This window comes from Malus sylvestris, chromosome 13 (genome assembly GCF_916048215.2).
Source record: "Malus sylvestris chromosome 13, drMalSylv7.2, whole genome shotgun sequence".
NCBI lineage: Eukaryota > Viridiplantae > Streptophyta > Magnoliopsida > Rosales > Rosaceae > Malus > Malus sylvestris.
In genome coordinates, this window is record NC_062272.1 from 22,139,335 (window position 1) to 22,211,423 (window position 72,089).

General features: G+C 39.5%; 3 protein-coding genes across 4 annotated transcripts; all 3 read left to right on the plus strand.

The window, feature by feature from the left end:
* Positions 1-25,737: 25,737 nt before the first annotated feature.
* On the plus strand, positions 25,738-47,952 carry LOC126595551 (uncharacterized). Of its 2 annotated transcripts, none has more exons than XM_050261831.1 (2): positions 25,738-25,886; positions 47,214-47,952. In XM_050261831.1, the coding sequence occupies exons 1-2, from the start codon at positions 25,778-25,780 to the stop codon at positions 47,699-47,701; spliced, it is 597 nt and encodes a 198-aa protein (XP_050117788.1). In that variant the 5' UTR covers positions 25,738-25,777; the 3' UTR covers positions 47,702-47,952. The 2 variants fall into 2 exon arrangements, with proteins under 2 accessions (XP_050117788.1, XP_050117789.1); XM_050261832.1 differs by lacking the exon at positions 47,214-47,952 and adding an exon at positions 26,088-26,782.
* Positions 47,953-53,631: 5,679 nt separating this feature from the next.
* LOC126595550 (uncharacterized) lies at positions 53,632-54,708 on the plus strand. Its single transcript, XM_050261830.1, has 2 exons — positions 53,632-53,785; positions 53,987-54,708. The coding sequence occupies exons 1-2, from the start codon at positions 53,665-53,667 to the stop codon at positions 54,475-54,477; spliced, it is 612 nt and encodes a 203-aa protein (XP_050117787.1). The 5' UTR covers positions 53,632-53,664; the 3' UTR covers positions 54,478-54,708.
* A 10,505-nt stretch (positions 54,709-65,213) lies between these two features.
* On the plus strand, positions 65,214-66,455 carry LOC126595549 (uncharacterized). Its single transcript, XM_050261829.1, has 2 exons — positions 65,214-65,386; positions 65,719-66,455. Exons 1-2 carry the CDS (start codon positions 65,266-65,268, stop codon positions 66,207-66,209), a joined length of 612 nt encoding a protein of 203 aa, XP_050117786.1. The 5' UTR covers positions 65,214-65,265; the 3' UTR covers positions 66,210-66,455.
* Positions 66,456-72,089: the final 5,634 nt, after the last annotated feature.

Genomic DNA, 72,089 nt, shown 5'->3' on the forward strand with positions numbered 1-72,089 from the left:
CGTGTATCTCAATCTTTTCGAACTTCGTGTTCCCTCGACAGGATGAAGACAACCCCGTGCCCCTTGAGCTTCTCACAACCTCTGAACTACCCTCTGGTTTTCTATAAATTCTGGCTCGGAAACTCTTCTATCAAGCCATCAAATCCTCTTCATTCTTTTCTTTCCATCTTCCTCAAGCATTTCAGAATTTGATAAATGGGTTCCTTAAGCTTTGAGTGGGGTTTCCTAAAACTTCCTTTCCGTGAGAAAAAAGGCTTTCATCAAAGAACTGCTATCTCCAACACCCTTGGTCGAACGCCCCGCTATCTCCAACATCCTTGGTTAGGGGTTCCCTCTTGACGGTTTGTCTCCCTGCTCGCTGCGGTGATAAATCAGGCTTGACCATTACATATGTTGATGGTTCTGTCTGAGGATCCTCTACCAGGCCCATGTTGGCCGCACAACCCGATCACCTGATCGGGCTCCATCCATGAAGACATCAGAAAATCAGCTGAAGATACCATTGCATCCAGGAAGAGAATTGATTGTAATACGTTGGCCTTGAATCTTTTGTAAATTTCATCAATTTGTCGAAATGAAATATACATTATCTCAGCAACTCTTGTCTTTCCATCTTGAATGTTTGATAAATACGCATTGCATAATGATATCCCGAAGCTCGCTTTACTTCGCATCCTCTTCGATATAACAATCTCTGACATCCCACAACGTAGGACAATATTTCTTTAAGAATTTAATGTTAATGGGATGTTTATGTTTGTTTCCTTCAAGGTCCGCCAAGTAGTATCCCCCTCTATCTAGAACACGACTAATAATGAAAGGACCTTCCCATGTCGGGCTCCATTTTCCAAAACCCCTGAGCTGAGCTCCTAGAGGGAGGATTGTCTTCCATACTAAATCCCCTTCCTTGAAAGATTTCATCTTCACCTTCTTGTTGTAAGCTCGGGCAACGGCTCGTTTCCCTTCTTGAATCTGGTTTAAAGCTTCAATTCGAGCGGCATCCAAGTCTTCAACTCCTTGACACATGGCTTCGACATACTCTTCGCTATGCAATCCAAATTGATTTTGAATTCTTAAAGAACTCACATTGATTTCCACAGGGAGCACTGCATCTTGCCCGAAAGTTAAAGCATAAGGAGTTGTCCCTGTTCCTGCTCTCTTAGAAATTCTGTATGCCCACAAAGTGTTCCCCAGATTTTTATGCCATCTTTCTGGACTATCAATCACCATTCTCTTGATAATGTTGACCAGGATCTTGTTGCTGGCTTCTGCCTGGCCATTTGATTGCGGGTAGTATGGACTGGACTGGATCATCTTTATTTGGTACTTACTTGTAAACTCCTCAACTTATTTTGAAATAAAAGATGGTCCACGATCTGTCACAATAGTTTCGGGCACCCCATATCTGTGCAGGATCTTGGTCTCGATAAAATTCTTGACTGTGGCTGAATTTATGGATTTTACTGCTGATGCTTTCACCCACTTGGTAAAGTAATCCGTTGCCACAATTATGAAGGTATGCCCTCTGCTAGAAGCTGGATAGATTTGCCCGATGAAGTCCATTGCCCATCCTCTGAAGGGCCAAGGCTTGACCACTGGATTTAAAGGTACTGAGGGCACATGCTGGAAAGGTCCGTGCCTCTGACATTCTTCACATCCTCGGGCATAAGACTTACAATCTTTTTCCATGTCGGGCCAGAAATAACCATACCTCCTAAGCAACCATCTCATCTTCGTTCCAGCCTGATGTGCTCCACAAACTCCTTCATGTACTTCGGCCATTACCCTCATGGATTCTTCTTGGCCCAAGCATTTCAACAGTAACCCATCTGGAGTTTTCCTTAGCAAGTTCTTCGCCCATAAGACATACTTGGTTGCTTGCTGTCTATCCTTCTTGCTTGTAGGCGAGGAAGGATCCTTCAAATGGTGAATAATAGGTGACCTCCAATCTTCTATCTCGGCTTCTAGCACCATTATCTCTAGACTGAATCCCCTTTCTAAGATGGAAGGGAGGTTTCTTCTTTGGATCTCAACATCTACCCCATATTTCCTCTCCTGTATTGGCACTCCTGCGGCTAGTTGTGCCATCTCGTTGGCCGCTAAATTGGATTCCCTGGGAACATGATTGACCGATATCTCAGAATCCCAGAAATTCAATAATTGCGTAGCTGCCAAGTAATACCCCGCCATGGTAATATGTCTGCACTTGAACTCCTCATTTAACTGGTTTATTACCAACTCTGAATCTACAAAGACCTCTACCTCTTCTGCCCCCAGATCCATCAAGATTTCCAGACCAATAATTAAGGCCTCATACTCTGCCCGATTATTAGTATTCCCCTGGTAATCCAAGAGAAATGAATAATAATGATAAACTCCCTGAGGGTTTACAATTACAATTCCTGCTCCTGAAGCCTTCTGAGTGTGGGATCCATCGAAATACAACTTCCAAGGAGTGATCCAGAGACCAGCCACTCTTCTTATCTCTTGCTGGACCCAGTCTTTTTTGCCCGAAATATCTTTTCTCGGCGGGATCCAAATGTTAGTAACTTCTAAGCTTCCAGGGATATTGATCACCTCACTTGAAGATTCTTGATGCTCGGTCAGGAAGTCGGCAATTGCTTGACCTTTGACTGCCCTTTGGGGTACGTACTGAAAACTGAATTCTGATAAAGCTAGAATCCATTTCCCAATCCTTCCTGTGAGCATTGGCTTTGACAACATGTACTTTATCACATCCGTCTTGGCGATGATGTGCACGTGACAAGGTAACATATAATGCTTTAATTTACTGGCAGTGAAATATAAAGCCAAGCATAATCTCTCAACCGGGGAATACCTTGTTTCTACCTCGGTCAGAATTCTACTGAGGTAGTACACTGCCTGCTCCTTCCCGCCTTCATTATTTTGGGCTAGCAAGCTCCCGATTGACTTTTCAGAGGCAGAGATATACAGCTTCAAGGGTTTTCCCCTTTGAGGTGGCACCAACACTGGTGGAGAAGTTAAATAGGCCTTGATGCTGTCAAAAGCCTGTTGGTGCGATGGCCCCCATTCAAATTTCTCTTTATCTTTCAACCTTAGTAAAGGAGTCAGCGGCTGGATCTTGCCTGCTAAATTAGCAATGAATCTCCTCAAAAAGTTAATTTTGCCCAGTAACCTCTGGAATTGCACCTTGTTGGTAGGTGAAGGTGACTCCATTATTGCCCGAGATTTTTATCCACTTCTACACCTCTTTGATGCACCAGGAATCCCAAGAAGTTGCTTGCTCTTACTCCAAACACACACTTCTTTGGATTCATTTTCAATTTGTGGATCCTCATCCTTGTTAATGTCTGTCTGAGATCTTCCAGATGCTGTTCTTTTGTTTTGGACTTTACCACTATGTCATCAATGTATACCTCCATGCTCTGGCCAATTAGATTATGAAAGATGGCATTCATTGCCCTCTGGTAAGTTGCACCAGCGTTCTTGAGCCCAAATGGCATGACCAGATATTCATATGCCCCCACATGACCGGGACACCTAAAAGTTGTTTTATGTATATCTTCTGGAGCCATCTTTATCTGATTGTAACCGGCATTCCCGTCCATAAAAGATAGGACTTTATGTTTCGCCACTGCATCTATGGATAAGTCGACCATGGGCATGGGATACTCATCCTTTGGTGTAGCGCCATTAATGTTTCTGTAATCCACACAACATCGTACCGCTTTTGTTACAGCTTTTAAAACGGGCATGATGTTGGCCAACCACTCCATATATTTAGCTGGTCTGATAAAGCCAGCTTTCACTAGCCTCTCAATCTCTTCTTTGACCTTTTCTTCTATCTCCTTTGACATCCTCCGTGGTGCTTGCTTGACAGGTTTATATCCTTCCTTGATGGGCATTCTATGTTCCACCAAGGTTGGATCTAACCCTGGCATCTCGGTATAATGCCAAGCAAAGCATTCTTTGAATTCTTGTAAAAGATAAACAATCATTGCCCGATCATCAACCCCCAATAAACCACTGATCTGTATTGGTCTCGGGTCCTCCTCTGTTCCTAAATTAATAACTTCCAGAGGATCCTGGACTTCTGGTGGTGGCTTATCCGGTTCTGTACACAAAAATTCGACCAGCTCCGGGCTCTCGGGCAAGTCGTCTGGCCCATCTAGATCATATATGCACTCGGCCATTTGAATGGCCCCATCCATTTCTTTACTGCAAGATTCCTCCTTGCTTTCATGCTGGCTGGTTGAAGTTTCCTCCTGCCATTCACGCTCTTCTCTGTCCAAGAGCTCCCTTTCTTGTCTTATTCCCTTCCCGTATACCAACAGTCTTTTAATCAGGGATCTAACTGCCATTACCTAATCTCTCTTCTTTTGTCCACTCATTGATGGTGTAGGGGATTTGGGAGGATACAAGGTCTATCCCACTCCTCTTTAGTAAGGAGCATTCCTTGTTCTAAAAGCTTTTGGGCCGTCACCTTGGTAGGGCGGCCGTTCTCGTCAGCTCCTGAACACTTCAAGATTCCTACATTGGGGTTGTAGAAACTTGCTTCTGCAACATTGGTTGTGGGGAGAAATGGCCGTGATTCGGCCTCTACCATCTCCCAAAAGCCTGGTCCTTCTACGCCCGCTTCATGATAGACAACCACTTGTTGATGAAGAGTGAAGGGTATAGCCAAACCTTGGTGGATCTAATCTCTTCCGAGTAAGGCCCCATAAGTGGAGGTGCAGTCCACCATAAAGAATGCCAGCATTATCCTTTTAGATCCTATATCCACTTTTAGAGGTAATATTCCATGAGTCTTAGTGATAGCGCCTGAGAAGCTAGAGATTGTGAGGTCTGTGGGAATAAGATCCTCCGTACCTCTTCCCATTTTCTTCATCTGCTTGGCTGGTAACACATTAACAGCTGCTCCTCCATCAATTAGAATTCTTTTGAAGGGCACACCTTCTAGGTGAGCTGTAACGTATATGGGTTTCAGATGATTGGCCAACGAGCTGTTCGGGTGGCTAAACACCATCTCGTCCGTGTAAATCCTTAGAGGACCGCCTTTGGATGCTTCTGCATATTCAGCCTTGCCCGAGCTTTCTTCTTCAACTACCTCTGTATTGACATGTGCCATCATTGGCTAAGTTGTCAAGTAATCACCCTCCATAGTAGCGGGTTGATCAGGTCTGGCACCAAACGTGGCGGACAACACATATGTCATGTTGATATGGAAATTATTAGGCTCGGGCGGATCTTCTTTATTGTCAATCTGGTCCATAAATTCATCCAACCAGGCCATCGCATCAGCTGGAAGTAATGGTTCTAGTGCCCCCTCCTGTTGCTGTTGAATCATGCCCGCATACAGTGTTTGTTTTGGAACTTCACCAAAATGATCCACCAATGGCAGAGAAGGTGGTCTCCTTTCAGATGAAATAGTTTCAGCATGGTTAGGACCTGGCTTCCACCCATGAGTTGGCATCATGATTAGATCTTCTTGAGCTATTCTCAAGATCCTGTACTTCCCGGGATGTTGGCTCTGCGGTACGTGATTTCCCTCGCCTTCCGTCTTGCTGTTGGCTTTTTCTACCTCTTTCTTACTTCTCCATCGGAGCTGACTACTTCCTCCTGATGCTGTTTTCTCCAACTTTTGATTTTTGGAGGCTTCAGATGTTGTGGGGGTCTTTAAGGAATTCATGTAGGCTTTGTGCTGCCTTTGAACCCTCCTGACCATAGAAGCTCCCATTGGTTTAGCAGGCTGTCCGTTCTTCCCAACTACATACCATTTTCACCCGAGGTGGGCAGGATTTCCTTTTCTACCATGATTGGTCACGCTATCAATCTTCTTGATTTCCTTCCCCATCTAGCCACATTGAGGATGATCTGCACCCCTTCGTATTTTGGCTTCCATGTCTTCCGCTTCATCAGAAACTTCATGGTTTCGAAATACCTCTGACAAAGCTTTGGGTTGGGAATCACCTTCTAGTCGTTGAAAGACGCTTCGGGAAGTGTCTTTTTTCGTTGCCTGCTTAATCTTTTCGCGGGCTTCTCTTCTGATGTCTTCTTCTTTTCTCCTGATTAGTTCACGGTCAATGAGTACTCCAGCCGGGGGAATTTCAAGCTTACACTCGCACTGGCATTTACCGCACATGACCATCCCCTTGATTATGGCTGCTTTTGGATATTCGGGTGTTTTAATCACCCCTCCTGTAGGTTTCTCAGCCAATCTCTTCTCTTCTGGTTCCTTTGTAATTCTTTCTTTTCCTTTCTCAGCCCATGTCATATTGATCATATTTACAGGGACTTCTGAAAAGGGAACTGCAGGTTTGTCTACCATCATCTCTTCAGGCGGGCTGGTTTTAAGTCTCTTTCCCTCGGGAGGAACCAGGTCTGTTTCTTCTCTGAAGCTTGTGGAAGCTTTCTCCAACCTTTGCAACATTTGTAGTAACGTAGTTTGTAAACCTTCTGGCATCTTGACATATATCTTCTGATCAAAGGATCCCACTGGGCGTGCCAAAACTATGTTCGTGTCAGGAACTTCCGTCGGGGATGTTTCCTGGCCGACGAGCACATAGCTCCCCTGAAGGATGGTGCCGGTTGAGGGCTGCTGTCGGGCTTCTGCTTCACTGTTGGGCGTTGTCGGGCAAGTCTCGTCGGGCAAGACTCTTCGGGCAAGGCTTATCGGGTAAGGTTGCTCGTCTTGCAGGTTCCTATCTTTGTAGTTTTGTCAAAGGTCTGAAAGCTTAGAGGGGTAGAGAGAGAGAGATTACAAAAGATGAATCGATACTACAGCAAGGTTTAACAAGGTAGCAGAGCTATTACAAAGGTTTGAAGAGAGGGTTATCCCGAGAGGGATGAAGGCTTGTCCCGAAAGGGATGGAGGCTAATTACAGCTTTGTTTTGAAGGTAAATCTGGCTTTGAGCAGAATTTGTGCTTGCATTTGTTTGTTTGATTGAGTGTCTTTAATCCTGGATTTTCTTTCTTCTTATATAGACAACTCGGCTTGGGCTTCTGTAGCAGCAGCTTTGCCCGAATGCGGTTTGAGGGTGATGACTCATTAGCTTTTTTACATGTAATGCCACCATAAATGTGCTTTATGGGCTGTGTAGCTGATCAGTCTACACCACTTGGCCTTTGGGTAGGTAAGCAAGTGGTCTTCATGAACTGCACCAAGTCAGAAAAGGCATTTCCCTGCCTTCTGGGCTTCGACTGGGCTTCGGCTATCTCCCATTTCGGGCCTCCTTTTGGGCCAACTCCTTTCTTGAGCCCAAAGTTTCAAGTTTTGATCCAAACAATTCTAGAACTACATCAACTCCTGTAGAAGCATACAGACAGTGACCTAGGAATTGAACGAAACGCTTACATTTTGAATCGAATGGAAGCAAGAACCCTAGGCCCAGAATTCCGTACCCACCCTCCCATACCTCCCACCCCATTTCTCTGCACACGGGTTCCTCTTAACCCTACCCCAACATTTGCAACGATTCCCCAAATCAAGGGTGAATCGTGCACCCTCGAATCACTCCCAAATCCCTCCCTCGAATCACTCTCTCTACACCCAAACCCCTCTCTGGAAGACCCACTCTCTATCACCCCTCTGCAAACCCAGCCACCCAGCCAACCAAACTGTTTGAGATGGACGAAACCCCCATCCCCAACTCTCACCTTTTTTGTCTTTTTGAAACCAAGCAAGCTTCCATAAGAACTTCTATAGGGGCTTATTTGATCAGGTTTTTTGCTGTACTCCCGCTGGGAGAGCTGGAGGTGTCTGCTTCCTTTGGAATTCTAATACTACTGCAGTTACAATTTTAAGTTATTCTCATCGGTTTATCCTTTGTCTTGTCCGTGAGTTACATAATAACAAAGATCAGTTTAGTACTTTCGTGTATGCTTAACCGCAAAAACAGCTCCAAGCTAGTCTGTGGGCTGAATTGCTCACTCATAATCCTGGGTGCCTAATTGGAGACTTTAATAGCATTATTGATAGTTCTGAGAAGCTTGGGGGCAATTTAAGCACGACTTCTCATATGAATGCTTTCATTGATTTTCTCAATAACGGTAATCTAATCTCCTTATCTGCTTCCGGGGTTCCCTTTACTCGGACTAATGGGCATGGTGATAACACTAGGATTTATGAAAGACTTGATCGTTGTGTTGCAAACTCTCCATGGTTATGAGACTTCCATGAGTATTCCCTTCTTAACTATCTGATCTTTGGCTCGGATCATAGCCCCATATTCCTATCTAATAATATTATCTTGGATAAAAGAACCGTTTCAGCTTTTAAGTTTGAAGCAATGTGGATTCGTCACCCGGAGTTTAAATCTTTTGTTAAGAAATCTTGGACTTGTGATAGTGGACATAGACCTCAAGATAGATTTGTTGCCTGTGTTGGTACCTTTAAATTTTTGGTCCGTAATTGGAACAAAGAGATTTTTGGAAATATTAAGGAGAGAAAGGATAAACTTTTATCTGCCCTTAATGACATTCAAACTAGAATTATGTCTAGTGATGCTACTATTGATTCTAATGAGCACTTGCAGGAGGAAAACAACATTAAATCAAATCTCTCTTCTCTTCTGCTGGATGAAGAAGTCATGTGGACCTAGAAAGCTAAAGTTCGATGGCTTAATTTGGGAGACAAAAATACAAAGTTCTTCCAAACTGTGGCATCTATTCGAAAGAAAAGAAATGAGATTAAAACTATTAAAGACCATGATGGGTTCTGGTGGAATGTGGGGGAGGGTTTAGAACAAGTTTTTGTGCAGGAATTCAAACTGGGATTCGCTTGTGCTATTCATCCTTCCCAGGACACTCTTGCTAGTCTGGCTGATATCATTAGTCCTTCTATTACTGAATTACTCAATAGGCAATTATTATTACCTATTTCGGATGAGGAAATTTGGGATGCTGTGAATAGCATTGGAGCCTTAAAAACTCCAGGTCTAGATGGACTATCTGCGGCTTTTTTCCAAAATTGCTGGAATGAGCTTAAGGACACTGTCTCTCCTACGACTAAGGACTTCTTTCTTAATTGTTCTAGTCTTCGCCACCTAAATCATACAAACATTGCTTTGATCCCTAAAGTCGATAACCCATAAATTGTTTCTAATTATAGACCTATTGGCGTATGCAATGTTAGCTATAAGATTATTACGAAGGAAACGATCAAAAGACTCAAACCACTTTTGGATTTTTGCATTTCACCAAATTTCTGGAGCTTTTGCTCCGGGTCGTTCAATTCATGATAATATTTTAATTGCCCATGAGCTTTTTTCTTCTTTCAAATCTAAGAAATTTTTTCTTCTTTCAAATCTAAGAAAGGATTTGGGTACGATGGGTGTTAAGCTTGACCTTGAGAAAGCTTATGATTTGTTAAATTGGGGTTTATATTCGGTGTGTTTTAAGTCGTTTTGGATTCAATAGCCAGTAGATTAATTTAATTGTGGAATGTGTCACTTCCACCTCTTTTTCGATTCTAATTAATGGATCTGCTCATGGTTATTTTTTCCCTAAGCGTGGTATTCGACAGGGAGATCCTCTTTCTCCTTATATCTTCATTTTGTGTATGGAGTCTCTAATTAGACATTTCAATATGCTGGCAACTAACCCTAAATCTCATGTGAGAATTTTGTCATCTCCAAGGGGTCATAGAATCTCTAATTTGGTTTTTGTTGATGGCTATCTTCTATTTGCCAAAGCCAAGTCAAGGGAGCTTAACACATTCTTCATCTTTTGAACCTTTTCTCCTCGGCAGCTGGCCAGCAGGTAAATTTCCATAAATCCTCCATTTATTTCTCAAATAATACCAATAATCAGGTAAGATGCTCAATAGTTAACATCCTTAACATATAACACAAAACTACAATTTGTTGACCTTGGTATACATAATATTGTTTTCTGGAAAGATCCAGTTAATGAAACTGAACTTTTGAAGCGTGTGAAACAAAAGCTAGCCGGTTGGAAAGAGCATACTGTTTAGGTTAATATTTAACTTAAGACTTCTAGGGAAGAAAAGCCTAAAAGAGCTCAATAAAGGAGATTTTGCCAGAAGCCCAGCACCAAACCCAAATACTCATCTTTAGACAATATGACGGCTCCCCATTAAATGCAAAGGTTAGGTGCTTACAAGGGAAGTGACAACCGATGGAAATCAACCAACTCTCGGCCCAAAAGCACTTTTTCGAATGGCAGAACATGTAAAAATGCTAATGACTCACTACTCTTCAGTTACTTTCGGACAAGAGAAAAAATGGTGTAGTCGGGCTAATTCGCCTATAAATAGGGGAAAAGGGCCCAAAGACAAGGACACTCAACCAATCAAACAAACAAACATACAACTTGCTCTCAGTCAAGAAAATATCCAGAAAGTTGTGCTTTGTCTAGATTCTGCACCCTTTTAGCCTTAGACTTCCTTTAGAAATACATCTTTTTGTCTATGTAAAAGCTCTGCTACCTTCTCCAACTGTTGTAGTATCAATTCTCTTGTGTAAACTCATTTACCACTCATCCCTCTTTTAGTAACTAGCCTTTTAGAACTACAACAAAGAAGAGATTGCAAGACATTTAACCTTGCCTGACAAGGTGAAATCTTGCCTGACAAGGTGAAATCTTGCCCGACTCTCTTTGTTTTGTCTTTCAATTAATAGATCTGGTGTTATAATGTATCCCCTAGTATATATTCAAGTTATTTCCAGTCTTTTGATGATCCAAAGTTCCATCAATTCTCAGATCTGGTTCACTTAGTAGTTTTATTGTCACAAGAAGATTAAAAGTGAATTAAAACGGATGACTTGATCAAATCTGGATCTCCACCCTTTAAACATATACAAGATAAAGAACTAAAAGTCCTTAATCTCAAGGCATAGAAAAGAACTTAATGTAGACTTAACCCATCTACGACAATCCTTTGATAACAAGAAGTCAGAGTAACTTGGGGCGCAAGTAATCGGCTTAAATACACTTGTTCTACATCTGCCATACAGAGATGGCAATGGCACACCTTAGCACTTAGTTTTGATTGCGAGCCTCAAGGCCTACACCTAAGGCCCCACAAAGGCACATTTCAGAACTAACTTTGTCCTCCTCTTGCAACATCTCGGCAAGCCGGAGCTCGACAATCAACCAAAATGCCAACTTCTCGAGGAACTGTGTGCTCAAGCCAGGGACCTTGTTCAACCAGATTTCTAGCCTGAACATAGTTTTGGCACGCCTGGTGGGATCACAAATCTTGTATGCCAAGAAGACAAAGGAAAGAACAAACTTTTAGAAGGGGAGCAAAACAGAAACCACCCCCACTATATACCGAGATCTAGCATGACAAATCTCCCCGAAGATTTGCAAGGACCTGTCTTGACGGAAAGCCCGACTTTTTCCGAGAAATCAGGAGAGAATGTCATAAATGAAGACCTGCAGGCTACCATGATAACTGTCTTGAAAAGCATGGAGAAAAACTCTAAAGCATGGAGAGAAACTCTCTAAAGACAAGAGAGGAAATCAGCAGACTTTATTCCTTAATAGGAAATTTGAAAAGAAGGTTAGATCTGGAATACTCTACCCTAGGAAATGATAATGTTATAGAAATAATAAGAGAAGCCAGCCCTGTGGAGGAGCCAGTTATTCCTCTGTTTTCTTTACTTGAGGAAAAGAGGGATAAAGGAAAGAACAAGGAAGAATCTAGAGCTAGTCAGCCAGTGTTGAAAGAAATTCTGGAACCAAAGTTGCCCGACCCCTTGTTATTTTTGTTGGATAACAGGGGATAGTGCGGGTCAGAAGAAAAACTGTTATTGAAATAACCATAGGCTAATATAGACCTTTTTCTACATGCCCCAGTAAACATGATCAACCTAACATGGGCAGAGAAGGGAAAAGGAAAGGCCACGTGGGAAGTAAAGGCAGAAATGAGGCTAATTGATAGACCAACAGAGTGAGCTATTAAGCTGCCCGAGAAGCCTAAGGTCGCCATAATCGAAGGAGTAGTGCTATGCAGCAAATGTCAATGTGAATGCGAGCTAGAGGTACCAGCAGCATGAGCCGTCATTGATCAGGAATTAATTAAGAGAAGAAAAGAGGAAGAACATGAAAACCGCATGAACATCATGCGGGCAGCTGAGAAGGAAACCTCTAGGAATATTTTCCAGAGGTTGGGAGGAGATTCTCAGCCTAAAAACTTATTAGAAGTATTCAGAAACTATGAAGCTTCAGAGGAAGTGGAAGACAATGAGGCCAAGATGCCAAGGTGGGTGGATGCGAGGCCATCCCAGCCAGGTTATGTCGGTGAAGATTTTAGAATGAAAGGAATGACGGTGAACCCGATCACAAAGAAGAACCTTGCCCGACTAGGGCGGAAATGGTACATAATCGGAAGAGATGAGAGACCTGTTAAAGAGATGAGAGCCTCTATGATCAGGAGGGTCCAAAGGCAGCATAAAGCCCATATAAACTCATTGAAAGTTCCCACTACTTCAGAGACCTCGAAGAATGTAAAGTTTAAAAATGTACCTTATGAGGGAGAAAATCAACCTTATTAGAGGGGTAAGAAGGAGGTGAAGAGGGCAAATAGCAAAAACGAAGGGCAGAGAGACCATGTGCCACCGAGTCCCCATCCTGGGAAATACAGAATCTTGAGGAGAGCTCAAGAAGATATGGTGATGATACCTACCTTAAGATGGAGCCCAGAACCAATATGCTTTGGAACCATCTCACCCGAGAGAGGGTTGCCCGCACCATTGTTGGTAGATACCATTTGCGAGGTTCCAGAACAAATGCCAAACTTTGGCATAACCCTGGAAGAAGGGTTGCCTGAGCTAATGTTGCCCAAAGAAGCACAAGCTTGGTTGGATGAGTTTATGAACCATATTGGGGGCAAAGGGAAAGAGATACTTGGACCCAGCAGCTTCCACGTAACCATGATTTATGTATTATCAGCCATGTTTCACGCCAGGCATGATCAACCTCCCACGATGGAAGGTGATTACTTGACGACAGAACCTATGATGACGCATGTTAGTGTCGAACAAGTAGGACAAGGAGAGCCCAACAAGACAGGCTTGCCCGAACAAACAGGGAAGAAGCCTGAGATAATATACTCAGACAAAATGGTATTTGTTCGCCTGAGTTTGACCCTGGCCAACCATCTCAAACCCATATATGTAATTGCTCACCTGAAAGGTGCACCTTTGAAGAGGGTATTGGCTGATGGAGGGGCCGCGGTCAATGTGTTACCATATAAACAGATGAAGAGAATGTGCAGGAGTGAAGATGACCTTATCCCCACAGATTTTACATTTTCTAGTTTCTCGGGAGCTATCACCAGGACTCGTGGGATACTACCATTAGAGGTCGATTTAGGTTCAAAAAAAATCATGCTGGCTTTTTTTGTTGTAAACAGTACTTCCACTTATAGAGCTTTACTGGGCAGAGATTGGATTCATCAGAGTCTCTCTGTCCCATCTACCTTACACCAACAAGTGGCTGTTTACTATGAAGAAGGGGAAAAAAGACCTGGGTTCTAGGAAATAGTGGAGGCCAAATCACGACCATTCATTCTTACAGCTAACATCACAGAAGACAACTTCTACGATCCCAGTGTTGGGATTCTTCAATGTTCATGAGCTGATAAGAATAGCCGCCCGACTAAGGTGACATCCCAAAAGCTTCTAGAGCAAGGGTTATCTCTCACAAGAGAAGAATGGGACAAACCCTATATCATCCTAACTCCCCGACACCATTAATGTCGAAATAGAGAAGGAATGACCAAGTGGTTGCAGTCAGGTCCTTAATAAAAATACTGTTGGTGTATGAGAGAGATAACAAACAAGAAAATAAGAACTCAACCAAGGAAGAATAAGAGTGGAGCGGAAAGGCTTTAAGTAGCCAGGTGAATAAAGAAGAATCTTTTGGAGAAGAGTTAGAAATAGCCATCCAAATGGCTGAGTGTATATATGACTTAGATGGACCAGAGGATTTGCCCGAGAATCTTGAGCTGGTTGAGTTTTTGTGTGTAGAACCTGACAAACCAGCCCTAGAAGTACAAGACCCCTTGGAGACCATTGATTTGGGAACTGAGGATGAACCAAGACCTATACAAATCAATGGTTTGTTGGAAATCGAGGATCGGGCAAGGACTGTCGACATTCTGCATAAATTTAAAGATTGTTTTGCTTGGCATTACACCGAGATGCCAAGTTTAGATCCAACTTGGTAGAACACAGGATGCCTATTAAGGAGGGGTTTAAACCCATCAAGCAAGCACCACGGAGGATGTCAAAAGAAATTGAAGAAAATGTTAAAGAAGAGATCGAAAGGCTGTTGAAGGCCGGATTTATTAGGCCTACCAAATATGTTGAGTGGTTGGCCAACATTGTACCTGTTTTAAAAGTTATAACTAAAGCAGCTAGATGTTGTGTTGACTATAGAAACATTAATGGAGCCACGCCTAAAGACGAATACTTCATGCCCATGGCTGTCCTATCCATAGATGCAGTGGCCAAACACAAAGTTCTATATTTTATGGACGGGAATGCTGGATATAATCAGATAAAAATGGCTAAAAAAGATATACATAAAACAGCTTTTAGGTGCCTGGGCCATGTCAGAGCATATGAGTATTTGGTAGTGCCATTTGGGTTCACAAATGTCGTGCAACTTATCAAACAGCAATCAACGCCATTTTTCATGACTTAATCGGCCATAGCATGGAAGTGTGTGTATATTGAAGATATTGTGGTAAAATCCAAAACTGAATAGCAGCATTTGATGGACCTCAGACAAGCCTTAACAAGAATGATGATCCATAAGCTAAAAATGAATCCAAAGAAGTGTGTTTTTGGAGTAAGATTGAGTGACTTTTTGGGATTCCTCAATCATCAAAGAGGAGTGGAGGTTAACAAAAACAAAGCTCGGGCAATAATGGAATCACCTCCCCCCCACTAATAAGGTACAACCACAAAGGCTGTTGGGAAAAGTCAACTTTTTAAGAAGATTCATTGCTAATTTGGCGGGCAAGATTCAGTCGCTAACTCCTCTGCTGAGACTAAAAGACAAAGAAGAGTTTGAATGGGGCCAACCACACTAAGAGGCTTTCGACAGCATAAAGGCTTACTTAGCCTCTCCACCAGTGCTCATGCCACCTTAGATAGGGAAGCCACTGAAACTTTATATATCTGCCTCAGAGGGTCAATTGGAAGCTTGCTAGCCCAAAACAATGAAGGAAGGAAGGAACAAGCTATATATTACCTCAGTAGAATCCTTACTGAGGTAGAAACAAGATACACTCCGATGGAAAAATTATGTTTGGCTTTATACATTATTGCTTGCAAGTTAAGGCATTACATGTTACCTTGCCATATTCACATCATTGCCAAAACCGATGTGATCAAATATATGTTGTCAAAACCAATGTTGACAGGAAGAGTTGGAAAATGGATACTTGCATTATCAGAATTCAGTTTTCAGTATGTACCACAAAATGCGGTAAAAGGGCAGGCAATAACGGATTTCTTGGCCGAACATCAAGAAATAGGATATAAGCCTATCAACATCCCCAGAACTTTGAAGGTAGCTAACCTTTGGATCCCACCAAGCAAAGCCATCTCGGGTAGAGAAGAATGAATTCAACAGGAGGTAAGGAGAATATCCATCATTTGGATTACTCCATGGAAGCTGTATTTTGATGGATCTTGTACCCAAAATGTTGTTGGAGCTGGGATTGCCATCATCGATCCTAGAGGTACTCACCATTGTTATTCCTTCATCCTAGATTATCAAGAAACTACCAACAATCAGGCAGAATATGAGGCCTTGATAATTGGCCTAGATATCTTGATAGAGTTGAGGGCAACCGAAGTTAAGGTATTCAGTGATTCAGAGTTGGTGATCAATCAGTTGAATACAGAGTACAAGTGCAAACATATTACCATGGCCGGTTATTACTTAGCAGTCACTCAATTGTTAAGCTATTGGGGCACTGAAATATCAGCCAGCTACATCCCTAGATAGGCAAATGCAATTGCCAACGAGATGGCGTAATTAGCCTCTGAAGTACAGATTCAGGAGAGGAAGTTTGAAGAAGACATAGAGGTCCAGAGAAGAAATCTCACTTCCATCTTGGAAATGGGATTCAGCCTAGATGTAATGGCTGAAGAGATGGAGACTGAAGATTGGAGGACACCTGTTCTTCGATATTTAAAAGATTCATCCTTCCCCATAAGTAAGAAGAATAAATAGCAAGCAACTAAGTACGTTTTATAGGGAGAGAATCTACTAAGGAAGACTCTAGATGGATTGATGTTAAAATGCTTGGGCCAAGAAGAATCAATGAGGATAATGGCTAAAGTACATACAAGGATCTATGGAGCACATCAGGCGGGAACCAAGATGAGGTGGCTACTTAGGAGATACGGTTACTTCTAGCCCAAGATGGAGAATGATTGCAAAGCTTATGCCTGAGGGTGTGAAGAATGCCAAAGACACGGACCACTCCAACATGTGCCTTCAGTACCTTTAAACCCCGTGGTCAAGCCTTGGCCCTTCAGAGGATGGGCAATGGACTTCATAATTATGGCAACGGAATACTTCACCAAGTGGGTAGAAGCTTCACTAGTAAAGACTATCACTTCAACTGCAGTCAAGAAATTCATTGAAACCAAGATCTTACATAGATTTAGGGTGCCCTAGACTATTGTCACAGATCGCGGGCCATCTTTTATTTCAAAAGAGGTAGAAGAGTTTGCCAGTAAGTTCAAGATAAAGATGGTTTAATCTAGCCCTTACTACCCCCAGTCAAATGGTCAAGCAGAAGCCAGCAACATGATCTTGGTAAACATTATTAAAAGAATGGTGGCCAGGAATCCAGAGAAATGGCATGAGAAGTTGGGAGATACTTTGTGGGCATATAGGACTTCTAAAAGGGCAGCAACTGGAACTCCTCCTTATGCTCTGACTTTTGCGCAAGATGATGTGATCCCCATGGAAATTAATATGAGTTCGGTCATAATTCAAAATCAATTTGGGCTACACAATGAAGAATACCTTCAGGCTATGTGTCAAGGAATTGAAGACCTTGATATAGCCCGAGTTGGATATTGCCCGACTCTACCTAAACATTGTTACTATTGGCTAAATAGATTTTAGCATATCCAACTTCCATTTGCTGTCTCAATTCCTTTGAATCTTCTGCGCCTTCGCCCGAGGGCCCAACCAAGAAAGTCGTGGTAACTGATCCTAAAGCATACACCTATGATGATGAAGTGATCAAGAAAGCAGCATCTGTGGGGAAGTCTGGGCTTCTGAATATCAACACAAGTGGAATCTACCGATGCGATTAAGGCTGCTCGGTTACTCCTCAATGCCATAGAAGTTCTGAAACGGAAGTAGGGAATACTGCACCTTTCTGAAGATATTATAAGAACTTATTTATCCTTAGGCATGCTATCTCCAACATCAATTGAGATCTAAGAAGTCCATGTAGGTTCCAAGGGATGCACTCCTCCCTCTTTAAAGGAGGGCCCAATATAAAAACTTACCTGAAGATGATGCATGGTGGAAACCATTTCACCAGTCTCAAATGAAAATTGGATTCATGCAACTTTGGGTACCTTTGAGAAGAAGATAGGAAGAAAGTTGGAATTAGAAGGATCTGGAAACCGACTGAAGACTCTAAGGGATTCTTGGAGAGTTATGAGAGTTCCAATCGATTAAAGTATTTAGCCAAAGAGTGGAATTGAAAGGAGTTTTATAGCGAAGGATCAAGTGACGGTTGGAATTCATGGATTAGTTCAAAGGTCTCCGAAAAGCAACGGCTGCATCAATGGTACAAGTCCCAAGAAAAAGCGTGCAACGGTGGTTACTAGGAGACTCCTGCTCAATCATTATTCGCCTCAGTTTGCAGGCTTAACAACGATTAAAGGGGGCACTGTTTGGGTTAATATTTAACTTGAGACTTCGAGGGAAGAAAAGCCCAAAATAACTCAAATAAAGGAGATTTTGCCTGAAGCCCAAAGCCAAGCCCAGATACTCATCTCTAGACAATATGACGGCTCCCCATTAAATGCAAAGGGTAGGTGCTTACAAGGAAAGTGGCAACCGACGGAAATCAACCAACTCTCAGCCCAAAAACATTTTTCTAAATGGCAGAACATGTAAAAATGCTGATGACTCACTACCCTTCAATTGCTTTCGGACAAGAGTGGAAATGGTGTAGTCGGGCTAATTCGCCAATAAATAGGGGAAGAGGACCTAGAGACAAGGACACTCAACCAATCAAACAAACAAACATACAACTTGCCTCTCAGTCAAGCAAATATCCAGAAAGGTGTGCTTTGTCCAGATTCTGCACCCTTTTAGCCTTAGACTTCCTTTAGAAATGCATCTTTTGTCTATGTAAAAGCTCTGCTACCTTTTCCAAATGTTGTAGTATCGATTCTCTTGTGTAAACTCATTTACCACTCATCCCTCTTTCAGTACCTAACCCTTTAGAACTACAACAAATAAGTGATTGCAAGACGTTTAACCTTGCCCAACAAGGTGAAATATTGCTCGCCTCTCTTTGTTTTGTCTTTCAATTAATAGATCTGGTGTTATAATGTATTCCTTAGTATATATTCAAGTTATTTCCAGTCTTTTGATAATCCAAAGTTCCATCAGTTCTTAGATCTGGTTCACTTAGTAGTTTTATTGTCATAAGAAGATTAAAAGTGTTTTATCAACAAAAAAAAAAGATTAAAAGTGAATTAAAACTGATGACTTGATCAGATCTGGATCTCCACCCTTTAAACATACAAGATAAAGAACTAAAAGTCCTTGATCTCAAGGCATAGAAAAGAACTTAATGTATACTTAACCCATCTATGACAATCCTTTGATAACAAGAAGTCAGAATAACTTGGGGCGCAAGTAATCGGCTTAAATACAGTTGTTCTACATTTGCCATACAAAGATGGCAGTGGCACGCCTTAGCACTTAGTTAGTTTTGATTGCGAGCCTCAAGGCCTACACCTAAGGCCCCACAAAGGTACCTTTCATAACTAACTTTGTCTTCCTCTTGCAGCATCTCGACAAGCTGGAGCCCAACAATCAACCAAAGTGGCAACTTCTCGGGGAGCTATGTGCTCAAGCCAGGGACCTTGTTCAGCCAGATTTCTTGCCCAAACACATACCATTTCTAAGGCTGGTCGTTGGATGCTTATTAATTATAATCTTACTGGTATGCCAAACCACATAATGTCCTGTTTATAGAGTAACATCCAAAATTAATAAGAAATGTAGGGATTTTTTCTGGGGAAGACAAACCAAACTTAAACCTATAGCCTGGGAAAAAGTGTGTACCCCAAAAGATCAGGGTGGTTTGGGGATTAAACGTATTAACGACTTTAACAAAGCTTGCCTAGCGAAATTAGGTTGGAAAATTATCACTAATGAAAGCAATTGGTGGGCGAATATAGCTAATAGCAAATACCTACGGAATGATGAGTTTTTAACTGCTAAAATGAGGCAACATCACTCTATGGCTTGGAAAAGTATTCTGGCCATTAGGCATATCCTAATTGAACGTATGAGATGGATTGTGGAAAACGGGGAAGATATTTTCTCCTGGACGCATAATTGGGTTTTTCCTTTCCTGCTTTTCCAGCTCATTGGGGAGAACAACTGCATTAATATTGACTGGAACCTCAAGGTGTGTGGTGTTATTGATAATTTGCGCTGGGATCGCACTAAATTAAATTCTTTACTAAATATTGATATTTGCAAGAAAATTTGCTTAATCTCGCTTCCTATGAACCCAACCAAGGATAAATTAATCTGGGGGCCCTCCAAGAATGGTAAGTTTACAGTGAAATCAGCAAGAATAATCAATCTGGTGCTCGTTTTAGTCTATTAAGGAAAATGTGGAAACTCTCAATTCCTACGAAAGTTAAAATTTTTGCCTGGCTTTTTATTCAAGGTCGTTTACATATCTGGAGCAGAATAGGTAAGTTTGTTAAAAATATTGATAAAATATGTGCTTTGTGTCAAGGTGCAACTGAGGATCAATTACATCTTTTTCATAATTTTCCACGCCTTTGCATTATTAAGGGCGTTGTTCATTTTTGGATTTTGTTTTGAAGATTATCATTGACGGTAGTGAATCGAGATACTATATTAAGGGTATTTGTGTCTATTTAAGTGAGATTTTGAATATATTTGAAAGTTTTTATAAAAACTGATGTTTTTGAAATTATGCGCTAATATTTTGTTATATTTAATAAATACTCTAATTCATAGTTAATCATTGATTCACAGTTGTTAAATTCTACTAGTTGGCAGTGGGGTTGTGAGTATTATAAATAGTCCAATGTGTAATGGCTTTGTCCAGTGGTTAATTTGATAAAAAAAATATTAATACAAAACATTGCAGGAGCTCTGCTTCTACTTCATCTTCTTCCATAACCATTTATATTGCTCCTTGCAGGTTGAAATAGGGTGTTGTTGATAATTGCAAGTGTACAATATCGTCCAAGTAATATAATGATAAGTAAAGTGTCGTTCTAACAAAGATCGGATTAACCTAAATTTACTATTGCGATTGACTTCAAACTAAAATTAAATAAAAGAAGGATTATGATCACAAATTCAAATATGCAAAGAAATGAAACAAAAGTAAAAATAACAATTGATCGAACACGAAGTAAACGTGAATGAATTATAAAAGATTTATGTATAGAAGCACTAGGACATCAGGTTGCTCATTCTCAATCCCATCTAATCTCGTTATTCATATTAACATCAAATTATTCCCATGTTGCTAGCAATTATCCCTTGATTCGTCAATATTTCCTTTCAGAATGTACTAACCATGTTTCTAACTATCGACCCATGTTATGTCTAGCCACAAATATAGATAACCGAAACCCTTTACGCTCAATGGGTAATTGTACGATACTACACAAATTATAACCAGTATGTCTACTTGATTATGTAATTCATGGTAATTGTTATGAGAAGCAATCTACTAAACTCAACCTGTCAGTCACAATTTAGTTATTCACACAAATAATGGTCAGTTATTTGATAAAAACGAAGCACAAAAACAATTACTCAACATGAAAATAACTAAGATTAATATAAAAATAACGAGAATTATATGTTCATGATAGGAGTACACCCTAGTCCTAGCAAAATGACTCAGTTCATGATTAAACTGCTGACAAACATGGATGAATTCGATGACATGGAATAAATCTTGAGCTCCAACTTTGTATTTGAGTGTGTGTATGCGCTGGGAAGTCTTGGAGCCTCTGTGGAGTTGTAAAAATGGTAGCCTGTATGTGTGCGCGAGACGATGAATAGGCCCCTTTCAATTTATGTTGTGCCTTTTATATTCTCCCCTTCTCTTCCCTTTTTGTCCCGAAGCTCCAGCCGTCAGGAATTCACCCTAATCCCATTTAGAAAAGGAGAGCAATACCAATTTGGATTGGGAAATTAAAGAACTCTGGGCGCTTTCCAATTTACACAAGTTAGGCAATTTTGTACTTGCACAAATCTCACACAGCAGCACCTCACTTCGTTCTTCTTTCGTGCTTTCCTTGTAATTCTTCTCAAAAATCCATTTTTCTCCAAAATATAATTTCTACAAAATTCACACAAAACACATCAAATCCAACTATCTTATATCAAAACACGAGTAAATTAATAGGTAAAAGAGATGCAAAATATACGTATTATGTCAACCTAACATAGGGCACTGAGATTTAGGCTCTATCAAGGCCTAAAAATGGAGGCCATGGTTGAGAGAAATTGGATGAGGGACGGCTATGGTTGAGGGAAATTGAGCGGCTAGGGTTTTTTTTGTTTTTTTGTTTTTTTTTTTTAGAGAAGACGAAATAAATGAGAGATGATGGAGGAGAGTGGGGTGAGCGGCACTGGGGTAGAGAGAGCCAACAGCAGGGGCATAGAAAGCCAATGGCAAAATGGTAAATAAGTTGAAATTCACCCCAAAACACTGTTCATTAGAACAATGCAATTAGATTCCATACTTTAGACTAAAGTAATAGCCCATAGACTTGCAAGGTTGAGTTTGAACTTTGACAATTCTGTAATTTGGTTTAATGAACCTCCTAATGTAATTTTTTATTTTCTTGATGAGGATAGTACTACTGAGTAATTGTTAGGTGGGAGATGTTGTTTTTCTTTTCGCTGGATTGAAATCTCAGCAAGGTTTTTATCAAAGCACATGTTAATGTATTACTTTCATTATCAATGAATATCATAACTTTTTCTAAAAAAAAAAAATTAATCATAATTTTTATTCAATTAAAAACAATTTAAAATACCAATAATTATAAAAAAAAAATAAAAAAAAAACAATGATTAGAAAAACCGTATACCTAGCAACGTGAAACTCCTCTGGGTTTTACGACTCGTCTGGTTTCAAGTCTCCTCCTCCCTTTCCTTTCTCTTTCATGGTCATTGTCTTCACCTCGAGCATCTAAATCAATTCTACTACTACACAATTCATTGACGCTGCACTCAAAAGGCAAAAATAGTTGAATGGGGTTTTACTCATATCTCTTAAGTAGACGTCAATTTCTTTATTAGATTTGTTTAAATTGAAGGGCACACGTTTATATTTTTATCATGACATCATCTATGAGCGCTAAATCTCAAAAGAATCCTTTCTAGCGAAGCGAATTTAAAGTTTTATTTGACTAAAACCGATTTGATTGCAAATTCAAAGCTCCATAGATTATGTATTAGTGAAAATTCGAACATCTTGTTCAATATATTTTAGAAACACGCTTAAACTGAAGCGAATTTAAAGTTTTATTGGACTAAAATCGATCTGATTGCAAAATCAAAGCTTCATAGATTATGTATATGTGAAAATGTGAACATCATGTTCAATATATTTAGAAACACCCTTAAACTGAACCAAAATTGTTGTTTGGTTCGGTCCAATTTGATATTTTTTTAATTTTAAGTTCAAATCAATTTAATTTTGGTTTAATTTTTTCAGTTCAACTTGATTCGGTTTGGTTTTTTTCATTTGGTTTTTCATTTTACTTGAATATTGTTTTTCAATAAATCAAGAATTAAACCCAAAACAACAGTGAATCGTATCGAACATGAAGGCCCAGTTCATCCCGAAAACCAAGAACTAAACCTTTACATTCATCATTGCAACTAAACAGAATGTCATCTGAATTCATATAGCTCATCGAAAGTGAAATGTACACATACAAAATGGCATCTAAATTCATAATTTCAATAATAATCATAAAATTCAACTCAAAACACAAAGATTCAAGCTGAGATTAAAAAACAGCATCAATCTGCAGCAGCTAGAAAAGGGTCGCATGCGAGGGTGACTAGGTGAGACATGAGTGAGTGAGTGAAATTCTTCCCCAAATCAATCTTCTGCCTCATATTTCTGACAAATTAATGACGAACTCACAGAATTAAACAAAACTCACTTGGCCAAATCCAATGAACTTGCAAAGGAGAACAAATCTTAACGTTGAACAGTTAAGGATAACGAGAGAACTTACCTCGACGAATAGAACCGTTCTAGTGGCAAAGTCTCCACCATGGTCAATGAGACAGTGAAGCACCGTAAAGCTGTGATTTTTCAAAGAAATTGGCAAGTGAGTTCCCCAGACAGAGAGAGAGGAGAGAGAGAGGAGAAGGATGGGAATGAAGAGGAGAATGAAGACCTTTCTCTCTCTCTCTCTCTCTCCTTCAACAAAACCTTAGCCAGCTACCTTTATCGCAGCCAACCTCTGGCTATGGCTGGAGGTCGATGGCAGCTTCCCTCCTAGCCTTTTCTCTCTTCCTCTTCCCCCATCTTCCCCATCCCAGCCTTCTCCCCCCTCGTCATACATAACCTTTTTTCCCCCCGAAATCACGTCGTCTTTCACCTACCTCTTCTCCATTCTCGTGCTTCTCTCCCACCATTTTGTATGCAGCATTCCTCAGATTATGCCTTGTACCCTGATCCGGGCCATGCCCTTTCAAGATTTTTTTGATTCGGCGCTGGCTTTTCTTGGTGTGGCGTGGATTCGGGTTGTAGGTAGGTTGGATCCACCTTCGTCAACTCTTTTACAGGTTGGTGTCACCTTCCTCGCCTGGTTTCTATGGCTGCATTGACGTGTGCACTCAGATATGGCGACTCGGCTTAATCTGGTGGCTAGGCTTGTGCAACTCGGACCTGGTTGCCCCACTGCCTATTGCAGCTACCTTTTGGTGCTTGATGTGTGCATGCTTGTACCTCACTCTGGCGAATTTGTAGGCGGTCTTGGCCCGAGTGCCTTGTCCCCCTTTTATGATGAGCGGACCAACGGATCATTTCTCGGAGTGGTGTAGTTTTTTTCACTCACCTTATGTGCACTGTGGTGGCGCTATTTTTTTGGCTTTATTAGTCTTCACCTTTGTCCGATGTGTTTTGTAGTCTCGTCTGTCAATGATGGACTTGATGTGGTCTCGCTCTACAGCAATGACTTTACGTGGCCTTGTTATTCAACGATGACCATTGTGGCTACCTATATTGCTTTGTTGCGACTATCGTTTATTGTGATAGTTTTGTACTAGTGGCACTTGTGGTAGTTACTAGGGGTTTACTCTTATTTGTCTATTTGCGCAAATTCACTCTAGATCAATTTATTGGTCACTGGAGCTATGTACCTAATGACACCCTTGTATTTGTTTGTGTTGATTAATAAAATACCATACTATCATTTGTTCGAGTTAAGTTTGATGTCCCATTCGAATTTTTTGGGTTTTCATTTTTTTTAAGGGGCTTTTAGATCTAGCTCTAAAAATATAGATGATTTTAAGGAGTGAGTCTAGTTATCTAATTATATGTTTTTATTTCTTTTATACTCATTTTATATTTTTTTTTAAATATTAAAAATCAATTAAAATCTTCTAATATCAAGCATTTTTCAACTCCAAAAAATCTAACTAATATCTTATAACAAAAAAAACTAATATACTAACATAAAGTATCTACAAAACATTCTTATTTAACTCAAACAGCAAATATATGAATGTATATTATACATGTAAGCGAGTTATGAAACCTAACTAAAAAGTAGGAAAAAAAATAATATACCTACAAGCAAAACACATTAATTTGTGACACGCTGATTATAAAAAAGAATCTGTCATATAAATACATAAAAATAATTAACCTGTGATATAGGTTGATTATAAAAATTAAAAATAAAATCTATAAATGAGGTTTAAAGCGGGAGGAAGAGCAAGAAATAACAAGAAAAATTAAATAAAGAGAAATAATCAAAGAGATAATTAGGAAGAAATTTGATTTTTATAATAAATCTTATTATTGAATAGATAATTATTGATAATAAAATAATTAAATTCAAAGAATTGGACTTATTTTAATAAATTTGACTATTCCTACTATTGGCTAAAAAATTGGACTTATATATTAAATTTCCTTTTTTTAAACCCACATTTAAGTAGATGGAGAAACGATTGATATTTTATTTTTAGATAATGATAGGGAGATTAATTTTTTTAAACAAAATGATGTGGTTGTTAATGATTATGTTATTACTTAAGCGTTGATTAACGTGTTTATTTTTTTGGTAACACATCATTTAATTTTTCAAATATGATTTTGATTTAAAATTTCCATGTCCCTAACATTATCCTTGATTTTTATGAAGAGCAAGACGGTCAAATGACGTGGAATAAGTTGGTGTATATAAGGGTAATTTCATTGTTTTGTCAAAAGCGTAACCCTAAAAGGTAAATCTCCAAACTCATGCAATCTCTCTGAGTCTCTCTCGCACAGACGAAGCCATGATCCGGGTACCCAGAGACGAAGCCAAGCGCGGAGGCAGGGCCAATTGGCTCGCGCGATCAGAATCCGGGCGGGGGAAGAATCCAGCCCAACCGGCGGAGCTCCGAGGTGATATCTGGATTTGTCTTGGTGTATATATATGCCTTTGGTTTCTGTTTTAGGGTTTGTAAATTCTGCATATTAACCAAAAATGTTGCAGCTTAATTGCTGTTAAACCCAAAATACAAGGGTGCCCTGCTCCCTTAATTTCACCTGTTAATTAGCTGAGTAAATATATCTAGTATTAATTAATTTATGTGCAACAAACAGATGAGAAGAAAGAAACAAAAGCTGTCGAAAGCTCTATGAGTAAACTCCAACTTGATGATGGTACTCCTACTTCAAAGAAGAAACGTTACCGTGAGTCTAAGAAATGCCATTCTCAGAATAAGCATTGTGCAATTTGCCTTATGGACGGCCACCACCAATATCTGTGTCCCTACCTGAAAAGTGTCCCGTTGGGCGTAACTGAAGTTGGAAGGGGCTATATACTAATGTGTAGGACTTGTGGTTTTGTGGGTAACGTCTGCCGTCATGGCCGCTCTTATGCTTGTTTCTATAGGCGTTCTGAGGCTCTGAAAGATGACTACCCAAGCCACGAGGAAGTCGAGCAAATCAGGGCAAGACAGAGACAAACGGCTGAAATGTCCAGGGCACGACTGGAGAGAGGTGAACCATCCTTATTGGATGATACCTCTTCCGATTCCTCTTCTGAGATATAATCGTAATGAAGCTTAGGATTGGAGCATGCGATGGCTGCAGCTGTTGGATTGCCTTTTCTGTTCATTCACTACAAGAAAACATGGCTTAAGTGTCGACATACATTCGTCACGTAAACATGAAAATTCGTCACATTTGATTATATGTGATGAAAATCCAACGTCACTATGTTCGTCACCTATACAGCGTCACCTATAGTTCATGTGACGAATTTTACATTCGCCACATATTTTTAGTATTTGTTATGCCAAATTCGTCACTTAATAATTTTAACTGTGACGAAATAAGCGTCACAAAACATAAAAGTTAGTGACCTATAAGTTCGTCACATAACAAATGTATAAGTGAGGAATTTATTGTCACCCAATTTGATCCTAGAATGCTATGGCTAAGAATAAGTGAGACTGAAAGTGTCACATATTCCTTTGACATGTGGCGCAATTTGTGTCACATGTGTCAAAATCATAAACCTGTTAAAAACAATTCGTGACGAACCAATTACCACACATTCCCTGCTTCGTCATCTAGAATTAGAATTCATAACAAATATGAGGCAATACTTTAGTTAATCACATTTTATTGATCAATAAGTTAGATTACATCCAATACATACACCAACTGTGTATCTCAAAAGCTAACATAAGCATCCTAACACCTCTAAACATATTGAGATGCTAACAAGATTCTAAGGCATTAAGTCGGTAACAAAACAGGTATACCGTGTGCATATTTGAAACCAACAACAAAATACATAATATAAGTTACCCGCCATGTCATGGTCTTTAGTTCATCACATGTATCATTGTCATTTGAAAGATCACCATCACTACCTCAAGTGCTTCTTGAATACTTTCTCCTTTAACTCCATCCTTATTTTTCTTCATCTTATCCTTACATAATAAAAGAGAAGAAAATAAACATTGGTGTCTAGAGAATAGCAGGTGCATTGAGAATTTGAATAACAAAAGAGATGAAAATAAGAATTGAAGAAATAGAAGAACAAAACATAACAGACGAGCCTATCTAAATTACACAATGAGTTTTATATGTACTTTAATTTCATTACCTTACGAGCCTTCCTTGCATGTTGGATGAAATGGTTTTGCCCCTCCCTTGTGGTAATACTTTTGTTTCTTACAATTATATGAATTTTGCTTGAAAACATCCTACATTAAAAGGCCATTAATTAACAAGAAAAACATATCTAGTTTCATACCATAGACTACTTATTCACTGTAATTTTAAAACATTCAGCTTTTATAACAATCAAATTGATATCACTACTAATGAAGGCTAAATTGATGTCACTACCTCTGGAGATGTTGTTGGTCCGCCCTTGGCTTGCAATCCTTTAGTTGTGCTATCATATCTTCATTTTTCTTTTGCGTATCTGATTTCACTAATTTATCATAACCTAGTTAGTGAGTTATCAAGACTCCAAATGTCAGGACTAGATAATCTACTAACAAAAGATAAAATTCACAAAAAGCTACTTAAATTATAATTAAACTTCTAAACCAATCTGCGATTGCAAGAATATGAAGATCTGCCAAAATTTAATAAAAACCCAACTCCAACACCATTCCTAAAAAACAATAAGACCAAAATCTAACTTAGTATAGAAAAAAAAAGGTGAATAACATATTAGTTTTCCCAATTCAATTTCCTTCAAAAGGTGAGCTCTGGAAGTTGTGGCTATCACTTAAATTACCAAGTATGTTGATAAAGTGAGATTAAGATTAAAATACTGAAAGCAGAACAACCCCAAAACTTGCAGAGTATAAAACCTATACCGACAACATCTTGGTTAAAAAACACAAGCAAGAGAACTACCCTTGTCAAAAACCATGACCAACCTGTAAACAACACAATCACAACAAGTCATCTAGCAATCAATCTTCCTTAAATTACGAGATTAGACTTATTAGAGAATCCCATGGAAAGAGGAAACATAAAATCTGGCAACATCAGTCACCCCATATCGTCTAATATCCATATGCAGCATCAGTATGTAGCATCAATCACTCCATATCGTCTAATATCCATATGATGCATCAGTATGCAGCATCAGTCATATGCAACATCAGTCACCCCATATCGTCTAATAAGAACTAAGCAGCTGAAAATATATATAGGAGAAATATATGTGTTTCTTAAATCCTTCTTTATATAGTTTTTCATGGTTTTCTAGGACTACAAATAATAACACCAATAAACAGAAAAGACATTGCCACTAATAATCAGAAGAAAGAAAATCATCTATGATGGGGGAAATCATTTTGCTTGCCCAAGAGACCATTTTCAATCTTTTTCAAATGCAGAACACTTAAAAGAATTATGGTTCAAATTTCAGAGCAATTCAAAGCCAAATCAAACAACTTTCCTTTTCAATAAATGGTATCATCAACTCAAAATTTGTTACCTTCAATCACCATGTAAAACCAATAAGCCCAGAAAAAAATACCAACTTGTAAGTTCATAACAAACAAAAAATTGAAATAGAAGGACCAAATAAAACAACTTATTAAAGCCTCCATATGTGCAAATAAATCATTTGAATAATCCCCAACGATTATCCAGAATAAAAGAAGAAATTCTTACAAGTTTCTTTGCTAAAGTTATTGATTAATGTTCCTTCCTTTAGTTTTTTTTGTTTGTAAATTTGTGAATGTAAACCTGCAAGTTCCAAAAACAAATAGAAAAAGCCAGGGATATATATATATATAAATCTAAAAATTAAAATCCAAATTTTACCCAATTAGAGTCCTTGAAAGATGGATGAAGAGGTCGAGGGCTGTTAGCGTGCTCAATTTGGAGGCAATTACCTGCAGATCCAAAACCCTAAGTTAAAAACAATGATAAAAATTAAATTCGTTAACCATTTGGCCACATAGTAGTCTCGTAGGCATTGAGAAATTTGGCATAGATTTATGTAGTTGGTGGAAAGGGTTTCTATGGTTCTTGGGTTTTCGGTGGTGGCGTAAGAAACTGGAAGAAGGTTGAGACGTAACAGGGTGTGGATTTGGCTTGTTGGTTGAATTGGTCTCTAGGGTTTTTGGTTGTGGAGTGTGATAGACAATGAATAGATGAGAGATGGTTTGAGCATTTGGCTTAGAAGATCCTGGTAATGTCACGATAGAGAGAAAAGAAGATTAAGAGACGCGTCGGTTAGCTTGGGTCACAGTGATGAGAAATGGGAGAAGTCTGAAAGACAGAGAAAGTGAAAGTGAAAGATAGATGGGCTTTCTCAAATTTGTTTAATACTTTACTATGTTTCTTTTTTCTTTTTTTTTTAATTTATTTATTGTTGGAAAAGTGATGAATCACTTTTGTCACCGAGAATACACATATGTGACCCTTTTGCAATTCCTCACATATCATACTTCGTTAGGGCGCCATTGTTCCTCGCCATAGATTTTAGTAAGGACTTCAAAAAATTTGTCACCACTTTTTCATCTTAAAAGATATAAAATAATTTTAAGTGACGCTTATGATTTTCGTCACTCCATTCTAGAATATGTGATGTCTTTATCGTCACCTAAGTGTTCTCAAATTTCATACCTAAAAAACTAGTCATGCGTGACGCTCCAAACAATTCGTCACATATAGAAAAAATATGTGATGAATTTTTGGGCGCCACATAAAATTTGGTCACCTATTCCATGTTTTCTTGTAGTGATTTGTGGCGGATAGATACTACGTTGTTGGTTGTTTTCTCATGTGTTTAATTTACTTTCTTGGAATAGCTAGCTACGCCTGTTGGTCGGATTTCCTTTGCTTGTAGCCTTGTACTGCTTGTCTTGGAATAACTATGAAACGAATCAACTGCTATCAAAGACTAATCCAATACTACAACCACAAAGATATTGGAATTAATATTCCTAACATCAATGAAGAAATGGGACTAAGTTGCCTATATGCTTGCCTAAATTCTTCCGAAAGTTATCTGCTTTCTATCAATTGTATGCACGCATATGCATATTGTTGATGCACAAAATCAGTGAGGACTTTGGTCCAACAGAAAGTGTTAAGTTTGTGACCTTCGTTAGATTGCTTCGGTCACTAGTGTGGATAAGTATATAAATGGATAAAGACAAGGAAGCAAACACAAGATGTACGTGGTTCACCCAGATTGGCTACGTCCACTGAGTAGAGGAGTTCTCATTAATTGTGAAGGGTTTACACAAGTACATAGGTTCAAGCTCTCCTTTTGTGAGTACTAGTGAATGATTTAATACAAATGATATTAGGAAATATTGTGGGAGAATGATCACCTTTTATAGAAGAGAGTTTCTAGCTTTGTTCTGACATTGACATGTGTCGTGTTGTGATTGGCTTCTGATGTTGACACATGTCGTACTATGATTGGCTTCTGATGTCGACATGTGTCGCGCTGTGATTGGCCTCTTGGTTTGAGTGAAACTCTTCTGGGTCCTTGACGGTATAACGTTGACCGGTGCTCTGAAGTTTCAGGATTGGTTAAGTATGGTACAAACAATGCTCCCCTAAGTTCCCGAGTGAGAGAATCTCCTCGATTGGGGACTTACAAGATCCAAGCCGCTGAGTAATCACAAAACTTCTAAGTACCGAAGTGTGGTATCGTTTTCACTTGCCTTATCTGTCTCATAGATAGATGTGGCATCTTCTCTGGAAGTACTTTTCCTCCATCCAGGGGTGGTATCTTTAACTGGTGGAGATGCACAAGGTAATGTATCATTTTCACTTGAAGGTTACTTGTAGTTTCAGGCTTGGTCAAGTGCGATACAAACCATGTAGTAAGAGTCCCCCAAGTCGCCAAGCTAGGAGATTTGCTGAAAGAGGTGACAGACAAGGTAAGCAATCAGAGTTCCAAGCAATCAGACCCAGATCAGAAGTTTGATTTCGAGTTCCGGCTCATTGTTCTCATTCTCCCTATCTTGCAGGCAACAAGAAGGATAAAGAGAAGAAAAATGAGAAGAGATGATATGAGATACTTTTGCTTTTGAAGAAGTAACTTTCCACAGGCTTATTCTTGAACTGGGCTGAAGGGTTTTCTGGTTTCCTCCAGAGTATAAGGCCGACTCAAGAATTTGAGGGTCAAAACAAGTCCATCAAATCAAGAGTGCGTTCGACCTTGATGATATGTGATACTTTTGTTGTTGACAAAATAATAGATGAATCGCCACGTGTTCTGTTGCGCTTGTCTCCACATGCTTCCTTGTATCCTTCTCACTTGCCCTATTTGTTCCTCAGGTAGATGTGGTATCTTTTCTGGAAGCATAAGATGTTGAAGATGAGTACTCGAGAGCAATGCCAGGTAAGTAATCTGGCAAGGAGTTCCAGGTAGTCAGTTCATAACTGGAAGCTTGATTCCAAGTGCTGACTGATTGCTCTCTTTCTCCTTGTCTTGCAGGTAAGAACAAGGCCAAAGGAAAAGACAGGGAAAAAGCATGATATGGGATACTCTTGTTTTTAACCCTGATGATATGAGATACTCTTGCTCTAGTGTGGCTTGTTTGCAGAGGTATTATTGGGGGGAAAAGAAGCTGAGTATTTCGAGAGACTCTGCTGAGAGTGCCCTCTCGGATGTGAAGAAAAGTTAAGCATTTTTTTTATTTGCAAGTCTACCTGGCTGTGGAGGATGAAGGTCGACATATATAGGAATTTTCCCAACAGCGAGTGGTAACATTGTTCCTTTACCCTTCTCGGTCATAGCAATGTAGTGGGAGCTGCAAGATTCACGTGTTTTAACTTTGTCGAGCACTTTGAAAAAGTGGTCTGTGGTATCTGGAAAGCTGATGTTGCGCGTGAAGATTGCAGACAAGCTTTATCCAAGGAAATCTGGCTCTCGAAGTTCAGAGAGCGGTGCCTCTTCTGTTTTCGAACAAGCAATCCTGTCGGTGATCTGGCTCTCGAGATTCGAAGAACGGTGCCTCTTCGATTTTTGAGAAATCAATCCTGTTGGGAGTCTGGCTCTTGAGATTTGGAAAATAGTGCCTCTTCAATTTTTGAGAAAGTAATCATGTTGGGAGTCTGGCTCTCGAGATTCGGAGGGTGGTGCCTCTTCGATTTTTGAGCAAGTAATCCTGTTGGAAGTCTGGCTCTAAAAATTCAGAAAGCGATGCCTCTTCGATTTTTGAGCAAGCAATCTTGTTGGGAGTGTTTTCTCGAACGTGAGTAAAGGTTGGGCATTTTTGCCAGTTTGCCTTGCCACGGAGCACGGAGGTTGACACACATAGGGACTTTTCAGTTATCAAGCAGTGGTGATGTTCCTTTACCCTTGTGGGTAATAGTAGGGTAGCTGGACCTTCAAAATTTATGTGTCTAAACTTTGTCAGAGATCTTTGGCAAAGTTATATGTGGTACCCAATGAGCTGATTGCGTGTGGAGATTGTCGACATATTTTACTCAGGAAAATCCGTTTCTCGAAATCTGGAGAGTGGTGCCTCTTCGATTTTTAAACCAACGGTCCTGTTGCCCTTTATTTTTGTACTTCAGATATTTATTGGACCTCATTCTTCCTTCATCATTTCTGAAAATGTCTGGCCTATTCGACCGTCGTTTTGACATAAACTTTGGTGAAAAGGCAGCTATGTCTCCTCAAGACAACATATGACGCCCATCCTTCTTATCCCCTACTGGTCCTCTTACCGTTGAGGACTCTGTGATGAAGAATGATATGACCGCTGCGGTGGTGGCCAGGAACCTTCTCACTCCCAAAGATAACAGACTACTTTCCAAACAGTTTGATGAGTTGGCTGTTAAGGATTCTCTAACTTTCAGTGTTCAGTGTGCAGGTTCTGTGTCTAATATGGCCCAACGCCTATTTGCTCGAACCCGCCAAGTTGAATCATTGGCGGCTGAAGTGATAAGTCTCAGACAGGAGATTAGATGGCTCAAGCATGAGAATAAATAGTTGCACAGGCTCGCACATAACTATGCTACAAACATGAAGATGAAGCTTAACCAGCTGCAGGAATCTGATGGTCAGATTTTACTTGATCATCAGAGGTTTATGAGTTTGTTCCAAAGGCATTTATTGTCTTCGTCTTCTAGGGCTGTACCGCGTTATGAAGCTCCAAATGATCAACCTTCAGTGCCTCCTCCTTCTGGGTTCTACCCAATACTGAGGCTCCGAATGATCACCCTCCGGTGCCTACTCTTACTAGGGCTCTGCCGACTGCTGAGACTTCTCCTGAGTAACCTTTGTGAAGGCTCCCTCTTGTTTGTTTATTTTGATTCATGTATATGTACATATTTATAACTTATCAGAGATATCAATAAATAAATTTTGCTTCATTTCAACGTATTGTGTTAAATACACCAAAGCTTTCTTCACTAAGTTCTTTGAATTTTTTCTTTTGTTGAAGCATGTATGTTGAAGCTTTGTGAGTGAAGCATGTATGTTGAGGTAGTGATCCCTTAATTTCCCGAGTAAGGAAGACTTCTCGGTTGGAGACTTGAAAAATCCAAGTAACTGAGTGGTCGTGAGACTTCCGAGTATCAAGGTGCAGTAGCATATGGTAGGAGTCCCCCAAGTCTCTGGTCGAGAGAGTTGACGAAAGAGGTGTCTTGCTAGTAGCCAAGTTTCCAAAGTAACAAAACTTCACCATTTTCCCTTCTAAATGGTAGCCCAAAACTCCTCCTTCATATATATTTGTTATGAAAGTTGTTAGGCCCAAAGAAGAGAAGGCCTAGGCAATTTTTTTTTTTTCGAATTTTCAAATTTTTTAATTTCGGAAAAAATATATATATATATATATATATATATATATATTTAAGCTTTGTAGATGAAGCTTTGAGGTTGAAGCTTTGTTGGGTACCATGAATTGATTTTGCTTCACACTATCTTGATCAAGAGTGTGTGAAGCTTTTGTAGGTGAAGCTTTTGTGTTGAAGCTTTTGTAGGTGAAGCTTTTGTGTTGAAGCTTTTGTAGGTGAAGCTTTTGTGGGTGAAGCTTCTGTGGGTGTAGCTTTTGTGGGTGAAGCTTTTATGGGTGAAGCTTTTGTGTTGAAGCTTTGTAGGTGAAACTTTGTAGGTGAAGCTTTTGTGTTGAAGTTTTGGAATTGAAGCTTTGGAGTTGAAGCTTTTGTAGGTGAAGCTTTGGAGTTGAAGCTTTGGAGTTGAAGCTTTTGTAGGTGAAACTTTGGAGTTGAAGCTTTGTAGGTGAAGCTTTTGTGTTGAAGCTTTGTAGGTGAAGCTTTTGTGTTGAAGCTTTTGTTGGCACCATAAATTGGTTTTGCTTCACACTGTCTTGATCAAGAGTGTGTGAAGCTTTTGAGAATTGTGGTTGCCCTCCATTGATGAAGCTCTTGTTGGCACCATAAATTGGTTTTGCTTCACACTGTCTTGATCAAGAGTGTGAAGCTTTTGAGAATTGTGGTTGCCCTCCATTGATGAAGCTCTTGTTGGCACCAAGAATTGTGGTTGCCCTCCATTGATGAAGCTCTTGTTGGCACCATAAATTGGTTTTGCTTCACACTGTCTTGATCAAGAGTGTGTGAAGCTTTTGAGAATTGTGGTTGCCCTCCATTGATGAAGCTCTTGTTGGCACCAAGAATTGTGGTTGCCCTCCATTGATGAAGCTCTTGTTAGCACCATAAATTGGTTTTGCTTCACATTGTCTTGATTAAGAGTGTGAAGCTTTTGAGAATTGTGGTTGCCCTCCATTCATGAAGCTCTCGTTGGCACCAAGTGTGTGAAGCTTTTGAGAATTGTAGTTGCCCTCCATTGATGAAGCTCTTATTGGCACCATAAATTGGTTTTGCTTCACACTGTCTTGATCAAGAGTGTGAAGCTTTTGAGAATTGTGGTTACCCTCCATTGATGAAGCTCTTGTTGACACCATAAATTAGTTTTGCTTCACACTGTCTTGATCAAGAGTGTGTAAAGCTTTTGAAAATTGTGGTTGAACTCCTTTGATGAAGCTAATATGTTCACCTCATCCCCCTCTCATTTTTTCGGATTTTTTTTTCTTTTTTTTCGGATGTTTTTTTTTTCTTTTTTTTAGGGGGAGAAGGGGTGCTGTAAGTTTGAAATTTGAAAACTCCCTAGCTTGTGTGGAAGTTTGAAGACTTTCCATGTGGGGTTTTCTCATGGTTTGAATTTTGAATTTTGAATTTCTTTGGCCATGTTGAACCCTATGAGAATGATAAGTTTCCACTCTTTTCATTGTCTTCATTTGCTCATTTTGTAGTGATTTTTGGAGACATAGTGCTCTTATAGCTGAGAGGGATTCCGACATTGCTTTGCACCATGTTCAGGTTGGTAGTCTTCTTCACTAGATCGCATGCTTTCATTCTTGTTGAATTGTTTGAGTGTTCATGTATTTGGTTGAGAACATAATGAACTGATTGAGCTTTTCTCCATGCCCTAGGAACTTCTTTATGTTTCGATCTTTCATGTGGTGATAGATTTTGTTTTTGTTTGTTGTAGATGTCAGAGTCTGAAAGTCCTAGTGATGAGGGCTCCCCTAACTCTAACTCTAGGTTTGAGCTTGCAATGTTTGAGTCTTGTACAAAAAATTCGAGATTGGGTGATCTTCGCAATTGTCAAGCCTTAACCAATATTGGTTCTTCCTCCTTCATGTCAGTGGGTGAGGGGGTTGTTTGTGACGCCATGCCCATATTTCGCTCTGAGTTCACAGCAGACCATTTAGTGCAAAACTTGTTAGATAGCGAAAAACAGCTTGAGGCCCTAAGGTAGTCATGTAGTATCCCCCGTAGTGTAAGAATGCGTTTGGTGCATCATGAAGAATTGTCCTCTAAACCGCCCAATGGTCATGTTATGTTCTATACCCAGATATTATTGACTTTAGAGGTGAAGCTGCTTGTGCACCCATGGTTGTAACGGATGTTGTCTTTCATTAGATATGCGCCTGGGCAACTCTACCTTGGTTTTTGGGATACCTTGATCGGGTTTTATATTATTTGGATAGAATGTGGGTTAGGTGAGCCTTCCTTTCATCAGTGGCGCTACTGCTATAAGATGCGCCCGGTGAAAGCATGCACTAGGTATGCCGAGTGTGCATGTCAGAGTGAGAGAGAGTGTATTATCTTTGGTAAGAAAAATGCGTACTGCACTTGGAAAAACCGTTGGTGCTTTCTTTATAATGATTGGGAGTATGCTAAAGGTGTCATGCCTGAGCGACATGTTCCTACTCACTTCCAAACTGTAGGTTGTAATGTATCCATTGTTTGCATTATTTGCTATTTGTTGTGATTTTCTCTTGCTTCTAACATTTTTCTTCGTGCAGTGACGCGAGGGACCATCAAGCCGTCCGAATGGGAGCTAGCTAACGTAGAGAGGTGTTGAGGGTGCCCAAAGAGGATAGACATTTAGGCAAGCTACGACCCTTATTTCGAAAGTACGGTTTCCAGCCCCTAGTGTCGGAGTGCAAAAGACGAGCAAGTAAGTTGTGTCTTTCATTTCGCCTCCTCTTTCTTTTACAAAGTTGCATTCCTTACTTTGATTTTTCTTGTTTAGTGGAGAAAATGGGCAAGAAAGGCAAAGCACCCATGTTAGTTCCCGTAGATGACATTTTGTTTCACAAGAGAGCTCGTAAGCACTTGGTAAGGCCAACCCCTAAACCTAAGTCGCAAGAGAAGGTCCTCAAGATTGCTGCCTCAAAGAAGGCTGAAGTTGAGGTCATCGAGTGTGCTGTTGCCATAGTTGCAGGGGATGAGAGACGACTGCTCCCTCCTCTTCCTACCATCAATCCTATATTTCCTCCAACCATGGAGTCTACTGACCAAAAAGGTGGCCTTAGCTCTAGCCGTAAGAGAAAGTATAAGGAAGAGGTTGGCAGCATTCATTGGAAAGACTTGAAGGTTGCCATGCAGCCAAGTAGTTTTAGGTATGTCAATAATTTCCTAGTAAGATGTCAATCCACTGTTGATGAGCTTGGCGAGACGCTAGATGAGAACGAATCAGATCGTGACTGGATGATGAGGCTATCTTCTTATGTAAGTGTTACTCTGTCATTTCTTTGCTTTCTCCCCTCTTTTTCCTGGTAGTGACGATCATCTTGTCATGTAGGTCATGACCGAGTACGATGACAAATTACGAAAGGTCAAGCGGTACAAGGCAAAGTTTAAAGAGAATAAGCAGCTTGTGAATGATGCCAAAAAAACGAGCCAAGCTTTGGCTGATGACATCCGCCTTAAGGATCAAAACTTTAAGAGTTTAAAGAGGCAGAATGGTGAGAACGTGAGGCTCAGGAAACAATTGGAAGCAACTAAGGAACAGTTGGAGACAACCATCCTTGAGGTTTCCAAGGTTAAAGGGGAGTTGGATAGTGCCTTGGTTGAGGTTTCTGGACTAAAGAGAAGTATCCCGACTGAGAAGGATGCTGCTATGCAGGAGTTCTTAGGTTCCCAGGCCTTTCACGATGCCTTTAGACCTCATTGCATCCGGGCGGCTAATTTTGAGAAAAGGAAATAGATGGTCGTCCTTGAGCGTTACGACAATGGAAGCATTATCCGAAAGTACCATGATGAGATGGATGAGTACCTACAAAAAGGTGAAGCCTTCATCCTCGTAGTTGATCCTAGTAGTGATGATGACTCTGATAATGAGGCTAGTATCAGTGAGCAGTCTCAGGAGAGTGAAAATGGTCCTAAAGATGCTGAGGAAGGTGGTGATGGCGATGGGGTTAAAATGTAGGGTGATATTGTCAGGGGTTCGGTCTCAAATGAGGATGACTCGTAGTGCCCTTTTTTTCTGCATGTACTCTGGATGTACGAGTTTGTTGTTTGTGTGGCATGTGCCATGTACTCTAGATGTACTAGTTTGTTATTTGTGTGGCATGTGTCATGTACTCTGAATGTACTAGTTTGTTGTTTGTGTGGCATGTGCCATGTATTCTGGATGTACTAGTTTGTTGTTTGTGTGCCACGTGCCATGTACTCTGGATGTACTAGTTTTTTGTTTGTATGGCATGTGCCATGTTGTAAGCCTGAGAGCTTTTTATTTATGGATGCTTACGACTTTGCGCCGTATAGTTTGATGTTAATTACCAAGTATTTGCACTATCATTGATGAATGCCTGGCTATGTTTGAGCAAATCCTTTGTTTGGATATAAGCCATAACTTGGGTCAGATTGAACGAATATACTGTAGAGTTGTTCGTTTATTTGTATAGTCTTGTTGACATATACTTAGACTTTATTTCCTGTTGGGAGCATTCATGTTTAAGCTTTGAACCTGAGTGTTTCATTGCTAGGAATGTAAGAGGATTAGGACCGAGTTGTCTAAATCACCTCTTTATTGAATTCATGACAAATGGTCTTCGTTACATAGGATGCCGAACAGCTGAAGCTTAACACTTGTACAATGTGAGTTTACTTGAAATAGTACTTCAAGTGATCAGTGTTCCATGGATGGCCAAGGGTCTTGCCATCGGAGCTTCTAAGCTTGTAGAAGCCAGGGCGACTGATGCCAACAACTTCAAACGGCCCATCCTAGTTTGGACTAAGAGTTCCTTCACTCGGGACTCTGTCGCAGAGTAATCTTTTCATCAATACCCAGTCCCCCACTTTGAAAGAACGAGGTTTGACCCTTGAGTCATAGTAGTTGGAGATGCACTGCTTGTAGGCGACATTCCTCAAGTGAGCCTGGTTTCTGTGTTCCTCGACTAGATCTAAGTTGAGGGTAAGTTGTTTGTCATTTTCGCTTTGCACGTAGTTCTGGACTCGGACATTGCTTGCTTAAGCTCAACTGGGACAACTACCTCTGTACCAAAGGCAAATGAGAATGGGGTTTCTCCTGTTGACGTCCGATACGAAGCGCGGTATGACCAAAGAACTTGGGGTACAAATTCTGGCCAACAACCTTTAGCCTTGTCCAAGCTGGTTTTCAAAGTTCGCTTGATTATTTTGTTGATGGCTTCAACTTGTCCATTAGACTGGGGATGAACTGGGGAAGCAAAATATAAGTTGATGTTGAACTTAAAGAACAACATCCTGAACTTATTGTTGTCGAACTGTCGCCCGTTGTCAGTGACTATCGCATTGGGAATGCCGAATCTGCAAAGGATGTTCTTCCATACGAAGTCTTCTATTTTTGCCTCAGTAATGGTTGCCAAGGGTTCTACTTCGACCCACTTTGTGAAATAGTCAACTGCAACGATTGCATAGCGGACCTTGCCCTTCCCTGCAAGCATTGGGCCGATCAAATCAAGTCCCCATTGGGCGAAGGGCCAAGGGCTGAGCGTAGGAGTGAGCGGCTCGGGAGGGGAGTAAGGAATAGTTGCATAGCGTTGACATTTATCACATAAGCGGGATATTCTGATGGCATCTTGGTGGAGTGTTGGCCAGTAATATCCTTGGCGAAAAGCCTTGTGTACTAGGGATCAAGATCCAGCATGATCTCCGCAGACTCCTTCATGTATTTCCCGAAAGACAATTTCCGCCTCCGCGGGCGTAAGGCATCTTAGGTATGGTAGGTTGAAACCCCACTTGTAGAGTTGGTCGTTAATGATCAAGTAACGGGTATACTTGTATCGAAGCTACTTAGCTTGGACTTTGTAATTTGGAAGGTGCCATGAGCAAGGAATCTATAAATCGGGGTAATCTAACTATCCCCCTGTTGTAAATTACACACTTCCGTAGCCATGGTGCTTGGTGCTGCAAACAATTCGACCTGAATTTTTCTCCTAATATTGTCTTCCACTGTTAATGCGAGGCGAGCTAAAGCATCTGCATGACTATTTGCCGCTCGAGGAATTTGGGTGATCTGGTAGTGGAAGTGTTTGAGCAACAATTGTGTTTGTGCCAAATATGCTACCATGGAGCTATCCTTAGCGTTAAAGTTGTTGGTGACCTGGTTAACCACCAATTGGGAGTCACTGAAGATATCAATTTGTTTAACCCCAAGGTTTTTGGCCAAACGTAAGCTTGCTATGAGGGCTTCATATTCGGCCTCATTGTTCAACGCCTTGAATTTGAAACGAATAGCATACTTCATCGCCACTTTGTTAGGGGTCCTAAGAACTAGTCCTGCTCCACAACCCTATTGGTTGGACAAGCCATCAACATATAGACTCCATGCTGGGGTTGTTGGTTCTATTTTCTGAGTTTCCGAGGGTAATGAAACCATTTCTTTAGGCGTAGAAACAATGTCAACAGGATATGTGAAGTCGATGATGAAGTCTGCCACTGCTTGGCCCTTCTCAGCTGGCTTTGGTTGGTAGAAGATGTCAAACTCACCCAATGATATTGCCCATTTGATCATTCACCCTGAAATGTCAGGACTTTGGAGTATCTGTCGAATAGGATGATTGGTAAGCACGATGATGGAGTGTGCTTGGAAGTAAAGGCGAAGTTTTCGAGCAGTCATGACCAATGTTAAAGCCAATTTCTCAATGTTGGAGTATCGTGTCTCCGCATCTTGTAAGGCCTTGCTAGCGTAATAGACAGGTCGTTCAACATTACCATCATTTTGAATGAGAACGGAACTTACTGCTGAAGCCGATACCGATAGATAGATAATGAGAGTGTAACCACCCTCAGGTTTGGAGAGCAGAGAGGCTTTACTCATGTAGTCCTTGAGGTTTTTGAATGCCTCGGCACATTCATCAGTCTATGTAATGTACTTCTTACTTCCCTTGAGTGCTTTAAAGAAAGGAGCACATCTGTCTGTGGCCTTAGAGATGAACCTAGTTAAGGCTGCCGCCTTGCCAGTGAGGCTCTGGATGTCTTTTGAAGTTATTGGTTCCTTCATGTCGAGTATTGCTTTGATTTTCTCGGGATTAGCCTCAATGCCTCATTGGCTTATCATGAAGCCTAAGAATTTGCCATAGCCTACGCCGAAGGCACATTTGTTGGGGTTTAACCTCATTCGATACCTCTTCAGAATGGTGAAAGTGTGGTTGTTAAGCATTAGCTAGAAATTTCTAGCAATGCCAAAGTTGGCAAACTTATCTATAAATAGGTGAGGTGCTAAGCTATGTGATGTAACAACCAAGAGAGCAAGTAGTGAGAAATGAGAGTGCCAAGTCAGAAGTGAGAAGTGAGAAGTGAGAAGAAGCAACAAAGCTTCTAAAAGTGTTTGAGTGTTTCCTCTTGTACTAAGTTTGTGAGTGAATAAAAATCTTGTGTAATAGTTTGAGTATTATTTCTTTCTCTTGTCTATCAATTTCGCTGCATTACATTCTTCTTTGTGAGATAAACATCTCCAAAGTAGTGAAGTCTTTTTAAGCCCCAACAAAGTGGTATCAAAGCTATGGCTAGCAACGTTGTGGCAGCCTTCCAAGGTCCAGTACTCGACAACAACAACTTTGATAATTGGAGTATCAAAATGAAGGCCCTTTTGGGAGCACACGATGTATGGGAAGTCGTGGAGAAATGCTACATTGAGCCAGAAGATGAAGCTACTCTGTCTCAACCTCAGAATGAGAGTTTGAAAGATTCAAGAAAGAGAGACAAGAAGGCTTTCTACCTCATCTACCAAGCATTAGATGACAATGGTTTTAAGAAGGTCTCGAGTGCAACCTCTGCCAAGCAAGCATGGGAGAAGCTTCAAACCTCTTACAAAGGAGCCGAACAAGTGAAAAAGGTTCATTTTCAAGTATTAAGAGGTGATTTCGAATCTCTACAAATGAAAGGGTCTGAATCAATATCTGATTATTTCTCAAGAATCTTAGCCGTATCCAATCAATTAAAAAGAAACGGAGAAAAGTTAGAAGATAATAGAATTATGGAGAAGATACTACGCTCGTTGAACCAAGTTCGAGCACATTGTTGTGACGATTGAAGAAACTAAAAACTTGAAAGAAATTAGTATAGAGTAATTAATGGGTTCACTACAAGCATATGAATAGAAACATAAGAAAAGGCAAGGGAATGATGAGCAGCTCCTCAAGACACATGTCCAACCAAAGAAGAAAAAAGAAAAAAGAAAGCTTCGACAACGAGAAAAGCCAGTATGGAAAAAGTCGTGGTTGAGGTTGCGGATATGGACATGGACGTGGACGTGGTTGAGGTTGTGGATGTGGACATGGTTGGATCTTCAACAACCATAGCAACTACGAAAGAGGAAGAAGCTCAACAAAAGGTCATGGAAGAGGACATTCAAACTTAAGGTATGAAAAATCTCAAGTTCAATGGTACAATTGTCAAAAGTTTGGGCATTATGATTGGGAATGTAGAGCTCCAAGCAACAGACCTGATGAGAAGGTCAATTATGTGAAAGAAGAGAGAAGAGAATGGCATTGTGCTACTAGCATGCAAGAACAATGATGGAGACAAAGACTATACATGGTACCTTGACACCGGCGCCAGTAACCACATATGCGGAAGAAAAAGCATGTTCGTAGAGCTCAATAAATCGGTGAATGGCAACATTTCTTTTGGAGACGAATCCAAAATACCCGTAAAAGGAAAAGGTAACATCCTTATTCCTCTGAAAAATGGCGGTCACCAATTAATTTCAAATGTCTACTACATGCCCAATATGAAAAGCAACATTTTGAGCTTGGGTCAACTCTTAGAAAAAGGTTATGATATTCATATGAAAAATTATAGACTTTTTCTTAGAGATGACAAAGGAAGATTAATTGCCAAGGTAAAAATGTCAAAGAATAGGATGTTTCCCATGAACATTCAAAACGATGTTGCAAAATGTCTCAAGATATGTTACAAATACATATCCTGGCTTTGGCATCTTCATTTTGGGCATCTTAATTTTGGGGGACTGGAGTTATTGTCTAAGAAGGAGATAGTGAGAGGCTTATCGTGCATCAGTCACCCTGATTAAGCTTGCGAATGATGTTTACTTGGGAAACAGTTCAGGAAAAGCTTTCCAAATGAGTCGACCACAAGAGCCCAAAAGCCACTCGAGCTCATTCACATTGATGTGTGAGGTCCAATAAAACCAAGCTCTTTGGGTAAAAATAATATTTCCTTCTCTTCATTGATGATTTTTCAAGCAAAAGCTGGGTGTATTTCTTGAAGCAGAAATCAGAGGTATTTGGAGCATTTAAGAAGTTCAAAGCCGTTGTAGAAAAAGAAAGTGGTTGCAAGATCAAAGCCATGAGATCTGATCGAGGAGGAGAATTCACTTCAAAGGAATTTCAAGAATTCTGTGAAGCTAATGGATTTCGTTGACGTTTGACAGTTCCAAGATCCCTTCAAGAAAATGGTGCGGCGGAAAGAAAAATTCGAACCATCCTCGACATGGCTCGAAGCATGCTCAAAAGTAAGAGATTGCCTAAGGAGTTGTGGGTAAAAGCTGTAGCATGTGCTGTCTACCTATCCAATCGGTCTCCAACAAGAAGTGTGTGGGGAAAGACTCTACAAGAAGTATGGAATGGAAGAAAACCAGGTATCTCTCATCTAAGAGTTTTTGGAAGCATAGCCCATGTACATGTACCAGATGAAAGGAGAACCAAACTCGACAACAATGAAAAGTTCATCTTCATCGGATATGATTCAAATTCAAAAGGCTATAAGTTATATAATCCGAACAATGGGAAGACTGTGATCAATCAAGACGTGATGTTCGATGAAGAAGGAGAATGGGATTTTTGCTCTCATGCAAGTGATCTCAGCTTCTTTCCTCAGTTTAAAGAAGAGAATGAACAAGGGATGATGGAGCAAGCAAGAGAGGTTCAACAAGAATCCACTACTCCACCTATTTCACCAACATCAACCAATCATGGTACTTCACCAGGATCATCAAGTGGGAGCCTAAATGAAAGAAAAGTACCACGCACAAGAAGTATACGAGATCTCTATAAGGTAGCTGAAAGACTTGATAATCATATGCTTTTATGTCTCTTTGCTAATTGTTAACTAGTCGACTTCCAAGAAGCAGGGCAGGATACTAAGTGGAGGAAAGCAATGGATGAAGAAATTGAAGCAATTCAAAAAAATGATACATAGGAACCCGTTATTCTTCCGAAATGACACAAAGCCATCGGAGTCAAGTGGGTGTACAAGACAACGAAAAATGCCAATGGATAGGTTGAAAGATACAAGGTGAGACTAGTGGCAAAAGGCTATAGTCAAAGAGCCGGAATCGACTATAATGAGGTATTTGCACCTGTTGCTCGTTTGGAAACTATATGATTACTAATTTCCTTGGCAGCTCAAAATAAATGGAAGATTCAACAAATGAATGTGAAGTCCGTTTTCCTAAATGGAGTCTTTGAGGAAAAAGTCTACATTCAGCAACCATCAGGCTATGAAAGTAAAGGACATGAAGACAAGGTTCTGAAGCTAAAGAAAACCCTCTACGGGTTAAAACAAACGCCACGAGCATGGAATAGTCGCATCGACAAGTACTTCCAGGAAAACAATTTCACCAAGTGCCCCCATGAACATGCTCTCTACGTCAAAGTCAAAGATGGAGATATTTTGATTGTGTGCTTATATGTGGATGATCTAATCTTCACCGGAAGTAATCCAAGCATGTTTGAAGAGTTCAAGAGAGTGATGACCAAAGAATTCGAGATGACCTACATCGGGCTGATGGCATACTACCTAGGCATTGAAGTCAAGAAGAACAAAGAAGGCACTTTCATCTCCCAAGAAAGCTACACAAAGAAGATACTGAAAAAGTTCAAAATGGACGACTACAAGCCCATAACCACACCAATGGAGTGCGGAGTCAAACTAACCAAGCATGACCAAGGAGAAAGGGTAGATCTAACATTTTTCAAAAGTATAGTTGGAAGCTTGCGCTACTTGACTTGCACAAGACCAGATAATCTCTATGCTGTCGGATTAGTCAATCGCTACATGGAGAATCCCACAGCTACACATTTGAAGACCGCCAAAAGAATTCTTCGATACCTTAAAGGTACTATTAACTTTGGCTTGTTCTATTCAAATTCTGATAACTACAAACTTGGTGCATATAGCGACAGTGATTGGGCAAGAGATTCCGACAATTGAAAAAGCACTACAGGATTTGTGTTCTTCATGGGAGACACTGCATTCACATGGATGTTGAAGAAGCAACCAATTGTCACTCTGTCTACCTGCGAAGCTGAATACATAACTACTACCTCATGTGTTTGTCATGCAATTTGGCTGAGAAACTTGCTGAAAGAATTAAGCATGACACAAGAAGAGCCAACAGAGATCTATGTTGACAACAAGTCTGCAATAGCTCTAGTAAAGAATCTAGTATTCCATGACAGGAGCAAACACATAGATACCCGCTATCATTACATAAGAGAGTGTATTGCAAGTGGAATACGTGAAGTCTCAAGACCAAATTGCGAACATATTCACTAAGCCACTCAAACAAGAAGACTTTATCAGACTGAGGAACTCAATCGGTGTCACAAGACAAGAGTAAGGGGGGATGTTGAATTGTAATCTTGTCTTGGCCCAAGACAATTAATCTGGCCCATACACAAAGAAAGATCCATGCACATACTTGAGAGCTCTAGCAAAGTTCAAGTTGGTGGAATGCATGCATAAATATCTAAGGCTTTTTGTAGAAATATCTAGAATCTTGTAAAAATGTGTGGTTGTTAAGCATTAGCTAGAAAGTTCTAGCAATGCCAAAGTTGGCAAACCTTGCCTATAAATAGGTGAGGTGCTAAGCTATGTGATGTAACAACCAAGAGAGCAAGTAGTGAGAAGTGAGAGAGCCAAGTGAGAAGTGAGAAGTGCGAAGAAGCAACAAAGCTTCCAAGAGTGTTTGAGTGTTTCCTCTTGTATTAAGTTTGTGAGTGAATAAAAATCTTGTGTAATAGTTTGAGTATTCTTTCTTTCACTTTCCTATCAATTTCACTGCGTTACATTCTTCTTTGTGAGATAAACATCTCCAAAGTAGTGAAGTCTTTTTAAGCCCCAACAATATATTGTCAGATCTGTAACGGAATGGAACGCTGAAGATTTCACATCATCTGTGAAATTCTGTTGTATAACATGAAGCGGTGAAATTGAATATGGTTGACTAATACTGTTGCTAAAATATTGTTAAACGCAGAAACTCTGGCGTAAGTTGATAGAAAGCATCAACGATCGTCTACTCTTGGGCTGTTCACATCAGCATTTTTTTTTCAACTTCAACCAAGTATATCTCTAATTGTTCAGTTAGTTTTTCGTACGTACTATTATTATAGCTAGATTAGCAGTCATGTTCTCCTAGACCTCAGGTTTACAGAAATCATGGCCACCCACCGTTTGATCTTAATCCAACGGTAATAAGGCCAAGTACTGATGGCACAGTACATTCTATCTTCCAAAATTTTGAGCCTGCTAGAGTGACTCGAATAGGAGAAACCCTCCAAGTCTGAGAGTACCACAAAATTAGCATCAGGTTTTTCCAACTTCCGTTTTAACGTCACTCTGCCACAGAAAGTAGCTAGTGAATGAAGCTGAAGCCCAACCGGCTGTGAGATTCGAGGTGAGATCCGGATTTGTCTTGGTGTATATATATGCGTTTGGTTTCTGTTTTAGGGTTTGTAAATTCTGCATATTAACCAAAAATGTTGCAGCTTAATTGCTGTTAAACCCAAAATATATGCGTTTGACGAAACATATCAAACAAAAAATTGCTGTTTTTCGTCACTGTGCGAGAATTACCCTTAAATTAATTACATGCCTAGTTTTTTGTTTCGATAGAATTCCCTTTTTATATTGAAAATATGTATCTATTTTTGGTGGCTCTCTTAATTTGACCTGTTAATTAGCTGAGTAAATATATCTAGTATTAATTAATTTATGTGCAACAAACAGATGAGAAGAAAGAAACAAAAGCTGTCGAAAGCTCTATGAGTAAACTCCAACTTGATGATGATACTCCTACTGCAAAGAAGAAAAGTTACCGTGAGTCTAAGAAATGCCATTCTCAGAATGAGCATTGTGCAGTTTGCCTTATGGACGGCCACCACCAATATCTGTGTCCCTACCGGGAAAGTGTCCCGTTGGGCGTAATTGAAGTTGGAGAGGGCTATATACTAATGTGTAGGACTTGTGGTTTTGTGGGTAACGTCTGCGGTAATGGCCGCTCTTATGCTCGTTTCTATAGGCGTGCTGCGGCTCTGAAACATGGGTACCCAAGCCACGAGGAAGTGGAGCAATTCAGCGCAAGACAGAGAGAAATGGCTGAAATGTCCAGGGCACGAGTGGAGAGAGGTGAACCATCCTTATTGGATGATACCTCTTCCGATTCCTCTTCTGATACCTCTTCCGATTCCTCTTCTGATTCCTCTTCTGAGATATAATCGTAATGAAGCTTAGGATTGGAACATGCGGTGGCTGCAGCTGTTGGATTGCCTTTTCTGTTCATTCATGGCGGATAGATACTACTTTGTTGGTTGTTTTCTCGTGTGTTTAATTACGTTCTTGGAATAGCTAGTTGCGCATGTTGGTCGGATTTCCTTTGCTTGTAGGCTTGTACTGCTTGTCTTGGAATAACTATGAAACGAATCAACCGCCATCAAATACTAATCTCACCAGAATTGTTCAGTTAGTTTTTCGTACGTACTATTATTATAGCTAGATCAGCAGTCATGTTCTCCTAGACCTCGGGTTTACAGAAATCATGGCCACCCACCATTTGATCTTAATCCAACGGTAGTAAGGCCAAGTACTGATGGCACAGTACATCTTTCTCCCAAATTTTGAGCCTGCTAGAGTGACTCAAATAGGAGAAACCCTCCAAGTATGAGAGTACCACAAAATTAGCATCAGGTTTTTCCAGCTTCCGTTTTAACGTCACTCTGCCACCATAAGTAGCTAGTGAATGGAGCTGAAGCGCACAAGGAACGTGTACTAGCAGCAAAACAGAAGGCCAACCATAAATCCTAGAAGAGGCGGGACTTGCATTGGAAGCAACTGCAGCAGCAAGCCTCAAGAGGCAACAATTTTGGCGGCAGACTAAGCAGTTGAGATGTTTTCTTAGATTAAGCTGCAACCATCCGTAAATGCAGATTTCGCATCCAACAATGCTCAGTTCATATCTTAGCTGCTGTTATATTTATGGTTTCTCTTGCTTTTCTCTAATTTTTAGTTAACCTAGCTTGTTTCAACAAGATTTAGAACGGCCTTCTATTTGTTTTAATTTGATTAAATTTTCGTGAAAGCTAGTTACTAATTGGCCACCTCTTTAACATATATATAGTCGTTTGTATATGTACATCTATATATATACACTAGAAACGAAAGAGCACCCAAATATAACAATTCCTTTATTGCACAACCAGATAACTCATACAACTGTCAGACTAAGGCAGGAAATTAGTATTAAAACTAACGATTGAATTACAAAGTGAAGAGAGGAGGTAAGGTCTCCTGAGTTGTAAGAATGAAGTAGCCATTATCCAGTACCAAAAATTCTCATGTCCACCTTTATTCACATCATAGAAAGCTATTGATTGGCTACGGTTCATAGAGCCATGCGTAACTAAATCAATAAAGACCTAAAATTTTGGAAATACCCACTATAGAATCCCCTAATACCAGTCCTTCTCTCTCCACCTTTCAAAATCAACAACTTTTCTCTCCTTCCCATCTCGATATATACTATATGTTTGGATCAAAACTTGAACTTTGTGCTCAAGAAAGGAGCTGGCCCAAAAGGAGGCCCGAAAGGAAAGTCAGCCGAAGCCCAGTCAAAGCCCAGAAAGCAGAAAGGGCCTTTTCTGACTTGGTGCAGCTCATGAGGACCACTTGCTTACCTACCCAAAGGCCAAGTGGTATAGACTGACCAGCTACACAGCCCATAAAGTACTTTATGATGGCAGTACATGTAAAATAGCTGATGAGTCATCACCCTTCAAACCGCATTCAGGCAAGGTTGCTGCTACAGGAGACCAAGCCGAGTTGTCTATATAAGAAGAAAGAGAAACCAGGAATAAAGACACTCAATCAAACAAACAAATGCAAGCACAAACTCTGCTCAAAGCCAGATTTTCCTTCAAAACAAAGCTGTAGTCAGCCCAAGCCTTCATCCCTCTCGGGACAAGCCTTCATCCCTCGCGGGATAAACCTTCACTCAAACCCTTGTAATAGCTCTACTACCTTGTTCAACCTTACTGTATTATCGATTCATCTTTTGTAAATCTCTCTCCCTTTCTGAAGCTTTCATACCCTTGATAAACTACAAAGATAGGAACCTGCAAGACGACAAGGCTTGCCCGACAAGGTTAAAACCTTGCCCGACCTTCTTTGTTTTTTGTCTTTTCATTCATTAGCCTAGCAATATGTTGTATACTTCCAGTTATATTCAAGTTATTTTTAGCAAGATGACTATTAAAAGGCTTTCTCAGTACTTGGATCCGATTTGAATGTATCTTCAGTGTTCAAACCAGATCCAAGTCCTAAGCCCTCGGGCATGTAAATCTGATTAGTTAAAAGTCCTTGGCCTCAAGGCATAAAAAAGAACCTTATGTGGACTTAACCCATCCACGACAATCCTTGATAAACGAGAAGTCCGAAGTTACTTGGGGCGCAAGTAATCGACCTACCTCTTAGTCTTATTTCTATTACATTATGATTATCATAGAACACTTAAGCATGGGAAGGATTCTGATAGGAAGCCTCAAGACCTACACCTAAGGCCCCACGAAGGCACCTATTTAGATTCATTTCGTTCTGCGGTCTAGAACGTTTGAGTATAAGAACGAACTCTAATGGGAAGCCTCAAGGCCTACATCTAAGGCCTTACAAAGGCACTTATTTGGGTTCATTCTACCTCTCGAACTCGGGTAATCAGAAGTATAATAGTTATAAGACTCATGCATTCACAAGAACAAATATGATGTGTTCGAGCACTGGTTTAGTTATTGATAGGAAGCCTCAAGGCCTACACCTAAGGCCCCACAAAGGCACCTGTTATAACTAACACGGTTTCTCGGGTATATACATATACAACCAAAACTCAACATCCATTTCACATCTGCCATACTAAAGATGGCAGTGGCACGCCTGAGCACTTAAAAGTTAACCTTGATTGTGAGCCTCAAGGCCTACACCTAAGGCCCCATAAAGGCACCTCTCAAAGTTAACTATGTCCTTCTTTTTCAGCCTTACCCGACGAGCCTTGCCCGAAGGAGCCTTGCCCGACGAGACTTGCCCGACAAAGCCCAACAGTGAAGCAGAAGCCCGACAGCAGCCCTCAACCGGCGCCAACCTCCCGGGGAGCTGTGTGCTCGTCGGCAAGGAAACATCCCCGACGGAAATTCCTGACGCAAACACTATATAACAACAATTTCTGGATTCATTTCAGAAAATTTTGAATTTTTATCCATGAACACACAGGTACAAAGCTCAAACCAATACAAATATTCTCATTTTATTTGTGGTACCGCTTCGAAACCAATATCTAAACACAATTCAATCAAATGCCCCCCACCCCTATAAAAGAATTTCAAAATTTACCTAAAATTGTAACAAAGCTTGGGGACGCTCATCTTGTGCTGCAAATTGGACTTGGGTTGCTTGAGCCTGATACAGAAGACGACGGTGGGGTTGACTGCGTCTTCCTCCAAGGGATCGTCGGGCTCATCCACGGGCTCTACCTCTTCGTCTTCTTCTCCTTCTCCTCCAATGCTCTCAATACTCCTCGTTTCGAGCTTGTCGCTCTCAAGGGAATGAGTTACAGGCTCATCGTCAGAGCAAAACTCACCTGGAAACGCCGGATTAGATCGGTTCCAACCAAATCCCAATCGAATCCAAAATAGGTACAAATCTCTGATATCTGATATCAACAAAAAAAAAACACACGAAAAAAATGCAAAATCAAAACCCTCGCTGTCAGAAACATGAAAAACTTCTTGTAAAGGACCGATCGAATGAGCGGAAAAATATTTCGAACCCAACCCAAAAGAAGCATAAATTAACAATAATCGAAGAACAACAAAGCAAAGGGCTCAATATTTTGAACAACAAAACCAATGAAGAAAGATGAAAACAGAAATCAGAACGGCAGACAATGGAACCCGAGGTATGCGAGAGAGGAAAGAGGAAAGGAAAAGAAATGCCTGGAACGATTCTGCTCTCCGTTTGACAGCAAAGCAAAAGTAGCAAAGTTGAAATAACTACAAAAAAGCCAAGGCAAAAAGGGAAGTACACTGTTAATGAACAGTAACTTTTGTGTTGAGTTTTAGTATGTGTATAATGTGTGTGTGTGTGTGCGTGTATTGTTACAACTCGCTAACTTTTCTTCTGGAGACAAACGACTGAGACTCGTCTATATATATATATATATTGTTTAAATTTTCGTACAAGCTAGTTACTAGTTGGCCACCTCTTTAACATATATATAGTCGTTTGTATGTGTACATATATGTACATCTATATATATATGTGTGTGCGTGTGTGTGTGTGTGTGTGTGTGTGTGTGTGTGTGTGTTGTTATGATTCGGCGCTAGCTTTTCTTGGTGTGGGGTGGATTCGGGCTGCAGGTAGGTTGGATCCACCTTCATCAACTCTTTTACAAGTTGGTATCACCTTCTTCCCCCCCCCTCTGTGATGAGCGGACCAACGGATCCCTTCTCAGAGTGGTGTAGTTTTTTCACTCACCTTATGTGCACCGTGGTGGCGCTGTTGTTTTGGCTAGATTGGTCTTCGCCTTTGTGCAATGCGTTTTGTAGTCTCGTCTGTCAACGATGACTTGATATGGTCTCACTCTACCGCAATGACTTTATATTGCCTCGTTATTCAGCGATGACCATTGTGGCTGCCTGTATTGCTCTGTTGCGGCTATCGTTTATTGTGACAGTTCTGTACTAGTGGCACTTGTGCATTTGGCGATTCTGTGTTCGTGCTTGTGGTAGTCTACTAGGGGTTTACTCTTATTTGTCTGTTTGCGCAAATTCACTCTTTATTGGTCATTGGAGCTATGTACCCAATGACACCCTTGTATTTGTTTGTGTTGATTAATAAAATACCACACTATTATTTCTTAAAAAAAAAAAAAAAGGAGGATGAAGGTGCGGCTTGTTAAATATTTGAATACGTTATTCATAACAACACTGGCAATTGGCACGACAAAACTTTAACTTGCTGTCAAGGTGGTTATATTATCAATCTTTTTGGTTTTTAAAATTAAATATATATTTCGGTTTGTAACCGATCCTTTCGTGTTCGGGTCGGTTTTTTTATTTCGATTTGGTTTTTTATTTGGGTCAATTTTTTTTTCGAGTTAAGTTTGATGTCCCATTCGAATTTTTAGGTTTTTCATTTTTTTGAAGGGGCTTTTAGATCTAGTTCCAAAAATATAAATGATTTTTAGAAGTGAGTTCAATTATCTAATTATATGTTTTCATTTCTTTTATACTTATTTTATATTAAAATATTAAAAATCAATTAAAATCTTCTAATATTAAGCATTTTTCAACTCCAAAAATTCTAATTAATATCTTATAACAAAAAAAAACTAATATAGTAACATAAATTATCCACAAAACATTCTACCTTAACTCAAGTAACAAATATATGAATGTATATTATACATGTAAGCAAGATATGAAACCTAACTAAAAAGTAGGAAAAAAACATAATATACTTACAAGCAAGACACATTAAGCTGTGACACGTTGATTATAAAAAAAGAATCTGTCATATAGATAAATAAAAATAATTAATCTATGATATAGGTTGATTATAAAAATTAAAAATAAAATCTATAAATGAGGTTTAAAGCAGGAGGAAGAACAAGAAATAACAAAAAATAAAAATACATAATCAAAGAGATAATTAGGAAGCAATTTGATTTTTATAATAAATATTATTATTGAATAGATAATTATTGATAATAAAATAATTAAATTTAAAGAATTGGACTTATTTTAATAAATTGGACTATTCCTACTATGGGCTAAAAAAATGGGACTTATATCAAGTTTCCCCTTTTTTTAAACCCACCCCATTAAGCACACTTAAGTAGATGGAGAAATGATTGATATCTTATTTTTGGATAATGATAGGGAGATTAAACTTTTTAAACCAAATGATGTGGTGATTAATGATTATATCATTACTTAAGCGTTGATTAACGTATTGATTTAAAATTTTAGTGTTCCTAATATTATCCTTTATTTATATAAAGAGCCGGACGGTCAAATGACGTGGAATAAGTTGTGTGTATAAGGGTAATTTCATTGTTTTGTCAAAAGCGTAACCCTAAAAGGTAAATCTCCAAACTCGTGCAATCTCTCTGAGTCTCTTTCGCACAGACGAAGCCATGATCCGGGTACCCAGAGGCGACGCCAAGCGCGGAGGCGGAGGCAGAGGCAGGGCCAATTGGCTCGCGCGATCAGAGTCCGGGCGGGGGAAGAATCCAGCCCAACCGGCGGAGCTCCGAGGTGAGATCCGGATTTGTCTTGGTGTATATATATGCGTTTGGTTTCTGTTTTAGGGTTTGTAAATTCTGTATAGTAACAAAAAATGTTGCAGATTAATTGCTGTTAAACCCAAAATACAAAGGTGCCCTGCTCCCTTAATTTGACCTGTTAATTAGCTGAGTAAATATATCTAGTATTAATTAATTAATGTGCAACAAGCAGATGAAAAGAAAGAAACAAAAGCTGTCGAAAGCTCTATAAGTAAACTCCAACTTGATGATGATACTCCTACTGCAAAGAAGAAACGTTACCGTGAGTCTAAGAAATGCCATTCTCAGAATGAGCATTGTGCAGTTTGCCTTATGGACGGCCACCACCAATATCTGTGTCCCTACCGGGAAAGTGTCCCGTTGGGCGTAACTGAAGTTGGAGAGGGCTATATACTAATGTGTAGGACTTGTGGTTTTGTGGGTAACGTCTGCCTTCATGGCCGCTCTTATGCTCGTCCCTATAGGCGGTGTTATGCGCGTCTGAAACATGGGTACCCAAGCCACGAGGAAGTGGAGCAAATCAGGGCAAGACAGAGAGAAATGGCTGAAATGTCCAGGGCACGAGTGGAGAGAGGTGAACCATCCTCATTGGATGATACCTCTTCCGATTCCTCTTCTGATACCTCTTCCGATTCCTCTTCTGATTCCTCTTCTGAGATATAATCGTAATGAAGCTTAGGATTGGAACATGCGGTGGCTGCAGCTGTTGGATTGCCTTTTCTGTTCATTCATGGCGGATAGATACTACTTTGTTGGTTGTTTTCTCGTGTGTTTAATTACGTTCTTGGAATAGCTAGTTGCGCATGTTGGTCGGATTTCCTTTGCTTGTAGGCTTGTACTGCTTGTCTTGGAATAACTATGAAACGAATCAACCGCTATCAAATACTAATCTCACTAGAATTCATATAAGACTAATCCAATAATGCAACCACAAAGATATTGGAATTAATATTCCTAGTATCAATGAAGAAATGGGACTAAGTTGCCTATATGCTTGCCTAAATTCTTCCGAAAGTTATCTGCTTTCTATCAATTGTATGCACGCATATGCATATAAAGTGTTGTATAGCCTTTGTAAATTAGCTTGGAGTTGTTTAAAAACTTTAGTCATATGAATTGCCAATTTAGTACATCCAAGCAATCATCTAAGTGAAAATTAGGTCCTTATACTATTTTTTTTTCAGAAAAATCAGTCCTTGAATTATAAAAATATGCCAACTACATCCCTAATATTATAGTCAAAACTACTATATTCAATTTTCCGTCAATTTAAATCATGGTACTTGCATGTAATACACATTGGAAGGTAGATTAGTAGTTAACTTTGGAGGACAAATTAGTAGTTTTTCATAAGAAATAGTGTAAGTTAACTTTGGAGATTAAATTAGACGTTAGATTCGCAACCTATATGAAATGTTAAGGGTTTATAGGTGAGAAAATGGTGGTATTACACTTTAAGGTGTGTCAAGTGATTTAAGTTGACAAAAAATTGGATAAAATAGCTTTGAATAGGTTTTTTATATTAGCACCCCACAAAATGTTGAATGCACCCCACATTAAAATTTAATATTAAATAACTATTTACTCCACTATGTAATGATAATTTTGACCTTATTAGGTTTAAAAAAAAAATTTAATTCTAAATACACCCTAAATCACCTTTAGCGTATTATTTCTCTTTTTCAACTATCAAAACCCCTCTCACCCTCCATTGTTGAACGAAACCCTAACCAATGAAACTACAGACATGTTGATTGAGAAAAATTATTTTTGATTAATGGAACACGAAATCGAAATACCTTCCACATGTATTGAGAGAAGGTAATTTTGAAGGTCTAATGGAATCATTTGGTGCCAATCCCCATCAAATTTGTTGGTTCTTTTATGTTATTTGTATTAGAAAGATGGAGACCTAGTTCTTTTCGACAAACAAAAAAAAAGATGGAGACCTAGTTCTTCAATATATGAATGACAACATATGTCTGGGAAAACCCACCTTATCATCCCCAAGAGAAAAGTTTAGCGATTAAGAAAGGCAACATTTTCTGCGGCCACCCTTGAGAAAAGGGGTAGCAACTATAGGAATCTATTTCAATTGAATGTTAGACAGCCACACGCATGAAATTGAGTTGCATTTGTTCATATAGTATTAAATATCAATGGCTCTTAGATGATTTGAAATCATTCGGCAAACGAAATGTTCAAATGTTTAGATTCAATCCATGAAAATTAAAAATGAGTGTTATAAGATTTGATAAATGTGGGGTGTATGTAGAAAATATAAGATGTATATTGAGAATGTAGGGTGTGGGGGTATTATGGAGAAGTATGTGGGGTGTATTAAGATAATTTTTAAGTGAAAAAGCAAATGTTAGGTGTATTAAGTATGTGGGGTTTATTCAACAATGTGTGGGGTGTTAATATAATAAGCCCTTTGAATATAATAGTAGGGATCAAATTAGCAATTTTTAATGAATTTAGGGACTTATTTTATAAAAAAAAATTCAAGAACCTAATTTTCACTGAGGTGATAGTACTAAATCAGCACTTCACCCTTATTTTTATAGAAGAATGAACACATGTTTCGGGTGCAATGCAAAGTCACAACACTTTCAGCGTTCCAAAACTAGGACGTTGTCACCAACGGTTTTGTCCCAAATGCATGTAATAGACGATATTTTCCGTTGCAAATTTCAATTTATCTGTCGATTGATGAATTGATTAGTTGAAGCCAGAACTGATTATGAGTTGCAATCTTCAACCGAGATTCTTCACTTATTTTCATGGAGAATCAGTGCCGGTGAAGACGTTAAGTTATATATTGTCAGATCTGTAACGGAATGGAACGCTGAAGATTTCACGTCATCTGTGAAATTCTGTTGTATAACATGAAGCAGTGAAATTGAATATGGTTGACTAATACTGTTGCTAAAATGTTGTTAATCGCAGAAACTCTAGCGTAAGTTGATGGAAAGCATCAACAATCGTCTACTCTTGGGCTGTTCATATCAGCATTTTTTTTTTCAACTTCAACTAAGTAGATCTCTAATTGTTCAGTTAGTTTATCGTACGTACTATTATTATAGCTAGATTAGCAATCATGTTCTCCTAGACCTCGGGTTTACAGAAATCATGGCCACCCACCGTTTGATCTTAATCCAACGATAATAAGGCCAAGTACTGATGGCTGTTTGAAATAGTACCAGGCATGGTATTTTAGGTTGATTTAAAATGCACAAAGATTGAAACTTTATGACAGAATATTGCAGAGAAAAGAATGAGCTTAGAGAATAGAGAATGTTCAGAGTTCTTGATTGAAATCGAAGAGGGAATTTACAAGCCTATATCACTAAATCAGTCAAATGCTCAGATCCTATATTTTAGGGAGCAAGGACTGATCTCTAGCCATTCAGGCCATCGGAGGCTACGATCCTTCCACTTGGGAGAGGATCGAATTGATAAAGTTTGTTTGTTTTGTGTTTTGATTGAGTGTTTGAACCGGTTTCTTTTTATTAGAATGACAGAGAATGGAGAGAGCTTGGAGGTTGGATATTGGCTGTGCTAAAGAATGTAGCAGCCCTGATTGATTAAGTAAGGTGAGATTTTACAAGGGTATGGTGCATTGCCATCACCCATACTTGTTAAAAAAAAAATGATTGACAAGAGACTTTAACAACCATTTAAGCCTTACTACTCCAAATTACATCATAACCCTTCATTTGGGGGTTAAGTGATTTAATCTGGAGTGTACACTTGTCACTCACACACTTACACCCACATTTAAACAAAATAGTCGTTGGAGACTAAAACCCTTCATCTTATTTCTTCTTCTTCGATGCAGACAACACCCTTTGCTCGGGAGCCCCTTGCTGCCTTCGACCCCTCGACTCCAGGAGTTGGTTAGCTTCCAACACTCCCTTCTAAACTGCTTCTGGGAGTCAATCCGAGCAAACCCCTCAGGTAATTGAATCTCTCCTTCGGTAGTGCTTTTGTGAATATGTCTGCGATCTGATCTTCTGTGCTGCAATAGATTAGCGGTGTTGTCCTACAATGCTTCTCTGATGAAATGATATCTTCTCTTGATGTGTTTTGTTCTCTGATGAAATACTGGGTTTTTAGTCATGGCAATTGCAAAGGTGTTGTCACACAAAAGTGGTGTGGCTTCAACCTGCAATTCGCCAAAATCTTCAATTACGAACCTTAGCCAAATAGCTTGAGCTGTAGCTTCTGATGCACTCACATACTCTGCCTCGGCTATGGACAGTGCAACACTTTGTTGCTTCACAGAGGCCCATGAAAATACCCCTGATCTGAAAGTGAAAGCATAGCCAGATGTGTTTCTGCTATCATCTTCACTGCCACTCTAGTCACTATCACAAAATCCAATTAGGATAGATGACCTTCCCATCTCATAGTTGATCCCATAATCAAGGGTTCCTTGTACATATCTTAGTACTCTCTTAGCTGTGCCCATATGTATCTTGCTAGGATTCTGCATAAACCTAGAAAGTAGGCTTGCTGAGAACATTAGATCCGGCCTTGTTGCAGTTAGATACAATAGACTGCCAACAATACTTTTATAGAGACTAGCATCTGCAGGTTCACTTCCATCCTCCTTCTTAAGCTTCTCATTTACAATTAGGGGTGTAAAGACTGGTTTGCAACCCTTCAAACCAAACTTCTCAAGCAAAGTTTCAACATACTTCTTTTGATGAATAAAGATGCTACTTGCTTCTTGAATTACCCCAATACCAAGAAAATGATGCAAGAGACCTAGGTCAGTCATTTCATACCTCTTCATCATTTCTTCCTTGAACTCTTCAATCATTTCAGCATCATTTCTAGTGTAGACAACATCATCCACATAGATTGAGACAATGAGTGTCTTGTTGTTGCTTTCTGTCTTGGTGTAGAGTATAGCTTCACTAGGACTTTTCTAAAATCCTTTCTCAGTGAAATAGGAATCAATCTCACTGTACCAAGCTCTTGGAGCTTGTTTTAGGCCATAAAGAGCCTTCCTTAACTTGTACACTTTTTCTGGAAACTCTTGACTTGTGAACTTTTGAGGTTGTTCCACAAACACCTCCTCCTCTAGCACTCCATTTAGAAATGCAGATTTAACATCCAATTGATGCAACTTCCAACCCTTCTTGGCAGCTAGGGCTATCAAGGTCCTTATGGTGTCTAACCTTGCTACTGGAGCAAAGGTTTCATTGAAGACTACACCAGGCTTCTGTGAGTAACCTTTGGCCACTAACCTGGCCTTGTTCTTTTGCACAGAACCATCCAGATTTAGCTTCACTTTGTACTCCCATTTTACACCAATCACAGGCTTGTCACTTGGTCGATTTACAAGTTCCCAAGTGTCATTCTTTTCTATCATTTCAAGCTCTTCCTTCATTGCTTTCTTCCAAGCTTTGTCTTTCTCAGCTTCTTCATATGTTTCTGGTTCTACTACACAATAATTACATTTAGCATAAATCTCATCCAGGTTTCTCAATCTTACTGGAGTTAAATTAGGAGTTGTTGTCTGTGATTGACTTGATTGTGGACTCATAGTAGCTTGTTGTGGAGTCCCTTGTATGTCACCATTATCTGTGACTTCTTCTTAAACTGAGGTCTCCATAGGCTCCCTTGTTTGCCTTTTGTTTAGGTCAATTTGTAGAGAGACGCTGTCCTTTTCCTTTACCATTATATCCCAGTTCCACATTGAGTCTTCATCAAATATAACATCCCTTAATAGGATTATCTTCTGAGTCAACACATTATAAACTCTGTATCCTTTCTCACTGGTACCATAGCCTACAAAAACACCCTTGTTACTTGATTTCTCCAACTTGTGTCTTAGTTGGTGAGGGATGAGAGTGTAGTACACTGAGCCAAACACTCTCAGATGCTTCACAGAAGGCTTCCTTCCACTGAACACTTCAAATGGAGTCTTCTTCTCCAATGCTTTAGTAGGACACCTATTTAATAGGTACACTGAGGTGTTCACAGCTTCACCCCAAAATTTATAAGGCATGTTCTTCTCATGCATCATAGACTTAGCTATTTCAACTATAGTCCTATTCTTCCTTTCTGCAATCCCATTATGTTGTGGTGAATATGCCACAGTGAGTTGCTTCTCCAACCCCACATCTTCACAGAATGCATTGAACTCATGTGAGGTGTACTCACCTCCCCTAACACTTCTTAGTCTTTTGATTTGGTATCCACTTTGCAATTCCACCATTGCCTTGAACTTCTTGAATATTGTGAATACCTCAGACTTGAACCTCATGAAATACACCCAACACATCCGTGAATAGTCATTAATGAAAGTTAGGAAATACCTGTTTCCACTGATTGTTGTTGTTTTCATTGGTCCACACACATCTGAGTGAATCAATTCGAGTGGCTTTGTTGCCCTCCAAGCCTTTCCAGCTTCAAATGAATCTCTATGATGTCTGCCAAACACACACCCTTCACAGGTTTCATTGCACTGATCCACCTTTGGTATACCTTGCACCATTTCATCCTTTTGCAGATTTTGTAAGCTTGTCATGTTTAAATGACCGAGTCTCTTGTGCCATAGCTTCATAGAACTTGTCACACTTGCTTTCTTTGCCACTTCTTCTAAGTACTTCAGCACAAGTGGAAAGCTTCTGTTTTTCACTTCCACTTTGGTCACTAAGTTCGATAGGGATCTGTCATCATAGATCTCAACCATAGTTCCCCCAAAGAGTAGAAAATAGCCATGCTCCATCATTTGACCCACACTAAGTAGATTCTCATCCAATCCATGCACTAGCATCACCTCCCTTATGCATCTTCTTCCTTTCTTGGTGTTGATAATCAGAGTTCCTCTTCCAGTGGCTTTAACAATGTTTCCATCACCCATTTTCACTTTTCCAATGAAGTTTGTGTCGATGTCAATGAGTAATGACTCATGTGCAGTCATGTGGTACTGCAGCCACTATCAATGTACCACACTTCATTGTTTCTCTCCACTTTTGCATTGAAAGCAAAGAACACATTTGCTTCTTCTTCCACTTGATTTGCACAGTTCACTTGTTACACATTCTTTGATCTGCAGTCCTTCATAATGTGCCCAAACCTGTTGCATTTGTGACATCTAGGCTTGTCCTTGAACCAACACTCCCCAAGATGGAATTTATCACAGTGCTTGCATTGTTGCTTGGTTCTTGGACCTGCATTGATGTTGCTGCCTTGGTTAAGTCTTGAGTTGTGATACCCTTTTCCTTCCCATTTCTTGTTCTTGCCCTTCCACTGTGGTTTTTGATTGCTTGCACTAGCTTGACTACTAGATCCAACATTGAGTAATTGAAAGGCTTTCTCAGGTGCAGAGTCAGCATGCTGATGAGTAGATTTTATATTATATATTTTACCCTAATCTTAGTATATTTTGGTTAATATATTGGAAGAATTTTGATACTTTGAATTGTATTTTCAATATAAAACTTTCGACTTCCTCTGGAGAAAAACAGGACCAAATGGACGAATTTTGGAGTAATTCCAATTGGAGGACGTTTGTGAGTCACTTAGCTTGATCGTATCAAAATTTGGGATTTTTTCACCAAGCGGTTAGTTTCTGGCGATGAAATAAAGAAGCAGTGCGCAGTGCTGGAAAATGACGTTTTTTGGCTTAAATGACGTTTTTGGAGCCCAAGATGACCTCGGATAGGTTCGTGGCCTTCTGGAAAAGTGTTCAGAATATTCCAAACATCAAATCCAGCTATATTGGGCCAGTTTTGGAGCAGCTTATGGGCCAAAACGTGGCTGTTCAGATTTTAGACGAATTTTATCATTTAATTTAGGGTTATGTTTCCTAGGGTTTGTGGAGAGGCTTGGCAGATATATTGCTTGGCCGTCTACAGTTTTTCTACGTTTTCTTTTATGCAATTTTGGAGAGAGAGAAGTGCTAGGGTTTTGAAGATTTTCTACTTGAAGGTGTTATCAATCCTTTTCTCGAATATATTTTCTATGATTTCAATTATGAATATGCGGAACTAATTTCTTTTGCTAGGGCGAAGCCTTGAGCCTTAGCATGAATATGTGATTTTTATTTAATTGCTTATGATTGATTGCATGCATATTTTGAATTGTTAATCACCGGGATAAAAACTATCTAATTGTCTTAATGCCTGATCACCATTAGGATCTTTAGAAAAGTAATTTGATGCAATTTTGGTCGGAAGGTTCCCTGAAATTGACGCTGGCTTCTTGTGATTAATAATTGTAATTTCTCTTAGGATGAATATCACGTCTTAAGGATTGCATGGTTTTTCAAAGGATTTTCATAAAGCATAATGAGTCTTTCATGTTCAGATTTGATCCGAATGTCCGGACGGGTTGCATGTTAGATATACGTTCTATGTTGGAGGTTCCAAGTAGAATATGAATTAGGAAAATCTAACCTTCAAAGTGGCATGTGTAGATCATAAGTAATTGGTAAAAATTCATAGGATTGCTAGGTGATGGTGGAACCCTAGTGCTTTCTTAATTTTATTCTCCCAAAACTGTTTTCTTTCTCTCTAGCTCTAATATTGCAGATTGTTTATTTTAATTCATTAATTTCGTTTTTATTTTAATTAGGTTTTAAAATCAATCACTTCAATTTCTACTTTACAATAATTAAATGGAATCTGATTAGTTCGAATTATTTAATAATCCCTGTGGAGATGACCTTGCGAAATCCGTTTATACTACAACAACCTTGTGATTCTTGCAAGTAAAATAGGAGATTTAAGCCCGTTCACATGAGTAGTAAAAATCCCTATCACATGCCTCTCGAGTCTTTGATCAAAAGCTCTTAAGGATGCCATTACATCTTGTACACTGAGAGTTTCAGTGTCTTTGGTTTCTTCTATAACACTCATTATTGAATCATAGGGTTTATTCAAACTAATCAATAGTTTTTGGACAATTCTTTCATTAGGCAGTTCCTCACCATATGTTTTCATCTTGTTTACAACATCAAACAGTCTAGTGAAGTAGTCTTTTAACAGCTCATTTTCCCTCATTCTTGTATACTCAAAATCTCTTCTAAGGGACTGAAGTTTTACCTTTCTAACGTTAGTGTCTCCTCTGTACTCTTGCTGTAAAACTTCCCGAGCTCCTTTTGCAGTCTCTTCATTTGCTATCCTCGGAAAAATGGTGTCTGAGACAGCCCCATCTGATTCTGCTTCAGTGTTTTGAGTTGTGTTTCTGTGAGATCCTTCTCTAGAGCATCGATCTCCAAGTGCTCTAGCATCCTCCATCCGATTCTGCTTCAGTGTTTTGAGTTGTGTTTATGTGAGATCCTTCTCTAGAGCATCGATCTCCATCTCAAGTAGTTCATACCCGTGTTGAACCATATCCCACAGATCATAGGATTTGAAAATGGTTGTCATTCTTATTCTCCAAAAATCATAATTCTCCCCATCAAAGACTGGAGCTTTTAGCTCACTGCTACTGTTGGATCCCTTCATTTTAGGGTAGTTTGTTGATTGTTGTTGTAGAAGACACTACGTTGGTGCTTCCGGAAATCTCTATTTGCACAGATTACGCCTAGACTTCTTTTTTTTTTTTTTAGATCAGTAACAAAGCTCTGATACCATGATAAAGTTTGTTTGTTTTGTGTTTTGATTGAGTGTTTGAACCGGTTTCTTTTTATTAGAATGACAGAGAATGGAGAGAGCTTAGAGGTTGGATACTGGCTGTACTAAAGAATGCAGCAGCCCTGATTGATTAAGTAAGGTGAGATTTTACAAGGGTATGGTGCATTGCCATCACCCATACTTGTTAAAAAAAATGATTGACAAGAGACTTTAACAACCATTTAAGCCTTACTACTCCAGATTACATCTTAACCCTTCATTTGGGGGTTAAGTGATTTAATCTGGAGTGTACACTTGTCACTCACACACTTACACCCACATTTAAACAAAATAGTCGTTGGAGACTAAAACCCTTCATCTTCTTTCTTCTTCTTCGATGCAGACAACACCCTTTGCTCGGGAGCCCTTTGCTACCTTCGACCCCTCGACTCCAGGAGCTGGTTAGCTTCCAACACGAATAACACAGTACAACCTAGACAGATAAGAATAACAGCTGTACAGGTTTCTAATAATAGAAAGTAAACTAGCCGTTACATATTTGAATCTAACGGCTACTTGCTAAAAATAGCAAGTTCTTCATCTCTTCGATTTCAATATTCTCTTCAGCTTCTTTCTGCAGGATTGTCATCTGCAGATCGATATTAAGCTAGTATGCAGCTTAAATCTCAACAATGGCACAATACATTTTTTTCTTCCAAAATTTTGAGCCTGCTAGAGTGACTCGAATAGGAGAAACCCTCAAAGTTTGAGCGTACCACAAATTAGCATCAGGTTTTTCCAGCTTCCGTTTTAACGTAACTCTGCCACAGAAAGTAGCTAGTGAATGGAGCTGAAGCGCACAAGGAACGTGTAATAGTAGCAAAACAGAAGGCCAACTTTAAATCCTAGAAGAGGCGGGACTTGCATTGGAAGCAACTGCGGCAGCAAGCCTCAAGAGGCAACAATTTTGGCAGCTGACTAAGCAGTTGAGATGTTTTCTTAGATTAAGCTGCAACCATCCGTAAATGCAGATTTCGCATCCAACAATGCTCAGTTCATATCTTAGCTGCTGTTTTATTTATGATTTCTCTTGCTTTTCTCTAATATTTAGTTAACCTAGCTTGTTTCAACAAGATTTAGAACGGCGTTCTATTTGTTTTAATTTGTTTTAATTTTCGTGAAGGCTAGTTACTAGATGGCCACCTCTTTAACATATATATAGTCGTTTGTATATGTATATATATGTACATCTATATATATATGTGTGTGTGTATTGTTACGATTCGCTAACTTTTCTTCTGGAGACAAACGACTCAGACTAGTCTAGATTTTTTGGGGTATGTAAATTTTGCTAATTTAAGAATAACAAGTAGGTGGTAGTTACAACTGCATGCTCCAATGCAACAAAGGAGTATTTGGGGAGGCACAAAGACAAGATGGTTAGGGAATTTGGTTATAGGGGTCTTTTGATATGGGTCCAATTGGACTAAAAATTGGACCTATTTCAAAAATCAAAAGTCACTAAAAATTGATATGGGTTTTGTTTAAACCCACCCCGTTAAGCACACTTAAGTAGATGGAGAAATGATTGATACCTTATTTTTGGTAATGATAGTAAGATTAAATTTTTTAAACCAAATGATATGGTGGTTAATGATTATGACATTACTTAAGCGTTGATTAATGTATTGATTTAAAATTTTAGTGTTTCTAACATTATCCTTTATTTATATAAAGAGCCGGACGGTCAAATGACGTGGAATAAGTTGGTGTGTATAAGGGTAATTTCATTGTTTTGTCAAAAGCGTAACCCTAAAAGGTAAATCTCCAAACTCGTGCAATCTCTCTGAGTCTCTCTCGCACAGACGAAGCCATGATCCGGGTACCCAGAGACGACGCCAAGTGCGGAGGCGGAGGCGGAGGCAGGGCCAATTGGCTCGCGCGATCAGAGTCCGGGCGGGGGAAGAATCCAGCCCAACCGGCGGAGCTCCGAGGTGAGATCCGGATTTGTCTTGGTGTATATATATGCGTTTGGTTTCTGTTTTAGGGTTTGTAAATTCTGCATATTAACCAAAAATGTTGCAGCTTAATTGCTGTTAAACCCAAAATATATGCGTTTGACGAAACATATCAAACAAAAATTTGCTGTTTTTCGTCACTGTGCGAGAATTACCCTTAAATTAATTACATGCCTAGTTTTTTGTTTCGATAGAATTCCCTTTTTATATTGAAAATATGTATCTATTTTTGGTGGCTCTCTTAATTTGACCTGTTAATTAGCTGAGTAAATATATCTAGTATTAATTAATTTATGTGCAACAAACAGATGAGAAGAAAGAAACGAAAGCTGTCGAAAGCTCTATGAGTAAACTCCAACTTGATGATGATACTCCTACTGCAAAGAAGAAACGTTACCGTGAGTCTAAGAAATGCCATTCTCAGAATGAGCATTGTGCAGTTTGCCTTATGGACGGCCACCACCAATATCTGTGTCCCTACCGGGAAAGTGTCCCGTTGGGCGTAACTAAAGTTGGAGAGGGCTATATACTAATGTGTAGGACTTGTGGTTTTGTGGGTAACGTCTGCCTTCATGGCCGCTCTTATGCTCGTCCCTATAGGCGGTGTTATGCGCGTCTGAAACATGGGTACCCAATCCACGAGGAAGTGGAGCAAATCAGGGTAAGACAGAGAGAAATGGCTGAAATGTCCAGGGCACGAGTGGAGAGAGGTGAACCATCCTCATTGGATGATACCTCTTCCGATTCCTCTTCTGATACCTCTTCCGATTCCTCTTCTGATTCCTCTTCTGAGATATAATCGTAATGAAGCTTAGGATTGGAACATGCGGTGGCTGCAGCTGTTGGATTGCCTTTTCTGTTCATTCATGGCGGATAGATACTACTTTGTTGGTTGTTTTCTCGCGTGTTTAATTACGTTCTTGGAATAGCTAGTTGCGCATGTTGGTCGGATTTCCTTTGCTTGTAGGCTTCTACTGCTTGTCTTGGAATAACTTTGAAACGAATCAACCGCTATCAAATACTAATCTCACCAGAATTCATATAACGTAGAATCTCACCGGAAGACTAATCCAATACTGCAACCACAAAGATATTGGAATTAATATTCCTAGTATCAATGAAGAAATGGGACTAAGTTGCCTATATGCTTGCCTAAATTCTTCCGAAAGTTATCTGCTTTCTATCAATTGTATGCACGCATATGCATATAAAGTGTTGTATAGCCCTTGTAAATTAGCTTGGAGTTGTTTAAAAACTTCAGTCTTATGAATTGCCAATTTAATTAGTACATCCAAGCAATCATCTAAGTGAAAATTAGGTCCTTAAACTATTTTTTTTTTCAGAAAAATGAATTATAAAAATATGCCAATTGCATCCCTAATATTATAGTCAAAACTACTATATTCAATTTTCCGTCAATTTAAGTCACGGTACTTGCATGTAATACATATTGGAAGGTAGATTAGTAGTTAACTTTGGAGGATAAATTAGTAGTTTTTCATAAGAAATAGTGTAAGTTAACTTTGGAGATTAAATTAGACGTTAGATTCGCAATCTATATTAAATGTTAAGGGTTTATAGGCGAGAAAATGACGATATTACACTTTTAAGGTGTATCAAGTGATTTAAGTTGATGAAAAATTGGATAAAATAGCTTTGAATATAATAGTAGGGATCAAATTAGCAATTTTTAATGAATTTAGGGACTTATTTTATTAAAAAAATTTCAGGGACCTAATTTTCACTGAAATAATAGTATTAAATCAGCACTTCACCATTATTTTTATAGAAGAATGAACACATGTTTCGGGTGCAATGCAAAGTCACAACACTTTCAACGTTCCAGAACTAGGACGTTGTCCCAATGGTTTTGCCCCAAATGCATGTAATAGACGATATTTTCCGTTGCAAATTTCAATTTATTTGTCGATTGATGAATTGATTAATTGAAGCCAGGACTGATTATGAGTTGCAATCTTCAACCGAGATTCTTCACTTATTTCCATGGAGAATCAGTGCCGGTGAAGACGTTAAGTTATATATTGTCAGATCTGTAACGGAATGGAACGTTGAAGATTTCACGTCATCTGTGAAATTCTGTTGTATAACATGAAGCAGTAAAATTGAATATGGTTGACTAATACTGTTGCTAAAATGTTGTTAATCGCAGAAACTCTAGCGTAAGTTGATGGAAAGCATCAACGATCGTATACTCTTGGGCTGTTCATATCAGCATTTTTTTTCAACTTCAACTAAGTAGATCTCTAATTGTTCAGTTAGTTTATCGTACGTACTATTATTATAGCTAGATTAGCAGTCATGAACCTAGACCTCGGGTTTACAGAAATCATGGCCACCCACCGTTTGATCTTAATCCAACGGTAGTAAGGCCAAGTACTGATGGCACAGTACATTTTTTCTTCCAAAATTTTGAGCCTGCTAGAGTGACTCGAATAGGAGAAACCCTCCAAGTCTGAGAGTACCACAAAATTAGCATCAGGTTTTTCCAGCTTCCGTTTTAACGTCACTCTGCCATAGAAAGTAGCTAGTGAATGGAGCTAAAGCGCACAAGGAACGTGTACTAGCAGCAAAACAGAAGGCCAACCCTAAATCCTAGAAGAGGCGGGACTTGCATTGGAAGCAACTGCGGCAGCAAGCCTCAAGAGGCAACAATTTTGGCAGCTGACTAAGCAGTTGAGATGTTTTCTTAGATTAAGCTGCAACCATCCGTAAATGCAGATTTCGCTTCCAACAATGCTCAGGTCATATCTTAGTTGCTGTTTTATTTATGATTTCTCTTGCCTTTCTCTAATTTTTAGTTAACCTATGCTCAGTTCATATCTTAGCTGCTGTTTTATTTATGATTTCTCTTGCATTTCTCTAATTTTTAGTTAACCTAGCTTGTTTCAACAAGATTTAGAACGGCCTTCTATTTGTTTTAATTTTTTTAAATTTTCGTGAAGGCTAGTTACTAGATGGCCACCTCTTTAACATATATATAGTCGTTTGTATATGTACATATATGTACATCTATATATATATATATATGTGTGTGTGTGTGTATTGTTACGATTCGCTAACTTTTCTTCTAGAGATAAATAACTCAGACTCGTCTAGATTTTTTTGGGGCATGTAAATTTTGCTAATTTAGGAATAACAAGTAGGTGGTAGTTACAACTGCATGCTCCAATGCAACAAAGGAGTATTTGGGGAGGCACAAAGACAAGATGGTTAGAGAATTTGGTTATACTATCGTTCCCTCCACACATTCTTATCTCCCTAGCTCTAGAATATTTAAGAGAGAGAGAGAGAGAGAGAGAGAGAGAGAGAGTTGATGAGAATATAGCACAGCTTCAGTGCCAAGACGTTGCCAAGGAGAGCGTACGACAGTGGTTCTCCGTCAGGGATTTGTTTCGTTCAGAGCCGGAGACATTTCTACGTACGCATGCAGGTTAGAGTTTGATGGAGATTTGAATTAATTCAGAGAAGGTGAGAAATGGGAAGAGGTCAAACACAAAAGAAGGCGGGGGAGATGGTGGCTGTGGCAATAGACAATGACAAGGGCAGCCAACATGCTCTCAAATGGACTATTGATAGTCTTGTCACCAGAGGTCAAGCTCTCACGCTGCTCCATGTTAGACAAAGAACCGCAATTCCCACCCAAAGTACATCTCTCTCTCTCTCTCTGTAAATATGTGTGTGTGTGTGTGCGTGTCTATATATATATATATATATATATATATATATATAAATGCATGAATGAATAAGATGATGATGATGATGATCGTAATTTACTATTGTATGTCACCAGCCACAGAGGAGGTTGAAGGGGCTCAAGCCAAAGAGTTGTTTCTACCATTCCACTGCTTTTGCACGAAAAAACTTGTGAGCAATGCTTCTTCCCTTCATAAAAGTGATAGTGTATTTCCTATCCCGCTCCATGAACAGTTGAGCGGAATCCCTCGTTTCACAACGTGATTTGTAGTTGTACTGCTGATTTGATTTTTGCAACAGCTAAAATGCAATGAAGTCATGATCGAGGATAAAAACATAGCAAAAGCACTGGTAAACTATGTTGTCAATAATTCAATTGACATTTTGGTACTTGGTGCGCCGTCAAGAAGCGGCCTTCTCAGGTACTGATTTCTTCTCCAAGTTATATCTCAGTTCATATGCACCAACACTGTACAATTCATCAGAAAAATAGTATCAAAGAGAACAAGCATCAATCGTAAAATGTATAAATCATTCATTTATTTGAATGGAACTATAACTGTAGATAGTTAAGTATTACATCTTTAAAATCCAATGAACTAAGAAAACTTTCATAGATCTGTCTCAACTAATACCAGCTTACATACGCCGAAAATTTGATGGTTTGAGAAATCATTTATTCAAGATCTGGTTCCGCACGTTGTAGTCTTACCTCAGTTTTTTCTTCTCGGAAGCCATCAATTACGCATGCTATTGATGTATAAATGTCTTTGCTGTGTTAGGTTCATTATAAGCTTTGTGCAGTGTTTAATGTAAGCCATTGGATCATATTCCATATGGTATTTAGATTAGATTCTAATGAGTCATATCTCATGACAAGTGTAAGCATCTTACATGATGGCTTAGAAATGAATGGTTGTGATGTTTTTGTAATGTTGTGAGAGAGAGAAACTGCTTCATTCTCCTCCAACGGTAAAACATGTTCTTTGGGTTCTTTGCTTTTAGAACAAGCTGAATATATTGATATTAAGTGAAAAACCTCTGTTCTTAGTGTATGGTTTTACTGTTCCATTGAATCTACCCAAAATCAAACTCTAATATGGCCTCAGAGCCAGGTTGGATCTCAATCTGGGCGTGAATCTGTGACAAGGGTTGTAGCTAAGGAACTCGACAGAGAATCGAGTTTGCTGCGATTGAAGAACAATCTGAAAATCACTGGGTAACTCGATAACAAGTCTAATATGGCTGGATCGAGTGGTGCTGATCTTCGGGCGCCGATTTTCAATGGGGAAAACTTTGATTTCTGGCAGATAAAGATGAAGACCATTTTCAGATCTCATGATCTGTGGGATATGGTTGAAACGGGGTATAATCCTCCGATGAAGAAAGAAGACGAAGAACTCACTGCCACTGAACTAAAGCAGCTGAAGGAGAACATGATCAAGGATGCTAAGGCTCTCGGGATTATTCAAGGTTCTGTGTCCGATGAAATTTTCCCACGAATTGCCATACTGGAGACGGCAAAGGAGGCTTGGGATGCACTGAAGCAAGAATTTATTGGGGATAAACAGGTGAGATCTGTGAAACTCCAAAGTTTAAGGCGAGATTTTGAATACACTCGTATGGGTGAAAATGAAGCATTCTCTGTGTATGTTGTGCGATTATTTGATCTTATGTCACAAATGAAAAGTTATGGTGAAGATATAGGAAATCAAAGAATTGTGCAGAAGCTATTGATAAGTTTGCCTAGGTCTTATGATAGTATTGTTGCTGTGATAGAAAACACTAGGGATCTGGAGAGTGTTGATGTGCAGGATGTTGTTGCTACCTTAAAGGGGTATGAACAACGAATTGATAGACACTCTGAAGATAGAAATGAAAAGGCATTTGCTAGTTTAAGTATAGCTCCCAGGAAGACTAACTATAATGCCAATCAAAACTTCAAACCCACAAAGAATTGGAAGTCTAAGGGTAAGAAGTGGGATAACAAACCTGTGCATCAGCAAGGGAAATTTGCTACATCCCCTGATGGAGCTAAAAATTCCTGCAAATATTGTGACAAACTCCACTTTGGAGAATGTTGGTTCAAAGGAAAACCAAGGTGCCATAATTGTGATAAGCCAGGGCATTTTGCCAAAGACTGCAGATCTAAGAAAGCAGTTCAACAAGCAAATTATGTTGGACAAGTGGATAATACTCCAACTATGTTTTATACGTGTATGACAGCTGCTGTGAAAAAGCATGAAGATACATGGTATATTGACAGTGATTGTAGTAACCACATGACAGGAAGAGAAGATCTATTGGTGAATTTAGATAAGAGAGTAACTGCCAAAGTAGAAATGGGTACAGGACAACTAGTTGATGTGGTTGGAAAGGGTGACTTAATGGTTGAAACTAAGCAAGGCAGAAGATATATAAGAGAGATTATGTTTGTACCTGGTTTGAAGGAGAATCTGTTAAGTGTGGGACAGATGATGGAGCATGGATACTACCTGGTTTTTGGAGGAATTGAAGTCAGAATCTATGATGATGCTACATGCTCAAATCTAGTTATTAAAGTTCCAATGAAAGGCAATAGAAGCTTTCCTTTGAAATTACAACCAGGCATTCATCTTGCTATGAGGGCTAGTGTTGGTCAATCTGCTGAAATATGGCATAGAAGATTAGGACACCTGAACATGAATGCTCTAATGCAGCTTCAAGAGCATGAAATGGTAACTGGTCTGCCTGAGATGGAAGTGAACACCACAGTGTGTGAAGGCTGTGCACTTGGTAAGCATTCCAGAGAAGCTTTTCCCAAGGCAACTAAATGGAGAGCTGTCTTACCATTGGAATTGATCCACACTGATATATGTGGACCCATGCAAACACCTACCAAGGCTGGAAACAAATATTTCATCACTTTCACAGATGATTGTACAAGAATGGGATGGGTTTATTTCTTGAGGAATAAATCTGAGAC

Excerpts from the sequence above, each read along its gene's own strand:
- LOC126595551 (XM_050261831.1), top strand. The coding sequence starts at position 25,778 with ATGATCCGGGTACCCAGAGACGAAGCCAAGCGCGGAGGCAGGGCCAAT. Across the intron at positions 25,887-47,213 it reads CCAACCGGCGGAGCTCCGAG|ATGAGAAGAAAGAAACAAAA; the intron begins GTGATATCTGGA and ends TGCAACAAACAG.
- LOC126595550 (XM_050261830.1), top strand. The coding sequence starts at position 53,665 with ATGATCCGGGTACCCAGAGGCGACGCCAAGCGCGGAGGCGGAGGCAGA. Across the intron at positions 53,786-53,986 it reads CCAACCGGCGGAGCTCCGAG|ATGAAAAGAAAGAAACAAAA; the intron begins GTGAGATCCGGA and ends TGCAACAAGCAG.
- LOC126595549 (XM_050261829.1), top strand. The coding sequence starts at position 65,266 with ATGATCCGGGTACCCAGAGACGACGCCAAGTGCGGAGGCGGAGGCGGA. Across the intron at positions 65,387-65,718 it reads CCAACCGGCGGAGCTCCGAG|ATGAGAAGAAAGAAACGAAA; the intron begins GTGAGATCCGGA and ends TGCAACAAACAG.